The following is a 71875-nucleotide window of genomic DNA, read 5'->3' as shown; positions in this document are numbered from 1 at the left end:
GTGCTGCAACTAGTGAAGTGCCTTTGAGGACAACCTGAGCAACAACAGCACAATTACTAAAGCAGAGATTCTGGTTATGACTTATAAAACCATTTGGATTTCCTCAGAAATCTTCAGTTGCCTCATAAGGCCCCAGCCTATAGATACCAGTGAGTTTTTAGCTCTGGTGCTCTAGCCATTGTGCTCTTCTGCTATAATCTCTGTTCATACCAACTCCTTGTCTCTAGTCTGCCTTGATCTTCTGAGTTTGTAAAAATTAAAAAGACCAAATGTTAGTGTGTTTTATTTTATTTATTTTTTGCTCTGTTCAGACAGTCAGGAGCGATGGAACCTTTTCAGAAATGGCCCTGGATTAGTTCTAAGAAATTTATTTTATTCTAAAAAAATGAATATAAATTCTGCAGTTAAAAAGTTATCAAAGCACCAAGGTTGCCGAAATTAAATGAAAAATCTTTTTGACCTTCATCAGTATAGCCCAAAACTGAGCTTAAAATGAATGCATCTGTTCTCTATACCTCTCTTAGCCTATCTTAAATTTGTCGGATATTCTTAAATGATAAAACCATTTGTAGTTAATGCCTGCACTACACTGAGGACACAACGCTTTGCCTGGATTTAATTTCGAAGGGCTTGTCTGAACTAAAGCGCGCGCTTCTTCGCGGTGGATGCGAGAGCAAACTCAAAGCCTTGAAACCTCCAGGACAATAATCGAATAGTGGAGCTGTTCCAGACAGAGTACAACGACTTATTAGAGCAATGTTCTCAAGCAGGCATGTTCTGTTATGAACAGGTAAAGGCTGGGAGGCAGTGTGACATGAAACTGAGGAGGGCACAAAGTACTCAGTGATCATCTTCACCAATCTTCAGAACGCTTCATTCCACTGAAGGAAAGGAAGAATTATATCGGTCTCTGCAGGGCTCCATCAATCAGGACCATGTGTTTCTAGGCCTCATTCACAACGGATTGTTGTATCCATATCATACCCGCCAATCTCAATCTGCAAATCGCCAGCTACGTGGACTCATTTGCCATCTTCTGCTATAACTTGTTGCTTTTGTTGCCAGTCTCGTATTTTCCTGCTGGGTCAGTCGTGTTCAGATGGCTTTTAGGAAGAGATGGAAGTTAATTTGTTATTGCACACATCAATTAATTCTTTGTGCAATGCAGCTACACCACCCTCGACAAAACAAGCAATGCCGACGCTTTACGAGTCCTTCAAGAAAGCATGCCTTAAGGGCGCGCACACCTTGAGACTGAGATGAAGATTCACCCTGTTGCACAACAATTACCTCAAGCACACGGCCGCGAGACGAGGTTAGACGGATTCTGGACAACAGCTCTCTGGATATCCTTGTGGGGCCAACCAAAGCCCGGGAAATATCACACAAATAACTACCCTTGAAATCTCCCGCAGCAATTTCCATATGAAGTGCCTCCCTGTGTGGCCCTGGCTCCAAGGTTGACAAACTCTTGTTTTTTCCAGTCCAACTTTGTTCCAGGAAAATAAATTAATGACAAAAACCCGAGGGGAGCTTCCTAAAATAAAAAGAAAAATCGAGGAGGGGGGGGGGGGTGGAGACAAGGTTTTCAGCTTCACAAAGCAGCGGCTTTTGACAGCTAGACATGAGACTGGCCTCCGCTTTCCTTTCACCTCTGCTATTCATTCCCCTTATTGGGCTTTTCTTTCTGATCTGTCTCCTTCCGCCGTCTCCTTTCTTCTTTCGGCAGCGTAAATGACCCTGGAGGGTTGGCAGGCTGTGAGCAGAACCTAGTCAGTCAAGATTTGAGGAGAGAGGGAGAAGATCCAAGATATCATGCTGGATTTCAGGCTGCGTGCGGCTATTTCGCGCGCGGATGTGTGCGCGCGTGCATACTAGCACGCTCCGGCGGGGGGTTGTCAGCACAGGTTGGCCTGACACAGGAGTCGGTTTCAGAGGTTGCCTAGGAAATGAGGCGGAAACGATTCCGCTAACTCTGTTCTTAAGACAGACAGGGAAAGTGACTTTGGGGAGTTAACAACCACCCTGACAAAGGACAGTCTGAGCCAAAGTTAGATTTTTTTTTCCTCGTTGTTTCTTCTATGAGAGTTTAGAGAAATGACCCGGACTTCAGTAGAGAATTTGTAATTACCTCTGGAGCATGACGTTTATCTCATTTTGACACATTGCCTGCGTTATACATCCCGGAGACAAAGTAAATTAAAAATGCATGGTGGTCTGGCACCTGCCTTGAGTTCAGAAAGGTGTTGCTACACTGGAGTAATGTCGCCTGTGAGAAGGCGGCTTCCTTTATAGTTTGTCATGTGCTTTTTCGTCCCAATTTGGTTTGTCTTTACGTTATTTCCATGGGCAAACGAAGAGCGAGGTCCACCTGCGGTTCAGGGACCATCCGTCTCGGCGCTAATGGACTCGAGGAGGAGAAACCGCCACACGGAAGTGAAAGAGGCTGAATCAAAATATGATTAAAAGCGAATTAAACACACCATTAAATCGGCGATGAATGTGGCCGCCTGTAGTGCGCAATGAGGTCCATGGATCACGCCCGGCCGTCCGGCTAAGCGCGGGCTGCCTCATCCGTCAGCGTTCAAGGAAATGGTTTCCTCTGTTGATCTGGTTTCAGCTCTTCAGGACACATGAATCAGTTTAACCAATTCTATCAATTCTAGTATATTTGTATTGTATTTCCCCCCAAAATTTATTTTTCCTCCTTAGAAAGTAATAAATAATTCTGCATCCCCCAATCAGTTTGAATGCAAAATGTATGACTAAACTTTTATTTTCTTTATAAATTGCCCCTCTGCATACTGAGAAATATGCTTCTTTCACAGCCTCTACGCAGGGAGTTTATGGTTACTGTCTTCACGGTATACAACACACAGCATGCTTTCCTTTTTAAAAAATTAATAAGATGCAGTTGAAGCTATACACTTCAGCTTTATTCTCCTTCCATGCATGTAATCGGCATCTTTTATGCGTAAGTCCCTCGAGGTTCAGGATAGACGGTTGCTTTGATGGTGCAATCGTTTGGTAAAGTTTTCACCCCGTACACATTTATCTTAATGGAACCAAATTGGAGGAATGAAGAAATAAAATGGAGTTTTGTCTTCCAGTCTACCTTTGTAATTTGAAAATGGTTTGAGAATTTTTCTCGTTCTAGAAAGGCCATTTTTTTTATTTTTTATTATTTGTTTCACAATTATTAGGCAGTCTTTAGTCTTAATCTGACTAAAAACAAATACAAAATCGCACTTTCTGCATTGAACAACAACAAAACGAAAGCCACCTCTGGTCTGCTTTGGATTCTACAAATGGAACCGAATCTCCAAAGCTAAATATAAACTAGGGCGATGGCCTGTTATCCCCTAAGAGCGCTTGAATAACACGAATTTGCTTTCACAAAAAGTAATTTGCAATTTTTGTGTCTTATTTTGTGCCGTGTCGTCTCAGTGAAGGGCGACCTGCCCCCTGTCCTTAGACCTAACCTTAACTTAGCAGGACGGTGCGCACACAATGCACCTCAAGTGTTGTTGCTTTCTTTGATATTACACAGTCGAATTAAGTGAACTGATCCTTTTCTTCTCTTTTGGAGACAAAAGCAAAATTATCTTTCATTAAGAAAACTATTGTGTAGTTAAGCAAAGTCAAATAAGAATTAAAATTTTAAAATATGCGTGAATAAATGTTAATGCCTTACCAGCTGCTCAGTCCTCGCGCTCTAGCTCTATTGTTTGAAAAAGCAAGGCAAACTTATGGATTTAATAGACTTTGCAGTTTATGTCTGATGTATTTGGACAGGAACCCGGTGCATATTAACTAAATGCAATTAGGACACTCTTCTAAAGTCGTGCACTTGATCTATAAACTCTTTTCTTTTGTGTGACTCGGTTACAGCGATCCCTCTACTCATTAGCAGGCTGGAACATCCTTTGGTATACATGATGTACTTGGTCCAGTTACTGTGCCCTGCCGTCCTGGAAGTCCCTCTGGGGATGAAAAATTCACAGATCATAATTTCAAAAGAAGCGTGGTCACACACATATGTGCGTAATTATCTCCTGTAGTAGTGTTAAGGATTCAGAGATATATTTTTGAATCTTTTCTTTTGTTCTATATTGGAAAAGATACATAATGTATAAGGCCAAGTGCAACTAATTAACTGTTATGATGGCCTTTTACGGAATGTATGAATAAAATCAATAATAATGCTAAATCTTCACTAACACATTCTACTCATACACTTTATGAATCTTCTTAGCCGGTGTTTTTGTGTGTGTGTGCATGTCTCAGAGGGATCTTTTAATTCACAGCCCTGAATAACAAGCACCCCGGCGTGCTCTTGATTGTATTGTAAGGTCTCCTCTCTCCAGTTTTACCTTAAAAAGATTGGGGAGAGGAAATGAGGGGAGGTGGAGGAAGGGAGGAAAATAACAAATCTACAAAGAGCTATTTAGCTCCTCGAACAAATAACGTCGATGTCAGCGTAATGCCGGGGACGCTTCCCAAACCTGTCCCAAAAGATAATGACACGGACACACCCCTCTGTCAAGCAAAATAAAGGTACCGCTTCATCAGTCCGTCCCTTTATTATCTGTTTTTGGCATCGAGGCGTGTTTACAAGACAGCTCCTTATTGTATTTCCTGATCTTATCCTTTGCCCCCTTTCATTTCCGTCGGGCGCCTTTCATTTAGACTCCGTGGCCGCCGCGCACCTATCTTTGCCAAGCTTCGTCAAAGCCCGCTGCTAAACATGCAGCAGTCTCAAAGGTGCTCTTTACCTCCTTCCCCCATCTCTCCATCACTACCTCCTTCATTCTCACTTGCCCCCCCCCACCCCTCTCCCCATTTTTCCATCCCCACCCGCCTTTTCACTCAAAGCTCAAGAGCAACTGGTGCTCTCAGAGGAAATACAGGCCCTGCCAAAGAATTCATTGAATTTGTTGTACAATTGATCCCTTGGAGGCAAGCTGAGGTTGAGAGTGGGATTGGGAGGGGGGAGAAGAGGGCGGGAGGTATGGAAGGGTCAGGAGAACAGGGAGGGAGGGTTAATGTGGAGGACTGGCAACTGTATCTGGGGAGTCTGAATGAAAATAACACGACAAAGTCTCAATTGGAATGGATCCTGTTCAACAGCACCCCCCCCCCCCCCCAAAAAAAAAATGACTAAAAGTACAACCCAGAAAAGACTCGGCAAACTAAACTTAAGACTTCTGTTCGTTGCAAGTCATCACAATCCGTTTATTTGCTTCGCAAATGAGCTAAGAAGGCCACCGATATTCGTGAGCCCGGTAAGTTTTTCAGCTTTTTAACATGCAACCACGTCGCGTTCCTTTCGTTTATGAGGGCGGGAAAGCAGAAGTTCTGCTAATTTCATGCGTAGACGTGAAGGATAACCCACTGGCACCGCTGTTTCATAATCTTCTTTTCATACCACAAATCTTTCAAGGTTTCCAGTAAGAAATTGAAAACCGCCTCTATGGGACTGTGAGCCCCTTCATAATATTTAGCACAACAAAATCTTTGGTCCTGCGTCCACAAAAGATTGAGCAAAAAGATTACGAAGCAGAATACTTTCGTAAGAAAGTATTTCAGGCATGCCAAGTTTTTAGTTCAGGCTGAAGCGGCAATTGTCGAATAGATTGCTTTCAAGTGAGGATAAACGCTGCTGAATACGTGGCTAATTTATTTTATTTTTTTCCCTTTCGTTGGAAAGTTGCGACCGACTGTGGAGTGGATTGGGAGAGGTCTTCGACGTTTTTCAGACCAAGGACCCCCAAACCGATGGAGAGATTAAGTAGGGTACCCTCAGCATGAACTGTAATGATTATTCAACAAGCTCTCAGCTAGCTTGGTTATGAACTTCGGTTCTTTGAAGAAGAATAAAAAAAACGCGTTCCTTCAGTAATTAGATCTTTATTCTGGTAGACCTGGTGTTCTACAGCCAACGTGGTGTCTGAGGATTTGAGGGTTTGCACACACTCTCTATTGTAAGAAACAAAGAGATGCATTATAGGAAGCACTTTCCTTCACATTCTTTCATGCGTCTTGTTGCTTTTAAATTAATTTCTTACCACTTTCTAAAGAGCTGCCCAGAGAGACTTTAAAGATGAGCATAGATAACACTAAATGGAATTTAGCTTATTTATCTAAAGTGGTCGGAATTTGATGCGGCAACAACCTTCGATGCATCTATCCCAAGTAAAATTCTGTACATTTTTTGTGACTGTAGGACCCATACAAATTCAGCATTATTACAGTGTTGAACGCATCAAACCACAGTAACTAAAATCATAATATTCGGGCGCCTCTGACAGGATTTTTGATGGAGTTGCGGCGGAGTAGCCGCCTAATGGCTCCCGCATAGATCCGATCATTAGAGAGAATGAAAGCTAGCTTTTGTGGGGCGCTGCCGATTATCCACCTGCTCCGTTTTTGAGCGGGAGAAAGAAAGAAAAAAAAAAACCCTCCAGCCTCCAATTTGAATCCATGCACGTTGCTTGTGTTCACTTAAGGGCCCGTGATGGCATCAAAGGGCGTGGAGAGGCGCTCGTCCTCTTGATGAAGAAAGCCACTTGTGCGACTAAACAATGTGTAATGATGGCAGCTGATGAGCAATTTATAAAAACATAGGTTTTTCGATGTGCTGGAATAGAATTAGAGGCCTAAATCGTTTTCTGGCGTAAAGCATAGTGATCCATCCCTGTTAATATATCACACAGCTTTTCTTACTACAAAAAGAAAATCCTTGGATTTAATTCTGAGACTTTTTGGATTTTTTTGCGACTTTCTACCTCACTCTTGCTCTCACTTAAAGCCTGTGTTAGCAGCAAAGTTATTTATTTATTTCTTCTTTTTTTTATTATTCTTTTTCTTCACCGAGTCAAGTTTCCTGAGTCGAAAAGCAAACATATCAGGGGAACTAGAGAAAGCGGGATCTGTCCCAACAAGAGGTGGATTCCAGAACTTAAGTTCTAAGGCTTCCAAACTCACAGCTGTGTTTGGAGACTTAACCAAGACCAGCGGCTACCTGCCTTCCTTCAAAGGCGCCAGAGCAGGAGGGGAGACGGTGAATAAACCCAAAGTTGGGCCATGCGCTTGGCTTTCTTCTCCATTTTCTTTTATTTCCCTAAACTGTCATATTGTCTGCGTATCGTGTTTTCGTTGGTATTCCAAAGGTAGCCAGCTCTGGCGAGGTTTACAAGCTGCCAGGTATCGGCGAGGGGCTGAAATCCCTCTGTGTTTCTTTGGCTGTATAGAGCGCGGTGTAGCGGGCGAGGGGGGGGCGCCGCGCCTTCCCATCCGCTGCTGGGCTGATTGGAATAGAGCTGCTGATTCCCCCTCCTGTTTCTCTCTCAGCCTAACCAGTTCTCATAGCGCTTTGAAGTGCCTCACCCGGAGCTCTGGCAGTCTGCAGGAGACAGATCTCAGACGCGCTGAACAGGGAAGGTAGCCGGAGGACTGGCACGCGTGCGGCACGCGCTCACACATTACACATTTCTACGTACGCAGATGATATTCTACGCGGTGTTCTTACCTGAACTCTGACGTTAAGTGAATGTCCTTGCACATAACTGCAGGCTACCTGAACAGAACCTAATTAGACGTGAGCAGTTCATTACGGTAATAATCATCCTTCAGTGTTGTGCCATTTCATTTCGACTTACTTTAAGTTTTCGCAGGAGCACCTGCGTTAGAAACTGACAGCCAATTTCCGCTGTTTTAAAGTTTTAAAAGGGATCGCCTGAAATGACTTTTAATTGACTCCAATACATTGATGTCCTTCAAAATCTACTGGCCTGAATTTCCCTTCCTTCTCCCATCCTTCCACTCAGCCTTGCTGCAATTTAGCTGCGCTCCCCCCCCCAGTAATAATATTACCATCATTACACAGATGACTGTTCCCTCCACTTCTCGACCTCAGATGCTCCGAAAATCCCCAAATCTCTACCTTGAAAAGCTCTCCCACAATGCCGCGGGCTGTGCGCCCCGAGCCACAATCCATCTGGGCGATAATTCCGTTACTATAGAGAGCGTGGCGCATGAGGGCATCTGCCTCAAAACGCACTGACTCACAAGGCTGAGATGTGCCTTCGGTCTGCATTACTTCCGCAGCGTTCGTCCCCATAGTAACATCTCCGAGGATGGTCACACTCTGATCTGCACACCTAAAGGAGCTGCCATCTGAGTTTAGCTTTTCAATCTTTTTTCAACACACAAAAAAATAAAAATTGATGAATAAATTGCAAAGTGCACGTTTGCAAGTTTGAATTCAACTTCATAGTGGGAATTATTCAATTTAGATGTTGAGTCGAGACACTTAACGTGGCTTCTGTACACAGCTACAAGCACGCACAGCACCGCTTCTTCATAAATTGGAATGGCCTGCTGATAGACCCTGCTGATATAGGCAGGTGTACGCTCGTGTAGTTACATTTTGGAAGATGGGATGGCCCAGTGTTAATTGCCTACTTCAGTCTCCTCAGCAGGCATTGTTGTCGTCGGCAGTGTTTTCCGAGGCGGCTACGATTACAAATCCGTGTTTGATCTAGAGATCAGCTTCGTCTACCTCAACACAAGAAGGAGAGTTATAAGGAAAAGTCTTGCCCTTGGAATTATCATTTCAAGTAACCGTGGGAGGAATCATAAAAGAAGCGGCGAATCCACTAATTTCAGCTTTTTAATGCGATAAAACACTAAAATCAACTCAATCAAGCGCGTATAGATTTAAAATCGCTGGTGTCGATGCGCATAAAGCAGGCTAATAAAGAAAAACACAACGAATAAACATGGCAGCGCGTGTTAAAAGCAGGATTTCATCCATAACCGCGGAGCTATTTAAAGGCGCGTAGGAGTTATTTCATTGTGCGTTTTTTTTTTATCACCGGTTTCTTGGAAATGACATCCTCTCACCGTGGGCGTCTTGGGCAGCGGCGTTGCCTAACCATTAGTTGTCATGTTGCTCGCGAATATTGCAAATCAGGGCTAGAATTCCGTTTTGCTCAGTGACACAGCAAATCTAATTATAGCTGGAAGCAATTATTCCAGGGCCACCAGTCGACTTGTGTTGTACTGTCAGCACGGATCCCTCTCGCAGCTTCGTGGAAAATGAACTGGAAGACCGCTGTCCATCTCGCTTTGAGCTGCAATTCTTCCTCAAGATTATACCATCTCTACAAATGACCGTCCAAACACGGCGACTCGCGCAATCGAAACTCCCTTTTTCTTTTTACCCGAGAGCAGCTTTCATCCTGCACGGCAGCTTGTTCGCTAACACCCGTGCACGCGGATACATACATGAACTGGATGATGTCCAGGGAGCATGACTATTCAAGGTATTTACGCCGCCTCCCTGGCGTGCAGTAGTGTGACCCGTAAAAATCACTAAGCCAAATGGATGTTTGAATCAAACGACACCCTTGGGATGTTGTTGCCGCACTGCAAAATGCACACGGGTTCAAAATCGCCCCGGAGTAATTGGAGGGCTTTCCAAAAAAAAAAAAAAAAAAACGCTTGCACTTACAAGCGTCTGATTTGGGGCTGAGATATAAAGGTGATGCTTTCAATGTAAAAGGATCTGCGTGGTTGCATAAATCCACACCTTGGGCGATGTCTTGTGTTGGAACTGGGGAAAAAAAAAGAGGGGGGTGGGTGGAGGAACCAAAAAGCTTTGCAAGCTGTTGCACACTGGGACAGGGAAATGATCCCAGGCATCTTGTTTGCATTGTCTTGCGTGGCCATTGTTTGTGAATGTCAGGCAGCGGCTTCCAGCTCTCAGCGTGCTGGAGAGGGTTGAAGCTTAGTATTATGACAGATACACACATGTACGAGGGCGCGCACGTACACTCGCTCACACACACACACACACACGCACACACACGCGAACGCGCGCCTCCAGTAAAGTGTTGCACAGGGTGGGAGAGTAGATTTCCCCAAAGCTGCAGTCTGGAAGAGCAACATCACAGTAATGCTCTCTGCTGGTCGACTGCATGAACTGCACTCACACGGCTCAATTAACTGACCTATATTATGCCCTCTTTTAAATTTGGTTTATTTCTTCCGAGTTTTAGTTTTCCTGCAGTTCTTTCGGAGCCTTTAATGAAGGATTAAATGCACGCGCGCGGGGCTCGGGTCTTTGGAGTCTTATTTCGGGAGTTTCTCTTATCGGAATCTGTGACTATTAAGGAAACTTCTTCTCTGTAGTGAATCACACACTGATCCTCTTTATCTCAGCGCGTGTTGATTATAGAGTGATGTAAAGGGAGGCATAATGAAAAAACACAAAGTCCCTGCTTCTTGCAGTGCTGCTTAAAAGGCCTCATTAGAGGTTTAGATTTGTATCCGCCGCGCGGTGCCATCAGGGATGTGTGTAATTAATTTCATTCTGCCGCCTGACTGTGACCTCAAATGTACAACCAGAGATCTGCATTGAGTGATGAGAAGAATAAGGAGCAGCGTAGCAGGTGGCGTCGACCACACAGAGCCCCACTTTGGCAAAAACGGAAACTAGAAGATGTGGGCCTCTTTGAAATCGGAGTTCAAACTTGAAAACAAAAATCCACTTTCGAAGTTTTTGCCCGCGGGCTACATTTGTTGGCCAGTGAGTGCATCAACTCCGGTGCAACTCGGTGCTACTACAAATACAAGGAGTTTCCGGCTTATCACCGTCACCCCTCATCTACCCCGGGCCCTACCACGGTTCAGTACATGCTGTGTGTGCAGGGATATGTAATTGAATGTAACTTCCACCTTTCATCGGTCACAGCCGCCCCGGCAAGACTGAGACTCTGTCAAGTATCTTGCTCCTGAACAGCCTCCTCGGGTCCAAAGGCGTCCAGCAGCACGAAGTGAGCGGCGCAACAGTTGGTTTTTATCTTTGATAAAGATCTCTTATGTTTTTTCTCTCATGTGCTGGAGCCATTTGGAGTCCTGGCAGACTGCCTTGACTTTTATGTGACACTGAAAACATTTGTTGCACAGCATTTTTTTCTTTTTTTACATCTTCCATTTGTTGCCAAATTCCCCCCTCCCTCCCCTTCAGACTTTTAATGGTCGCATGAGCAAAGCAAGTCCTGGGTTTTTCTTCAAAGCTTATTCAAGTAAATGATGGATGTGTGGACTCAGGGACAACCTCTCCGAGAATTACACATTGTCATTCTCTTCCCTATCTCACCTTGCAGTTGAGGTTATTTAAGTCTAAGTTAATTATGAGGAAGGTACCAGCGAGGCTAGAGGGCATATTTCACTATCAAATCAATAAACATTCCTGGAAAGAGACCTCCATTCTCCATTTTCATACCGAGTATTTTTTTTCTCTCAGTCATTACTGAAAAAAATGTTTTATTTGAATTGGTGGAATGACCTGTGCACCCGCTGTAGTCTATGCCTGGGAATATTGAAAGCCCTCTCGCAGAGTTGTTGTTGATAGCCGTGACTGACGCTGTTTGAATTTGCTGTAAATCAGAAAACAAGCTTACCGTCGATTTAGAACATTTTTTGACCGTTTCCTCCTTCCACTGAACATGAATGGCAGCTGTGATAGGTAGCGGGGTAAAAGTAACTGCTCCTGATGCGATGCGCTAATATCCACACCACAAAGGATGCGCTGCAAGGCCGCGAGAACACAGTATCTTCGATAATAAACGTTTAACATTACATTACAAGTATTTGTGTGAGTAGTTGTCTCCACACCAGCTGTTACGCAGTTTTTCAGACCAAGGACCCCCAAGCTGATGGAGAGGTTAAGTAGGGACCCCCTACCAACTATATGTGGAGATGGAGAAACCTTCTCTAAACAGAGGAGGTGGACTGAGATTTAATTTACCAACTATTTATAATTCAGTTTTGACTTCTGTCCCCAAGAAGTTTCAACAACATTCACACATTGAGCCTCCAGGTTCCCATGGACAATAGCCTCGTTAGAGCTCTATTCATAGGGTAAGTTAGCCTAGGCACACAGTTTCTCCCCATTCAAGGACAGGTAAGTATCAGCCATTATGGTAATTAGTGACCCCAGTTTCTGGTCAAGCAAGTTTCTGGTGGGTGTTACCCACAGAGTTTTTTCCTATTTAAACCTCAATTTCCCACTAGCTTATCAGAACTGAAGAAGCTACTCGGATGAGTGGCGAAACGTCTTCAAGAAATTCTACAAGTCCAGCTGACCTTATTCAACGCTTTTTGGGATTCTATATCTATGTGTTCTCAGCCTAGTGCTATTTATAAATACACAATATTATCATTTTGCATTAAATATTAAGCTATCCCTTATCCCTTTACTAAAATATGTTGGATTCATATGAATGTGTATTTAAAGAAATTTAAATTTGTGCGGGAAATATACAAAAAGTATCTAATCAACCAAAGACTTTGCAACCCCTCCTGCAGTACCTTCACGGACCCACTAGGGGTCACGGATCCCCTGTTGAAGACCTGTGAATGAGTCCCACTGACTAAAAATAATTATATTAATGCTGTTTGCACATAAGGCTATTTACAAGGGTTTAAATCCTTAGCTTTATATTCAAACATGTCAAATGTGTCTTAATAAGCCTCTACAATATAAGCAAGTAGGATACTTAAGTTCAAGTGCATGTCATGACTACTCAATTGAAGATTTTTGCACATCCACAGTGTTAAAGGTCAGATGGACGACATTTGTACTGATAGCATATACAGTTAACTTGCCATGCTAATACCTGTAGACGCTAAAGGGTCTTCAACAGGGGCTACTGCAGAAGGGTCGCAAAATCTTTGGTTGATTAGATATTTTTTATACATTTTTTTAAAAACTTGTATGCATTGCCTGTACTAAGGTAGGTAGGGAGAGGTAGGAAAACTTCATCAGCAAGGACACGGAATCCAACGTTTAGCCCCGCGTTTAGCAGACAACCCGCCCTTGCACCTGAACCACCGCCTCCCACTGCTCGCCAGTTAGCAGCACACATGCTAGTAGCCAGTCGGCAATGTCAGTCCAAGCACAAACATCAGCCAGTGCTTGGCATTTGGGAATTTTACTGACGCATGTAATAGCTCTTTTGTGTATTTGCGCGGAAACACTTGCTTCTGCAGAAAGACATGGAAGGGAGAGTGAAAAAGCCAGACTTTATTCTAATTGCTGGGAAATTACTGACATGCTTGAAGCATCGTGGCTTGAGCTACGAATTCTGGGCCCCCTGACAACAAACACGAGCGCAAATATTTGTATCTGCAAGGCCCCTCTTCTGCTTTTGCCTCCGAAATCAGTTAGGTATTTGATGCCTCAGACTTTCATAGTTGCCAATTTACTGCACAATGCATCCTGACACTCTGTGGGAAAGGCTTTCTGAGCTGGAAAATATCTGTCAAAGCTTTAGCACTGAAGCCTTGGACTGGATAAACCACTTGGATGTACTGGATGTCATCACAATTTGCACCAAAATGTTCCTGTTATAAGTTTGTCATGGGATTGAGCTGAGTCATAGATGATGGATTAGGGGGGCGTAAGCGTTAGGTGGTGTTTGTGTGCACTCAGTAATAAACAGCTCTGACGTTGCGGAATCACTTCTCTGTAAGTCAATAAGATGAAAGAGACAACGTATCCCCTTGGATCTGCCGGCGCTCGCGCACGAGATACACAGATGCGGGGAGGCCGCGCGCACGCGTACGGCGAGGCAAAATCAAACTCTCGCTCAGACCGGATATGAACAGGATTCAAGGAGTCACCCAGGAGTGTCATTTCTAAGTGTCTCCAGTGGGACTCGCCTCAGGTAATCCATAAGCAATTATTCTGGGGAGACAACAGACAGGCCTGTCATATCCGTTCTCCTCTCTGCAAGTGCACTCAGGCAAGAACAAACGGTGCCACCGTCGTGCGCACACAAACTCATTTGCACATCCATACACAAATGCGCATCTTCTTTTCACCTTTCTCGCCCCATCTCCTCCTCCTCCTCCACCGCCGCCTCTCTCCTTCACATACACCTAATCTCACATTTTCTCCCTCTTCCCGCGCACGCAAACAAACCAAATTCACCTTTTCCCTCATCTTGCATTCTCCCCGCCTCTCGTCCCCACCCGGAGTTACATTTCAGGCCTAATGAGGTCTTTCCTCTGGCCTTACTCATTCATAAACTTATGGGGCCATGCCACTGATTTCACGCATGAGGATCGTATTCTTTGTCACAAGGAGTAATGTGCTACTCAACCTGGACAAAAACGGACTAATGCGGCTCTGAAGAGAACATTAGGCAGCGTCGAAGACGAGCTGCTTCTCTCCGGAAGAGCAGGAGGGAGTGAAGACAAAAAGAAAAAAAAAAAAGAAAAAAGAAAAGCGGCGCTCGGCACAGGAAGTCAGAGAAACATTCGCATCCTGTTAGAGCCAATTACAATCTAATAAAATGTTGCCAGACTAATTTGTAAGCTTGTACCCGGTCTTGAGTAATTGTTGTACTGATGTTTTCGTCTGTGTGGCAGGGTAACCAATTAAAATGCTATGTTTGGGGTCTTGTTAGGCAGATTGATTAGAACGACATTTCTTGTTCAGTCTCCTTATTGCTCAGAAATTTTACAAGAAAATGCACGCAGGCTAGAGTACTTTGTTTCATGCTTCATGTTCAAATATATAGAGAGCTTTTAGAAACCTCGACATCCACGATTCCAGATTAGTGTTGTCACTCAACACTGTGCTATCAGTAATTAAATCAGTAATATGTTTACTTTAGACCAGTGTCTCTCAATTTCCCTCCTCCAACGCACCTGATTCAAATGAATGGCTCCTCATCAGGCCACTGCAGAGCTCGATGACGAGCTGATCATTTGAATCAGGTGTGGTGGAGGAGGGAAACATAGAGAACATGCAGGACAGAAATTAAGTCTGACTCATTGGCCTTATGGGTAACGCAGTGTTGTTGGTGTATGACCCATACTTGGGTTGTTATATGTTATATTGGTCTGCTGCATCACTTTGCAGCAACTCTTTTTTTCTCACTCAACAGCTGAGGTAACACTTTATCAAAGTACTATAACATTAACCCTTTAATCCTAAAAAAAAAAGAAAAGAAAAAAAAACTAGAGGAGAGCCATTTAAAATCTAAAATAAATTCAAAAAGCTGAATTATCCCCTTTTACACCTGGTATTAATGGAATAGACTGTCACCTGCTCATGAGCTTTTTCACTCTATTAACTCGCATGACTGTCCACATTGTGACTGGATCTCAATATGCAAATTCCAGTAAGTCAATGACATTGATAGACTTGTAAAACAACATGGCAGACCAGGTCGCCAGGAGGCATTCAGCTGTTAGAGCCGGACTCACTTTTTCTTCTGTTGACGAATGGACTTTCTGTCCAAAAGAGGAAACACTGGACGGCCTTCCATATAGCTCCGCTGGTTGTTTTTCATATCAATGGATTTGACTGAATTTACACTTGATCTCCAGCCGGCGATGCAGGTCAGACTAGACCCTGTCATGTTTTGCTCTACGTATTCCAATGCAATCTGAAGTAATCTCCTCGTCTAAACCGCCTTTCCATTTTTGTTTTGTTTTCAGCTCTTTGGTGAAGGAAAAGTTCTTATTAATATCAGGCGAATGTCTCAGAGAGATACCGGTCTTACCTAAGATATTCAGATACAGATCATGTATCAAAAGGAGTCAGTATTGAAAGGGTGATGTTTCCTTGTTGTGCTAAATAGGGAAGTGAAGCACACAGTTCCTTTCTACAATTTAATAATATATTGCTGCTACATTTCAAAAATAGATGAGACAAACCCTTAGACAACTTACGTGTTATGTTCTGCCGCACTGGAACTCAATGGGAAAAAAAAAGTCTGACTTTAGTTTGGACTCAATCAAGAGAAAAACGAGCAGAAACACCTAGCTAACATCACTCCACCAATGTCTGTTACCCTTTAATCCAAGCCTTTATCGTCTCTCGTTGCTTGGTTGCTCCTCTCTCTTGTCTCCCCTATTTTTTTTCCAATTACTTGAGCGCACAAAAGCCCTTCCCCATTTGGAGTGCAATAAATTATCGTCTCTTAATTAGGCAGCGAGGTGGTGAAAGCATGCCTCTCCAAGTTTGTTTCAACCTGACTGAAGATTTTATGATTGAGAGGTGCGAGCTAATTGGATTCTTCTCTTGGGATCAAATTGGAAGACTATCGAAAGGGGGAGTTAGTGATTGAGAGGGTGGTGGTGAGGGGGCGGGGAGAAGTTTTAAGAAGAGAACCCCAGAAAAGAGAGAAGTGCTGAGAAAGGCAGATGATCAGCAGCGGGAGAAATTAGATGGCAAAGGATCAAGGGGAGTGGGAAACAAGAAAGACAAGGGTAAAGACATGAGTATTTAGAGTTAATGAACAGTTACAGAGTCCAAGGCTAAAAACCATTAGTCCGAGGCTTTATTTCACATATACATATTTTTTGTCTTACAGCTTGAATCCACTAATAAATATTCATCATTTAATCTTGCAATTTGTGGCTTCACAACTCATCATTCAACCCAGCTGAAGTTTCCAAAAACCCTGTTATTAGTAAGGTGATCATTCCTTCCTTGTGGCCTTAATTGTGCCCCGGGCTTCACCAGATCAATAGACTAAATTGTTCATCACAAAGTCCATTGGCGCCTTGTCTGGTTCAGAAGATTAGAATTCGAAGCCAGAGCGTACATAACAAGCCTCTCATTAAGCTTAATTGCATTAAAATAGAAACAAGGGGTTAACAGGTTTCACGAAGCTAGGGTACATTTAAATTTCAATCAGAAGTGTTGCTCACATTAATGGCCCTTGCGTCTGATGTCCGCTCATGAGGATGGGAGTTTGGGATCAAGTCCAAAGCTCATGAGAGTTGGGTACAGTGTTGTTTTCCGAGAAGCTGGTATTGCTTTTAAGTCACGGACTTTATGTAGAACAAGGGAAAGATGAATGTTGTTGAGCAAAAAGGCTTAGCGGTGCAGAAAGCTAACAATGGAATACCTGCTACCTCCATATCCCGCATTAGATTGCCTGCAATTAGCCCTTCAGCGGTCTGATTGCATGCTGAGGAACTGGTGTGCACTTTTCTGCAACATATTGAAAATAAGATTCAAGTCGTCGAGCCATGTGCCACCTTGGAGGGTTTTACCAAAGTCGTCAGTAGATATGATTGACCACACAGCCTTAAGACCCTTATAGTAATCCACTTCATCACAGGTGAGGCCCAGCTAGCAGCCAGAAGCCTCCCAGATGTATTTAAGCCAAGCAATGAAGGCCATTCTAGACCTAGACCAAGCCCTGAAGCAGCAGCGCCTCTGCCAACAATCTGGCTTCCACGGACGTCCGCCAACTTCCTGGATTCTTGGTGGGAACCAACTCCGTCGCTCTGGTGGTCATTAAGAAGCTCGAGCAGAAGGTTGAACAGATAGATAGTCAGCAGTGAATCAAATGAGACGGTCGACTGCCCTCGGTGGTAAATCTCAGATGTAGGGAAGACACAAGACCATCAGGCGTCCCATTTGCTGTCAGAAACAATCAAACCAAACAGACAGGCTTGGAGCTGCCTCCGTAAATGATTGAACTGAAACCTGTTAGCTGCAATGGCAAATAACACTGCCACCGTAACTGTAATTTTATCATAAAACTAGTTATTATCTTGTCAGAGTGGGTGTGATTTTTCTGGAATAGTAGCTATTTAGTATGTAAAGTTTAATATTACTGTGGTAGTGAATTGATTCCTTTTGAATATAAAGGTACACGCCAGAGAACAGCATATCTGGATGTGGCTATTCCCTGCGCTTTTCGCCTCAGACATGGGTCTGTTTATGCTTTTCAGGTTGAAGGACAGTCTTTCAGACATTGCAGGTCTCTGAATTGCTGCCACTTCAGACTAATAGCTTAAAGAAACTGTTTTATGTATTTTAATCAATGTTGATGCAGTTGTATGCAGTGTAGCCTTGATTCTGAGCTTAACTTATAATGTCTTGGAAAAGCGTTCTCCAAATGTAATTAATCTGCCTGTACTGTCATATTTTGAGTTGTTTCCCTCAGAGTTTATGGAGGTATTTGTACTGTTTACAACCTCATCGTGTCCTTGACCCGAACAGATAACACCACAGTTTGTTTTTCTCAGCAGGGACGTGGAGAAGTTTCCTTTCCAGTAAGACCTTATTTTCTCATATAGTCGGTGATGTAGTGCAGGCAATTGGGTAGGGTTTTGCTCTAGAATTGATAATGGTTAACACAAACACATTCAGTCTTGCATCAAAATCCCCTTTAGGAATAAAGAAAATGGCTGGCAAGCTCCTGATTGCATATTGATTGCATTTTCAAAACACTGCTGAAACATTAACAGCAAACTGCAGCCAACATACCCTAACACGTTTTCTTTTCTGCATACACCCCAAAACAGACAAACACATCGTTTTGAATAATGCAACGAACTGTGAGAATTTAATAGTGAGCGTCTAAAGGAGAGCTAAATAGTTTTTCATTAATTGATTTACTCACTTAAGTGCAATAAATCTAAATCAGTAGATATGACAAGATGTATCACACTTGATTAATGGACAATTTTTGTTTTCCAAAGACGAACCGGAGGCCTCGCCAGATGTGAAATACACTAATTTGATATGCATGGATTATTCGTAGATTACAGTGGATGACAATTGATTTGTCTCCTTGGAGATACCTCAGTCTTTGACGCAAGCAGAGACACAGAGGACTTAACTCTGTGCGTGTGTTCATATCATGTGTGAGACTTAACCAGAAGCAGCCATCAGCGTTGCTTACCATAACCTTAAACCAAGCCTGGAAACAGGTCTCCGCAGCGCAGCCATGCAAACAGATTCGTACTTCAGATACATACAGATACATTCTACAAGATAAAGGATTCAAACACACACATACGCAAAGTCTAGGCAGATAGAACTTCAGTAGTCCCTTTTGACATTTCTGCTGGGGGCTTGTGTGCTCATTTTCCTGAATCTAAACAGTGACATCTACTGGACATTTAGGAGACTGGACGCCAGAACGCTGAAGAGGACCTGGCTTCTGTAAAACCACAAATACGCACGAAAACGTTAGACTGAAATGAGCTTCACTGAAAATATCATCCTGCATTATTACCACATAATTAGACTTCCTTGTAGCTTTTTATCATGTGGATAAAACTTGTCTTTTACAGCACAAGATGAATGACTCAATGATGCAATAGTTAGACCCAGCTTTACTATGTGCTTCTGTACCCAATTCTGCCCCATTTTCCTGAGCCACTCCTGAGGGAGTAGCTATTATTGCTCATCGTCTCATCTCAAAATGCTGCAGTTGCCTGTTTGCCTTAAATGCCAAATTGTCAGCAGCGAGTAGCCGCTGCTACAGGCCCATTCGCTTGACACGCTGTATTTTAAGAATGCTGGCACCTATGGAGTACATGCGCGGCCCCCCCCCCCCCAGAGGCTGTGTCTTTTGGAGTGTCTACCTCTGCTGTGGTTTGGCTGAATGCTGTGGGAGGAAAAAAAAAGAACAAAAGAAAAATTCTCCAGGGACTGCAGAGCCTCAAGACCGCTCAGACAAGTCCAGTTGCAGTGGTTGCACACAAACGGCAACACACTACACCAACTCAGGCCTGGCGCTATGTACAAAAGTGGGACAGTGTTTGCCTAAAGGAGGGTGAAGTCGTCTTGTGAAGGAAGGCCAGCGGTTCAAATTCCCACGGGGAACGGCCGAATGAGTAACGGTCTCTTCTTCTCGGTGAAGTATATTCAAGGTGCCCTTGAGGGGCAGAAAAGGCCTGAGTTGTTTAAGCTGCCGGACGTTCACACGAGTTGTCATGTGTGAATATAGCTGTGCACACGGAGCAAGGTTGTGTGAAAAAAAAAAAAAAACGAAAACAACACGAGCTCAGCAAATCCTCCCCTTGATAAAGGTTAATATAATAGTTGCTCCTCAACCTTTGTGGTGCATTTCAACTGCGCTGCAAAATCCCAAGACACATTAAGTTATTGTATCGATTGTTTGAAATGTCACACGACGTTTTGTGTGGGAACACGCGGGGGTCAGAAAGTGCATTTAACTGCTGAACTTGGCTGAAATTGTATTAAATTAGAGGGAAAGGTCAGAATTAAGGCTTTTTTCCCTTTTTTTTAATGCAATTGCTGTCTAAAAAAAATAAAAAATGACTTCATTGCAGCCAAATAAAGTTACAACAAATTAATTATTTCATGTCATGTCCGGATGCAGTTGCACACATCTACTAAACATAAATTCATGGACCATACGATATGCAGAGCGGTTTCAGGAGTTTTAATAGGATAATTGCTCTCTGTGGACAGCCGCACATCAAGAAGTGATGCAACTTATCCTTGGCTTATTCCTTCCAGAGAGGCACAGATGGCTTTAAATCGAGACTCACGACTGTATACATTTAAAACACATTGAGTCTAATTAGTGTCAAGGATGTAACACTGTGAAACTGCTGTGAAACCTTTTTTATTAATTATCACTCGGTTTCAAAGTTTAAAGTCCAACACATTTACATTCACATATAACTATTTAATGCAGTTATGGAAAGTTATTTATAAAAGTGTATACCCTGCGTGTAGCAGGTGGACTTGCAAACTCACACGTACTTATTATTTGCAGATGATGACCTATAAATTTTCTTTCTGTTGCACCGTGCCTTGTTTTCTAGTACCACGGATTAGACCATGCCATCATAAAAACAACTGGTCCTGTAAAATCAGGAAGAGACCCCCAACGTGCACGGGAAGCTCTCATGATAAACTCAACTTCCCCTCCAGCAGGAAACTCAGAAACCCGAAACTTACAGATGAGTTCTGACCATGGCACTTGCTTAAATGATCCATTGCGTGGAAGGAAATTTGCAAGGAGTTGTTTAATGGCTTGTCCGGCATCTGTTCCCATAGTATGAGGTAGTACCGAGGTATATCGCTGATGTAAAAATATTGATTATAGCAGCTTTAAAAGCCTGTTTTTTGCTCATCGCCGTGAGTACAGAGCCATCTCGAAGGGCAGCAGTAACTTTACTCAGACTAAAATGCCAAAATCTAAATTTATTAAATTTGGGTCTGCTGAGTCTGTGTTCGTAAGAAATAGCTCATGACATTTCACCTCGTCTATTTTATGAAATCGGCTCTTGACATTCTCATATGCCCTGGTATATTACTCCAAAAAAAAAAAAAGAAAAAAGAAAAGAAGAAGCACACTTTAATGTGAAAAGGACCATTGTTTATTTTTCACCTTCTCATAGACTTATCTCAGACAACGGCGGTGCAAGCACTCATATCCTGTTTCCCATAAAAACATCCACACAGACAGAACAACATGGTCATAAAATGGAAACATTAAATTAAGCGCTATATATTTGTATCAGACACAATGAAACACACAGTTCAATGCACTGCCAAGGAAACACAGAGTAGAAGTAACGAATTGCTTGCCCTCCGTACTTTAAGGTGTTGAACAAAATCTCATCAAGAAATACAACCTAATCTTTATATTTACACTGAGAAGCGGCATTTAAATCATCACAGTTAAATCATTATACGAGGAACAAATTTGATTTACAGAGCACAGGAGTGTCCCTTTGAGAAGTTTCGTTTTACGGTGTTGCTAGTGTAATCGCAGTTTTGCTGTTTTGTCCCTTTACACGAGGACAATCCAAATAAAGATTCAGCCACTGAAGGAAGTGAATTACGAGGTGCAAACGACTGACATCATCATGGTGCAACACGTCTGAGGACAGCCCCCTTTGCATGGGCGTGTTGTTTGAATAAAATGAAGAGAAAGAAACTGAAAAAAAAGCATATTTTCCGAAAGATTTATGACCCACATGTAAAATGTAACATTTTGAAATCATTCTTCGTTAAAAGCAAACAAACGATTTTGTCATATACGTACTACAACACAGATGTGTCCCGCAAAACATCCCTATGCTAATTTTGCAGAAAAAGTGAGAACTTACACTCAGTTGTGCAATTTATTTCCAACAATATCCTGGGGCTACAGCTGTAACACAACTCCCATACTACTCCCATGTATCACATAAAATCATGATGACAGGACTCGGATGACACGAAATAAAACAACGCAAGAACTCAAACACAACACAACACTTCCCCAATAAGAAAGCATGTTAATTGCACCAAAATAGGTTCCAGGCTACTAAGCCATGAATAAAATATGGACAATGTGCAAAAACGAGTCTACATTTAAGGGAATCCTGCATTTAATAATATCATCACTATTCTATTCCTCTCTTGTCACTTTTTAAAAATAATTTTATCATCATAGAGTAAAATTAATCTGAACAGACAGCAGTGGCCACTTTGGTTCCTTTTCAATGAATGGGAAAAGATAAGGGGAAGGGGATGCAATGAATTTACAAAATATACATCTGGTTCTTTTTCAGAAAAAGACTGATTATTAAGGTGTTCATGATTTTGTGTGTGTGTGTGTGTGTGTGTGTACGCCGTCTGTGTACTTCCGGAGATTCTCAAAGTGCTATATCTGATAAGGTGAAAAGGAAGAAAATTAGAAATTGATTTGTGGCTTGTTTCCTCGTAGCCATGGGACAAATATGCCCATTGTAGCTCAAAGTGCCTCAGAGCAGGAATTTCGAGCCCAGAGTCATCCATTTGTCCTGGACTCACCTCGTCATTAGCCAGCATCATATTTGCTTCGTAAAATCATAATGAATAGAAAATGAAATTTGAGAGGCTTGGCAAAATGTCACCCCAGGCCTTTTTTTTTTTCTTTTGCACACATTAAAGCTGCACTGGGCAACTTTGGACAAATGTCAGAAATGGCATGTATAAAAGAAAAGGACCTGTGGATACTGCAGCAGACAACAAGACATTGTCAACGTCAGTCAAATTCTTACAAGATTTCTTTGTTGGGGTGGAAAGTGGCGCCTAACAATATCAACCTAAGAGTAAGTAGTGATGTACAGGCAAGCAGAAAACCTGCAAGCCCACTTGCTTGCTGGGAGTTCTTCGAACAAATATTTGCTGTGTACACGCTGGCTCAGTTGAACCTTAAAGAGACTCTGTACCATGCAACTGGACGGACAAAGTCTTAGTTAATGTCTGGTCCAACTGATTTGGGGATTTGAGTTCTCACGTAATGCTGCTCCAGGTGATATTTGGAAAATGTCAGTTGTGTGGTGCATGTGGGAAAGAGGCCAACGACACACTGGTGAATGTGGCTTTTGCTTTTTTTTCTGAAGTGTTCTCGAGATTCTGTTAGAGAGGACCTGTTTATATTTCACTGCTTTTCTTCTGGCTCGAGTAAATAGAGCAGATCTGCATGACTTAAAGAAGATGGATCACTCTTCTGGTTTTCTGTCCAAAGGTTTTCTCAACGCTTGCCCAGTGCAGCCTTAAGTTAATGAGTGTACGCCAATTCACTCGTGTCTGCCTTTCAGTTGTCAGACTCCAGGCCCTCTAGATGGTCGGGGATGGGTAAACCAGAGAGAATCGTCAGACACTTATTCCACACGTTGAACACGGGACATACGGGCTGGACGAAGGAAACGTGAAATGTGTGCAAATGCTGGGAGCCCACGGCGTCGTAGAACGTCAGGTACCCGGCGTCGTAATCCAGCAGAACTCCGACGCGTCGCAGGTGGGGCGAGGGCTCGATGGCCAGCTCCTTGCTGTTGTGCCGAACCACCCAGGAGTTGTTGCAGCGGCAAAGTACCCAGGAGGCTGAGTTCTTGCCGATCCACTCGTGTTTGGGGGCTGATTTGTAGGCGATGCCTACAGCGTACCTGTTAATACAGGTGGAAACCAAAACACCTTGAACATTTGCTCATGTAAACAAACCTTTGCTTAGCTAGACATGTATGGCTCTCACCATGTGCTCCCCCCAATCAGAGCCTCCCAGTAGTGACGCCCGCTATCAATGTAGACGTTTCCCACCACGCCATAGCTGCTCTGGCTAGTGAACCGATCCTGGCTGTGGCCTTTCTTTGACGTGGTTTCATCCCGCTCCACGGTCAGGTTATCATGGGACACCTTCAGCTTCTTATGAGCAGATTTGGGGTCCAGCTTGAACGGCTGGCCTGGTTGTACAAAACAAAAAAGTGTAGGCAGTTCAGTGAATTCCATTTTTGCAGGCCATTTTTGCCATTCAGTTTTAGACATCGTTCTCTTACTGTTGGTCTTCAGTGTCCCCGGTTCACTGCTCCTGCTCCCTGCTTGGTTAATGGCCTTGACAACAAAGATATACTTGGTGCCGCTCTGCAGACCGTGAACTGTGTAGTGGTTCTGCTTGATGTTGGGGACAATCATCCAACTATCCAGTGAGTTACACAGGCCTGGGTGGAGAGGGAAATGAGGGCAAAATAAAGAAAAAGAGGCAACGAGGGAAGATTTAATAAACAAGTCATGACTTAATTTAGATTAAGACAGAAGTTTATTGAAAAATGCATGGAACTATGCAACCCCCAAACAGAAACCATTTACTCTAGTTTTCTGGCGAGGCGTGATGTTGTGCCTGTGTTGAGGCTGTAGCAGCAGGAACAGGTGAGACGGTGTGAAAAGGCACAAGAGCAAACTATTCACACCTTGTTGACTTCATAGCTGCACCATGCTCTCTCTCGCCGTGTGTGCCTTCTATGTGTTTTTTATTTAATGCTCTACTGCTGCACTACCTCCTCGGGCGTGTTTGTGTGTACGTGGGAGTACATTTTTACTCCGTGTCAGTTTGCCCGAGGAACCTACAAAATCAAGACGGCCATAATGTTACACCGTTTCACAAATGTACACAGTCGCCACCTTTTCATGGAGACTTGTCACTTTAACTAAGACGCACAGGAAAAAAGCTCAATTTTTCAGTCTTACAAACCAAAAATAAAACCAATTAGATATCATAACATTATGACCACCTTGCACCAGTTGTGACTCATCAGAGAATGAACATGGACAATGTTATTAGTGGGGTCCTAGGGGTTAAGGGGAGGGGTCTCTGTGGATTATCTCACGGATATTTGATCAGTTTGCCATCAAGGAGCGTCATTGCTATGGGGTGGAGGTGCCTGGTCTGGTCTAGGTGGGTCCAAAAGTTTCCCAGCAGAACACTGAATTGTCACAAGATGGTCAATGAAAACATGAGAGGATTTGACTTCTGAAGGTTCATGCTGTAGTACCTTGCTAGTCCCAAATTCCTTCTTTGTACTGTAGCTTCTGAAACCGGACTTTCTGAAGTTTGTTTTAGCAAGTAAAAAGTATTGTGTTATATGAATATGTCCCTAGCTATAATATGGCAAGTGAAATCTAACTACTGAGCCACAAAAAGCCGGTGACATCGTCTACTTTCTGTTTGGGTTGGACCTTGGCTAGAGCTGAAACGTCTTTGTCAAAGCAAATATTTACGTGACGAATAAATGATTGAAATAAATGAATAAAATAACTGAAATTATGATTGTAATATTTCATATAACTTTTAAATTAGAATCGTCAGACCAGTGTGTTATAGGAAAGGGAAAAAAAAAATGGGGTCTGATTTAATGAAAATCTTAAAGAATTACTACTTTAGGTAACCCAAGAGTCAAACGAGGACATTGGTATTCACGAGCCTTGTAGCTAGAGGTAATTGCTAATATTAAAGTAACTACTCCTACAGGAATATACTATAAGACTTTAACTGAGAACATTAATTAAAATTATGAAGAATCCTGCGGTGCCATGCATATCAAAGACTAAAAGCAGATAAGAAAGACGGTTTGTCTTCCGCTATCATCATATACATTTCCCACAGGAAGAGTCGATTTAAAAGGCCGTGCACTGTGCACAGGAGTTACGGATGTTGTCTTTATGTTTGGATTGCATTAACATTACAAGGCTTCCCGTTCTTGCATACTGATTTATCTGAATTGCTCCTGGGGGAATTGTCTCCAACAGCAACACCTTTGACATTACCGGATGTGATGGCGGGAGAAAAGAGAAATCACAGCGTGTTATTGAACAGAGAGAGGCAGGGATGCAAAGGCAAGAAGGAAATGAAGTGTCACATTAGGTTAAGAGCTGTCAGTTCTAAACGTGCTTTAGAGTGCAAAGTAATGACAAGGCAATGGCAAACGTGTAACCTTGGGAGGATGAGGGAGGGGGTGTAGGGACCCAGCCGAAATGAAGAGAAATAAAGGTAGGTAGCAATTCTGTGCTTTAAGGCAATATTATTAGATTAAAAAACAAAAAAAGGCTTCAGAAAAATACAAGAAAGGCAAAGCAGTTTGATTGAAAGAGAGCAGGGGAGCTCCTCTTCAGATGCCCTGACCCCATTTTCTTCCCTGTAGTTGCTGCTCACTCAAGTGTGCTTGCGATTTTGTGGGTCTTGTGTATCCGTGCCTATACTGTAGTATGTCTACAAGCCACTGTGTCACCAAGTGTGACACGTGGCAGATGCTGATTCATTTTCCAGCTGTCGCCCTGCATGATGCGAAGCCTCGCTCCTTCGGCGCCACTTAAACCTCAAACGTTTTTGCATGTACGGCACTCCGTACTTCCACTGAAGTGTAATCATTTCCTGAATGCTCTACACACAATGCGGATCCACTATTGTCAAATCTTATCCCCGCTAAGCTACAGTCATTTTATGAGCGACAACATCTGAGGGCAATAGTGGTATAAAGGCCATGGGCTTCGCTTCAGGAGGTTCCACTTTGCCATTATATCAGGTTTTATATATATATATATATCGAAAAAAATACCCTTCAACTTCCAGCTGCCTTCAGGGAGCTAGTTGCCAACAGTAGAGAGGCATGATTGTCAGTGCAGATTTGAGATCTGCAAATTAGTGAAAAAAAAATAAATAGAAAATTTCGTATTCAATATTTCGTATTTTGACGAGGTGCAAATTTTCTTTCTTTATTTCTTTGTACAGCAAAATAAGCTCAGCCAGAATCATATTTAAATGCTGCTTGCACATTAATGGATTACTAATAACAGACTTGTAGTATGACACATAAAACAAACTGGCAACATATAGTTGGTGGTGAATACTTTCATTTTGCTTGCAATACAAGGTACAGCGCTTCCTCCGCCACTAGTACGACTCCTGGAAGGGTTGCTATTTTTGCAAACTGCATTAATTGGATGCTGAGGGTCTTAAAGTACCTTAATTGCTTCCATGAGCTAAGTGCCACAGCAGCTGCAACAGCTCCAACTCCTTAGCGTGTTTGTGAACAGCCCTCCTTCAACATTCCTCTCTGGGGAGTAGCGTTGCGCAGTTTGAAAAGTCTTTGCTTAAAAAATACATTTGGGCGAATCCTCCTAATGTTGCTAATACCCCTAAATTTCTTGAAAACTCCAGTGTCCTTTATTGTAGCTGTATCCTTGAAAGCGGCTACTAGGACTAATTTAGAAGACTGGAAAATTGGCTCGACTGGACCGTGTCCTCTATTGTGTCAAGATCCTTTTATTCTGTTTCCAAAAACTCCATTATGCTCCTATCTGATTCCAGAAGTCTTTGTGGCATTTACAGTATGTATTAAGCTTCATGCATTAGGCTGAATTAAGCTGCTCTCTTTTTTAGTTTAATTCTGTCTTCCTTCATTCCCTTCTTTTTCATCTGCTTCTTTTGTGTGTTTCTACCTAGCCAGTCTTAGATAGAAGAGGCTCCTCATATGAGCTAGGTACTAACCTAGGGCTACGATTAGGGCTTCCTTGCACTGTTGCCTTAGTGATTGCTCTGGGGGTCTTGGACTTGGGGTACTGTTAGGTATCACAAAACAATTTGTATTATTTTTAATGCAATGGCGTTGATTCATACTCACTCGCAATGTTAGACTGCCCGGTGAAGATGGTATATTGGAGCTCATAGGACACGACCGTAAATTCATCATCAGACGTCCAGTGGACAGTGATGGTGTCATAGGAAGCTGTGCACAGCTCTTCCCTTATGCACGGAGCACTTGGAGCTGCAAAGGAAGAGGAAAATCAATATAAGTTCAGGACTTAATGCTGCATCCCATTCGCTTCTGGCTGTGAATTTAATTTCCAAAGTGATGGCACACTCTAAGGTTGTCGGTCATAACTACGACAGTAGCCCTAATTAACCTTTACTTCTGTTTATGAGTTGCCAGGCTTCATTACACACAGGATTGAAGAGGTTCTTTCCAGTAGAGTGGTAGGTTGAGCATTGAGAGCAATACAGGAGAGAAATAATAAAATATTCAGATAAGAAGCTGTTCACATCAACATAGCAGAAAGGGTAGATATCACAACCCTTTTATGTACTGATTCATAGGACTACCTGTTTTTGTTGTACACAAGAATACATAAAAGTATTCCATGATGCCTTTAGTAGAACAAAACTGGACTGAGGCAAAGAAACAAAGACACAACAGCACAGCTTAAATTGATTGTAAAGCCACTTCCTATCTCTTTCTGTGTCTGTCACTCGCTCCCTCTCCCGAGCCTTCTGTCATGAGTGGCTGCACACAGTCGAGTGATTCAGCCTGATTCACTTAGTGAAAAGGCCCTCCAGCGAAGCCCTCATGCATCGCAGAGAGTAAATAGGAGCCAGCCATTTTCACAGACCTTCAAAACTAAGCACGACGAACTTGTTTTTGTGCCCGGCGCGCTCACGCCTCGCACAGTGGCATTTCGATGGCAAATGGGACATCGAAAATGAACATTGAAAATTCATTTAGGAGTTAACAGCCTGGGGGACTGGACCAGCAAAGACGTCAAAAGAATGGAAAACAAATCTGAATTTAAAGCAGAAATAGAATATTAATTAGAGGCAATGTGTAGGTTTCACAGTAAGAAGCATAGGACCAAAGCTGGACTGTAGCGAAAAGGACTTCCCACACAAATCCTGATTTTAAAACTGAAGGACCCTGATAAAACGTAAAGGACTTACCTGTGAGGTAATCCAGATTCTCAAGCAGCTTCTTCTCTCTGGTGAAGTCCAGGGCAAAGGTGTCGAAGGTGTCCGTCAGATGTATCTCCGGGATCAGCACTTGGGTTGATGCAGTTGCCATGGAAACCCTAGACCATCGCCAAAAGTGTTAGAAGTGATTCTCATTTCTGTACGACCAGGGATGGCACCAAGATATAGACATTTGCAATTATAAATGTAGTGAATATTTTGTAGGGTGGACCACTTGAAAAAGGCTGTTGGTAAGGATCCGCTATCCTAGTTGTCAACTGTTGGCACAGGCCGTTGTTACTGGTAGTACTTAGATGCTGGTTTGATGTGTCAGATCGTATTGAAATATTTCTTTTGTCTGAAGGATAGGTTTATTTTTGTATCTCTTTTGTTTGCCTCTTGAGAATGCACATAATAGACACAACTTTTGCTCTCACTTGCCAAATCAATTAGTCAGAAAGCTTAAGCAGCAAGCGGGACAAGACTAAATAAAAGATGAAATGCCTCTTATCGTGCCCTGGCTGTTGTCAAGTACACAAAGTTTTCAAATTCTGTATTCTGTCCTCTTCAACTTTTGACTTGAGCTAGACCTCAGCGCTCTAAGCTGAACGACTTCCAGCATGCGTGGTCAGCGAGTGAGCTCTTCTGACCTCTCGTTGATGCTCTTGGCTGTCTGCAGGAAGCGAGCGTGATCGGTCTCCTTCAGGGTCTGATCAGCCTGTGTGATGAGGGCCGAGGACCTCTCGATGCACTGCTTGCAGTTGGAGATCTGCTGGGCGAGCTTCCGAAGCCGATGCGTCTGGAAAGGAATGCAAGAGAGGAGTCTCAGAACTTTGCTGTTAGGATGAATCAAAGTATGAAAGCAAAGCGCTGGCTTCCCTGAGGACATTAGAAAATGACCCAAAAATATAGGCTGCAAGGATGGATGACAAGAATTCTAAGTCACTTGAAGAAGAAAATGTCAAATCCAGGGTTGACTGATGCGGAGTCATCTATTCCTTCATGTTTATTTTAATCGGTATGCATGTCAGAGGAGGTAAATTATATAAAGGACAGTTCATTCATTTCAATTTTAGTAGTTAGCTCTTTTGAAACTGTGAAACCAAATGAAACTTCCATTCCAAGACTACATTTGTTCCATTTTGAGGCAAGGAATAACAAACTACAAGTGAAATTGTACAATTCAGCTTCATACAAACTCTTGTAAGAGTAGCCAAAAGATTAAAATGTTAATCTTCTCACTTCCCAGCTAATATTTTCAGGCGTGTTAATGAAATCCGGGATTTTATTTGCCTCTCAGTTTCATTCCCCTCTCCCTATAAACAAAGATTTTAAAGGAGACAGATTAAGGTCAGGGGTTGGATTAAGGGTCAAAGGACATTTCATCAGCTGTTGGCTTGAGAAGAACCCGAATCAGTGTAATCCTCATTTAAATCCATTAAAAATAGCTATTGACAAAAATAAGTTTGCAATGCCTATTATTAGTAGAGAAGAGCCTTTTTAGTGGTTTACGATCATAAACTTGCACTCCACCGAAATGCAATTTGGAAAAGCCTATTGTCCTAAATATCTCCGATCCAATCCTAACAGCTGAAATCCTCCATTATATGGCTGAAAAAAAATCCCTCCTGTATTCCAAGTCTCATTAGACGGAGCTTAAAAAAATCATCCGGGTTTAGAGTGCAAGGAAACGCGCCCTCCCATATGCTCTGGGATCTGCTTTTGGCCACTGAGGCTGTTTTTCCCGTCTGTTCCGAATTTGTTTGCATCTCGGGCATCTGAACAGTTTGCCTTCTGCTGGCAGCGTGGGGACCAGGGCAAGTGGCTGCGGTGAAGTACGGCAGATGACAGAAAAGGAACTTGGATGGTACCTTAGAGTGATGTCAGTGTGTTTAAACCGTGATTAACGATGTTGGTGGGAAGCGCTTTGAAGCTTTGGTCGCCCAGATAGTGATTTGCACGATGCGTAATTCACTGGCAGAATATGGGACTTTGTTTGCTTTTGCAGAATAATATAGTTGCAGACAGTTGGTACTAAACACCAGTAAGGTAATACGTTATGCTTGACAAGGAGGCTTATAGGTGGCTCATAAATGGGCAACAAAATAAAGGATCCCGAACCTTGCAAATGCGAGACAAAGTACATAGTGAAAGATGGTTAGAAAAACGGCAAAAGGAATGGTAGCTTTCAGCTCACCTTCCCCTCCTTGATCTTGCTGCCAATGATCTGCCTCCTCTGTTGAATAATGTCAATCAGGACATCGCACTCCTCCAGGAGCTTTCCCTCTTGGCGGGACGCGTTCACCTGAGAAGCAATTCGAGGGTATTAGAAAAACAAAGAGATTGATGAAGGGCGTGGGGAGGGGGGGGGGGGGGGGGGGGGGTGTATGTTTAGTGGCTGTACATCATGTCGACCGAGGGGACAGGAAGTTATTTTCATTCATCAGTCGGCCCCTTCTGTCTGAGAGTGAGGATGAAGTGCATTCAACCGTTTTGCTTCCCGCAGGCCTGAGTGACAAGTAAAATAAGCGGGAAGCACCGTGGCTGCAAGAGACGGGAACTCGGCAACATGCTGAAGAACAGAGGTTGTGAAATCACTCCTTATTTACAAAGTTGTGCGCTACACTTTCTGTTCACTGTTTCATATAAATTATTTTGTGGTCCTTTTTCAGTCCATTGCGGGGCTTTGAGAAGGCGTATCCATGTACTTTCTGCTAAGAATCCAGCAACTGCATTGATTGCCATTGATTGAAAAGTTACCTTTAGGGGCAGCAGGGAGTTTTCTTAGTGATTATAACCGTTGGAGATGGGTGGATACTTTCCCAGCGCAACAGGAACTTGTAGTGATGTATGTGGTTATGGTTACAGGTCGATGCGTCATTGATTGAAAAGTTACCTTTGGGTTCTTTGAAACTGCAGGACCTTTTTCCTAGCTTTTGTAACTGTTGGAGGAAATAAATCCTTTTGTAGTGGGTCTGCATCGCAGGGACTGGGAACGATCATGGAGCGTGTGGTAGTTCTTGCATTTTTGAGCACTTTGATTTTGGGGTTTTGTTGCTCCTGCTTTAAGGTGGACACAGTCCTAGCACACGAGAAACCTTTCGTGAGCTGAGTGTATCGTATTCCTGACACCATGTCAGCAACATCTCCTCATAAACATGAAGTAATGGCCCAAAAGTAAACTCCGGGCCTCATCAAGCCTGTATGCAGTGGTGTTGTATGTGATGTTGCTATACCAACCGTCACTTCACTGTTTCTATTGGCAGTGCGAATGCAAACCAAAAAACAAAGCCATTTAAGGTTTGCTCTTGCACCTAAAGTAAAAAGCTACAGCTGAAAATAGAGGACACTAATGACAACATACTAATAGAAATAGTAATGGTCAGTGAGTGAACAAAGGGTTATGGACTCAGCCAAGGGTAAGATGTCATTCATATGGCAGCACTTTTATTTTTGATTTTTTGTATTCTGACGACATGGCAATCTGGCATTTGAAATAAACCATCATGGAAGCAATGTGTAGATTATCTAGGCTTGACCCAAGATTATATTTACAAGTTCTTTATGTTATATTTAAGCACTTTAAAGGAGCTATATGCTAATTTGTTTGAAGCCTCATGGGACGTTCAAGAGCTGTGTTGCGAAATGAGTTGAATAGCACTTCTAATTTTAATGATTACATCCAGACGTTAAGATGTTGCAGCACGTTGCTTCCCATAAATCCTGTAGCTTGGATTACGTAGAATTTTTATTTATTTGTGGTCACCACATGTTAAGTGTCGTCTTTGATTAGGATAACATGCTACAGCCTGTGTAACAGGACGTGGAGCATTTCTTAACTCAGAGCAAACACTGTGGAAATGAGGAACATGCCCAGCCCTTAACGTTTTGTTTTAAATAAGATGTGTTCTTGGTTTAAGTGGCAGTGGATTCAAACAACTATTTAACTAAAATCCCACTGATGGCAATTAAGCTAAATAAAAATGATTTCATTTGACCGGAGGGTGTTGGGGAAAAGCAGAGTTGATACTGTTCTGACAGTCTTACATTCAAAGTAGCTCTGCCTTTAGGGTCCTTGGCTTTGCTGTTGGAACCTTTTCAGTCTGAGCGACTATAAAAGTTGTTCAAGTCCAATTATGAGACTGCGGGTCCGAACCTAAAGTGTAATTTCTCATTGTGGTCATTTCCTCGCGGGGCCTTTCAGCACCTTGTAAAGTGTTTTCTTGCTGCAGCTAAGCGATAGCGCTGGGAGCACTGAAAGGGAAGTCGGCTGCGAGTGTTACCAAGCCAACGGGAGACCGCAGACTTATTCATACAAACACTCTCTAACGAACACACATCCACGCCGACAGGTGTTTTAATAATGACATCACGAGGAGCCGCTTGCGTTTCTTCCGCGGAGTCGGAGCGAGGCTGAAAATGACCGCCACGATATCCTAAACGGCATTCATGTGATTTTCAGGGATCGTGTCGCCAACAGGAACCGTTTGCCACGCAGGTGACAATTCACCGCTTATGTGAGACACGCTGAGCTGAAACGCGTGACATCGCCGCTGCGGCAGCTGTCTTTTTAACCCTGCTAATTGGTTTCTTTAACAGCGCGGTGACAGCTCTGGGGAACACTGTGATTGATTTTACATTGAGAAAAACGTGCAGCAGCTACATTGTTTAATGCCTCGTTGGGTAGAGACAAAAAAAAACATATATTCTGGAATGAAACCAGAATGAAAGTCGTTGCATTTGGGGCAACTTTGGGCCGTATGTTGCAACATATTTTCTTAGTAACTTCTTTTCCCTTTTTTCTTAGTAAGAAAAAAACAGACAACTTTCGCCCAGTTGCGCTGATTAATGAATCCTGCTTGTTCATACATTTGAGGCATGTGTGGTGTACTCATTAACATAAGTAATCCCTCTTAAATGCTATATAAGGGGAGGGGGCTGTGCCATGCGCTCCAATTGAGAATTAGACAGATGTCGCCAAATATAGGCTGCAAGGGGAAACATTTCAGCCGTAATGAAATCGACTTCAAGAACGCGGGATTTTAACTGCAAAGCCCCAAGTCTACGGAACATTTTTGATTCTGCAGAGGCGTGTACGACTGCAGAAATGAAATGCAAACGAAAAAAAAGAATAAATCACTCGCCAACTAGAGAAGGCCTGGCCGTAGAAGTCTCACAACCGGACCTAAAATAGCATGTGAGCCATTCAAAACAAAATGTAATAATCCAAGCTACGCTCAAAGTCTACTCATGTTTTCTGCATCCATGTCTGCAAGGGACCCCTGGGGTTCACAGGACTCTGCATGTCAGCAAAATTGTGACTTTAAGTGCTATACACACTGCACGCAAACCAGCCCAGAGGCTGTGATTGTTAATCATGCACGCCCTCATAATGCATCAATGTTAAAAGCTGATAAACTACCAGCTATCATCCCTGGTTTTCCGCAACACGCAGCAAACTGCCGACTGCTTCATGATGCACCGAACACTGTGGACTAGTCAGTAGCTTCCTGACCACTGTCTGCATCCAAGTCTGCGTAGCTGCAGCACATTTCAAGGACTCGATGTGAATAAACGTGACGCGCCCCCGATATTGCTCATCTCCGGGGAGCAACCTCCCGCGGGGGCTGCGCTGCAACGCACGAGTCATCTTGTGCGCACTTTCACAGAAAATCATTTTTAAAATTAAAAAAAGGAGACATCACGTAGCCTTAGACATTCAAATGAAATCTGCATTAAACTAGACAGTGCAGTGGGCACGGATCTGGAGCATCTAATGACTCTGGGCAGAGCCCCGTGGAGCATGTGATCACTATGACAGGCCGCATCCTGCAGCTACATTAAGTGATTAATTTAACCACATAAATGCACAAATAATTCAAGGTTGGGGGGGATAACCCAACTTTTGTGAAGTAGCAGGAGAAGCTGAACTTTAAGAGCTATCATCAAGCCAAAAACATCAAAGATGCTGCTACTGTTTTGCCTTCAAATCTTTAAAAATCAGCTCATCCTATATCTTCTTGTTTGTTCACTGAATCACTTCCTGTATTGCATTTTAGGAACAAAAAACAAACGGAGCGCCTAAAATAACCCCTCTCAAACCGGATCCTCTAAATTGCGATGGCGTCCCGTTTTCCCGTGTAACAAACGGCAGCGGAGAAGGCTGCAGAATGGTGTCGCGGTGGCGCGAAACACGACGTCAGCGTCAATCGGAGCACAGATGGAGACTCGGATGCAGTAAGACGTGAGTATTGTCTTATTTTATTTTATTTTTTTGACACCGGTTGTCTTTGCACCACATCTGGAGTCTGAGGCGCGTGAGAGAATTTCAGCAGCCGTCTTCAGAACAGCTTTGCAGCAGCCGCCTAATCTGATGTGAAATATTCAGACCCATTAACAGCACGCCGGACGATATTGCTGTGTGACCTTTTTCTCACTAATCCCATCACATTCGTCATGTGTACACCAGACAGCTTACACTACTGAGTTCGTGTATATTTTTGGTGCATTATCACCATTATGTTTTTGATTTTTTTCCCACCACTGTACCACAAGGCTATTTGATGTATATTTGTGCATATAATAGGATCTGATAATTCAAAAAGAAGACATGCAGGTTCAATATTCCAAAAGGATTGAAAAGGGATCAAAAATTCCTGCATCATGAAAACATCGACCTGCAGCTTATCCGACGGTGACGCAAAAACATGCGGAAAAAAATATGTGCGCAGGACTTTAGCTATTTAAATCTCCTTAATAAATCGCAATCCTCTTTCCTTACAGTTCGCGAAGGCCTCGCCAGGCAGGGAGGCCGCTTTCCATTATTCCTAAACTAAAACATTTCTGCCTTTTAACCTCGCAGCATTGCTTTATTTAAAGCTCCTTAGTGCGCCAGGGGAGCGTGAACCGAGGGGCTTAGCCCAGCATTTCCGTATTTCCAGAAGAGTTAAACACATGCAGACATTCACACACTTAGTTAATGTCCTTATAATGCACGTGTTTAAGCTGAAGCAGATGCTGTGATGTTGCAAAAGAAGGCATGCCTATCCCAGTTTCTGCACAAATGAATATTAAAATAAACGAGAACTAAAAATGAAAGTAAGTTTTAAAGATATATTATTATTGCAAGAATGGCGTCAAGATCAGTGCAAACGCAATTAAGCACGAAACACAGGTGAAATGAATCAGAGCTTTACAGTTTTATATTTTTTAAAAATATATAAAAAATAATAATTTGAAAATAGTGCAACACCTATTTTTCAAGTGGTAAACAGGCATGATAGAGAAAAATGTGTACAATAAATACAAAAAGCAAAAATATTAAAAAATATATAAAAGATTTAACAAAATATTAAGAAAAAAATGTGCTGTTTTAATAATTCAATAGTTTATTTAATAATCAAAACAGTAGATAATAATAGTTTTAGGATTTGCTTCATTTTGCCTCAGTTTAGCTACTAAGTTGTGCTATATGCTAAGCTAATAGATACAGTTATATATCTTGTTAGAATTAAAGTCTAAAGAAGAAGATGTAATATAAAAGATATAATAAAAAAATTAGAATAATATACATGCACCAAGGCCAGATCTATAATAATATATATTAATAAAAGATCATATATACATAGACACACACTACAATTCAGGGCCACTGGGACTCACCTCTACATGTTGACAGGTCTGGATGAGTTTCCCCATAAGAGATTCCAGCTCATTGTTCCTCTTGATCAGATTACTCAGGTTGGAGTCCAGGGCTTGCTGTAGCAAAAACAACAAAAAAAGAGACAATCAAGAAAGTGACAGAGAACATGCATGCAAAGAAACAGATGTGGAGAGCAGAGGTTACAAAAAAAATCAGAAAACCAAAAACAATAAAAAAAAAAAGTTGTAAACCGAGTGGAAAAAAGCTATATTGAAGAAAACATGAAAAAAGCTGAGCGATGCCGTTAGATTCCTCCGTGCAGCTATGAGCAGCACTCTTCATTCAACTCTTCTTCTGCACAAAGAGCTCCCAGGAGCTTTCGCATTGGTGGCTTTTCTTTTTTTAAAGAGGTGCATTCGGTGACCCCCCGTACCTCTGAGCGTGGGTGATACCCCTCATCCCTGTATTGCCTCCTCATCCTGCCCCGTCCGATCCTCCGACCGAGGATCCTACTCTAGCAGAGGATGTGACTGGGACAGCCACTCCGCCGAGCAAAGAGCCATGCGCAAACCCGGCCGAGCGTAAAATTAGGCATCAAAAGCTTTCCCTGTGAGAGCACGCAGCAGCGCTCTCGGGCTAAACGAACCGGCAAACAGGTGACGGCACGTCACTGACGTCCCCTAACGCTCCTCCTCTTTTTTTTTTTCTTTTTTCCTCCCTCCCTTTTCTCTTTATTTCTGTTGCTGCTCTGACGCTGCTGGGGCACAAGCTGTCGCCTTTACTTCCAGGGCCATCGCAATATTGCCAAGCCGAGCGTGCTTAAGCTGCTCTGATGCGGCGTCTCCGCTTTCTTACTTCTGTAAACTGTTTTCCGCATAAATCCGAGCTCACCGTTGGTGAAAGTCTTGCAAAAGACGAAATTAGAGAGGCCGCAACCGCTAGCGCTGTTTCCCCTTTAGCGGATTTCAGGGAAATCCTTTTACCTTCTGTTAAACCCAAGTAAGAAACACAACTAGCTAGATATGCTACATTTGCTTAACCTTTAACCACGTTTTTAGCAGCAGCATAAACAACGCAGTGTCTGATGTTACACTGAGGATTATAAAGGTCCTGGCTAGAGGCTAAATTGCATCAACAACGGTAAGCACAGAGAGAGATTTTTTTTTTTTTTTGCCTCTGTGCATGCACTGTATCAGCTCCAGGGGCTTAATGGATGGCCTTAATACGGCGATGACACACAAAAGCAGCAGCATAAAGGTCTGCCTGAATGGGAATATGGCGCTGTGGTCGTTATTATTCTCCGTAAAGATAAAAAAAATGCTAATAATAAAAAAACCTCTTAAAGGCTGAGGGCGGGAAACACTGCGACAAGTCAGGAGCTGCATCACATACTTGCTTTAATGAAAAACGCTAAGTGTAATCCTCAGGGAAAACATCGTTAGTGAGAAGTTCCTTTCCTGTATCTGTAAATTCATCTTTTTTGTGTGTTAAAAGGGGTTAACCCACATCTACAGTATCCATGCAGTTTAAACTGCCTGACCCAGCCGCCAGGTTGAACACCTGTCAGTCATCCCTCTCATGCGTCCATACCACCTCTCTCCGTTGCTCTTCGTCTGTCCATCATCCTTTTCCGCCGCCTGTCTGACCCGAAAAACACTTTCTGTGTAAAGTTAATCTCTACCCAGAACCAGCGAGGCTAAGCCATTTTGTTTTAATATACAGATTAACTCCGGGTTACGATGCATGGACACAAAATGTTCACATACCCAAATCGAGAATGAAAAGTTGGTGTGCGTGTCTGCTTTTGATCCCGAGGTACACTTTAAACAAGTTTTATTTACAAGAATACTTATTTTTTATTGGAGGGGTATATATATATTATAGCGTAGCAGCTTTGAAATACAGACATTTGCCAACCCAGGTTCCGATGATCCGAGGGATCACCTGGTCGCCTCACGCTCCACCTCTTTGCTCTTTTTTTTGCCAGGAGCAAAGTGTCAGGGATTGTCAAGAATTCTGTGGAACACATCAAGGAATATGTGTCCACCTTTGCATTCAGTCAAAAGGTAAGTCATGTCTTGTGTTTCGCAGGGTTTCCGTCGCCACACGATGGCAGTCGTAAACATAGCAGAGCATATGCAGCTGTGCCTCCAATGCAGCAGTTCAACATCAAGATTTGTGGTCTGCTGACTTAATTTGAGACAGGGAGCTTGTCCCTTCAACAGCATCTGCTCTTGATCAATGGAAAGTTGCTTCTATCACCCAAAAACAATGCGTTCTTTGAAACCAAGGCAGACTATGCATAGCTCTCACCACCTACAGTAACGTCTCCCCGACTTCCTTCTTTAAAAAGTGTAAGTAAAAGTGTTTACTATCAGTATCATTTGTTTCATCTTCCTTACGTTCTTCACCGTTTTTGTCAAACAAGTGGAGAATAAAACCATTCTGAGTGAACTTAAATCACCCTGGAGCAGCCCTGATAACCTAAGAACGTCTGCAAGGGCATCGCACACACGGAGACAGCTCGTCGACTAAACTTCAGAGGAGCTCCGTCTTTTGGAGATTTACCGTGACACTGAGCAGGCTTGTGTTCTGAGGATTCCTAACTGAGCTGCCAGAATATCACTCCATTACTTTCCTTGTTTCTATTACGTGTTCGAGCGAGATCAGAGGGACCTTCGCACACAGATGAAGACAGAAAGTCTGAGTCGAGTAAAGAGAGAACAAAGGCGGACAGCTGAAAAGTAAGACGGGAAACCGAAGAGGAATCATGAGACTGGAAGTTCGAGTTTGCCAATAGAAGTTGTAGAACATAGGTCCTCAACAGGGGGTCCCCAACCCCTAGGTTGGATAATCTTTGGTTGATTGGACATTTTTTAGATATATTTTTAATTTCCCCCGCAATTTAAAATTCCATTCAATGCACATTAACATGAATCCAAGGCCAAATAGGGGGGCCCTACTTATCTCCTGTAGGAAGAAGAGGGTGTTGTGCATTTCATGGACATTGGTGTTTGCTCCATTGCAAAAAATATTTTTTTGTTTCGGTTCTCGGAGAAACCGAAACGACCCCAGCGAAATGGAGCCGAAAGCAAAGCACAGTACTAAGGGCGAGAAAAAAATGAAAAGAATGGACGTAAGACTGAAACATGGTTCTGGGGAAAAGTGAGAAAGGATGTTGTCTGTTTGTGTGTGTATTTGACTGAAAGACAAGAAAGCACCAAGTGACGAAAATGGACTGTGAGTGCTACACAATGCACAGTAAATTCTCATATAATGGGCTTTTTTTTTTTTTTTTTTTTTTTTTTTTTGTTTCCAGTTGAGGCTAGAAGCAGACAGGCTTTTGTTGTAGACATGGGGACATGGGCAGTTCAATACTAATGGCTCTTTAATCAGAAATACACGGGTGAATGGGTCCGTCGGCAGGGTTATAAAATATCTGGATTAACGGAGGAATCGCCGTTATCACTTTTGGACGTTAATGTTTTAGTAAAAGTTGGATTCCGATTAGTCAGGTGAACAAAAACATATCTTAAAATTAATATCTGCACCTGAGAGATGTGCAAATAAGCACAACAACAAGATTAATTTGCAGGTTTAAGAGACTTTTATTATTATTACTTTTTTATAAAACTGAAAAGACCAATCTCTTTGGCATTCAAAGCATGCAACCCCCTCACAAAATGTTGATAAAGAGATTTAATATCTGCTGAAAAAAAATCAATTAAGATTAAGCATAATCCAGGAGGAGGCATAAATCATAAAAAAAAAATGAAACAAACTTGAGATAGCACTGTGATTGATGCACAGAGAGCAAGTGCTCATACGCAGAGAATGTTTACTTGCAAAATAAATCTTGGAGATGGCTGGAAAGAAATTATCTCGCTCCAGTGGTTTAAACTTTCTCACCTTGTTGCACTGAAGTACACTCACTCGCCACCTTATTAGGTACACCTGCATTTAGTCATGTAGAGATGATCAAGACAACTTGCTGAAGTTCAAACCGTGCATCAGAATGGAGAAAAAAGGGGAATTAAGTGATTTTGAATGTGGTGTGGTTGTTGGTGCCAGACGGGTTGGTCTGAGTATTTCAGAAACTGCCGATCTACTGGTATTCACGCAAGACCATCTCTAGGGTTTACAGAGAATGGTCCGAAAAAGAGAAAATATCCAGCCAGCGGCAGTTGTGTGGATGAAAATGTCTTGTCGATGTGAGGGGTCAGAAGTTGAACACGTCCAACCTTGAAGAAGATGGGCCACAGCAGCAGAAGACCACACCGGGGGCCACTCCTGTCAGCTACGAACAGGAAACTGAGAGTACAGTTCACACAGACTCACCAACACTGGACAACTGGACAACAAACTGAGCATGGTCTAAATGCCACAGCCTACCTGAGTGTTGTTGCTGACCATGTCCATCCCTTTATGACCACAGTAGACCATCTTCTGACAGCTACTTCCAGCAGGTTAATGCATCATGTCACAAAGCTCATATCACCTCAAACTGGATTCTTGAACATGACAATGAGTTCACTGTACTCCAACGGCCTCCACAGTCACCAGATCTCGATGAAATAGAGTATCTGTGGGATGTGGTGGAACGGGAGATTCTCATAACAGATGTGCAGCCGACAAATCTGCAGCAACTGTCATGTCAATATGGACCAAAATCTCTGAGGAATAATTCCAACACCTTGTTGAAAGTATGCCACAAAGAATTAATGCAGTTCTAAAGGGGATCTAACCTTTTACTAGCAAGGTGTACCTAATAAAGTGACCAGTGAATGCACATATTTACTTTGCAGGACTGGTGGAACTTTTATCCCGAACTGATCTTCAGCCTTGCGTTAAGAAGCAATGTTTCAATGCCCTGACTGAAACAAGCCCGGCGCACTTTTGATCACATCTAGCAGAGCTGACAGGCGCAAAGTCACACTGAGCTGACACCGCTGTGAAGTAGACTTTCACATCACCTCTGGAGGTCAGAACATTTTTGCTTCTATTGCTCTTTAATGACTCATTTAAGGACTGCTCGCCAAGGTCATGGTGGAAGTTTAAAAAGTGTCGATATAACAAGACGTACTAGGCAAGAACGTGTGGAAGTAAATGTTTTCATGATATGGGAGATGGATGAGACAGTTGGAGTACATAAAGCTAAATGTTGTCTCTATCAGCAAGGCTGTGAATCAAACGCAGTGTCTTCTGCCTGTGCTTGACAAGACAAGGGACAGCTGATTAAAGAAGGTGGATAACTACAAAACACGACAAACCTGTGATTTGCAAGTAAAGCTGGCAGACACGCACACACAGCAGCTGCCATCTTTTATCCTCAAGGTTCTTTCTCCTCAGACCCGGAGCCAAGGACTTTAAAAGCTATTTCCAACCGCCTCCTCCGTCAATTTCCTGTGACGGGGGTAATTTTATCTCCGCAAAAGGGATGGGTGTTCCCACAATAACCTCCACGGCTCTTATCAGACACACACCACCACCACCACTGCCGCTGCAGAAAAAAAAAAAAAAAAAGGAAACCATTCCAATAATCTGATATTCGCCCTCCCGTGGAGAGTGCGGATATCTCAAATCCCAGCAGGTCAGGGCAAAAAAGTGATATGCATGAAATGTTCCAGAAAATACGACCAAAACGGTTTCAACGTGTCAGATTTTAGAGTGAAAGAAAGAAAGAAAAATATCTGAAGAAAGTAGGACCGCCGGTAACATCTTAAGCATTTCCAGTTTTTGAATTACCTGACAAACGGAGGCTCTGTGCTGTACCTGCTCTTTGAAGAAGTTCCCCAAAGTTTTCTGTCTTCATGAATTAAAAATAAGACGTGTTGTTGGGCATAAATATTGCACGGCGGTGGGTTGATTCCCGTGACAATTAGCTAAGACCTCGATTCATTTCCGTGATTCTGCAAAGCTCTTGAAAGCTGCACAATATGCAGTGTTTACTGTAGAGATTATTATATCGTCTTTGCGTACAGCGCTACAAAATCACAAAATGCTTGTGTTAAGTTTTGTTTACTTATCTCATGTCTCGGTTTACCGCTTGCTTTTACAAAGAACTAGCATGCACAGAGTAAACAAAAATGAGCTGTGATTATTCAGCGAAATGAATTAAAGTTAAATGACCTGACATGAACAGCATGTTCGGCTTCTGCAACTGAATTTATCCTGGGGCTGAGATATATTTTAAACCTCTGTCACTGAAGATCAGGCAAAAACAAGTAGGGGATCTGAAGAAAAAAGTTCTGTTTAGTCAGTGGATGAGTCCCTTCCAAAACAGTGAATGTGGTTAGGAATACTCTATCTTTACTTTAACTTTTGAATTAACGTTCTAATTCCTTGTGATTATAAAGCTGTAAACAGGAGGGTGCACCACTACCAGATGCTCAGTAAAAACTTAAACTCCCCACCAGTCATTTAGAATGGAAGAAACCACTTGGATTAAGGAAGGAAACTCAAAATTCAGTTGCTTTTGTTTTAAGTTAAATTAGAGACTTTGCCCAATGTGTTCAGACGATGCTGATTAAACTTTGTTGTGCAGATTACCGGAATTTAAAATCTGGCGTCTGTGGTGACACTCTCATGTGGTTTAAAGTTTGTGTGACTTTTCCTCGTTGGATAATGCTGATGCTGAAGTACTGAACTACTGGTGACTCTTGGCATGTGATAACTCTCGCTACCAGAAGGGAGAGACAAACGTTATGAGCTGGTACTTTAAAGCTGACTGAAAAGCAGTTGAGCAAGCATTCACTACAGCACTGGTGACTTGTACAATGTACAACAGAGCTATAGGTTAATTGACAGAAAATTTCTCTCAATATAAAATGATGGATTGTTTCCATTTTATTTCAAAAACTAGTATATTCCCTGCGTATCCTAACCTCCACGTCATGTTCCAAGCGCCCAAATCCCTTGCAGAAAAGGAAGCGCTTCCTGTGTCTGCCTTGGGATTAATGCAAAGGAAGAGTAGCATATGTGTGTGCAAACATACATCCCTGGATACACTTGTGTTTATGAGTAAATGCGTGAGAAAGAACTTTCTTCAAAGTTAATGAAGCAGTCATATGTGCTTTATTTTCCCATCTGCTCAGTGTCCTCACAAGGTACCGTCACACAGAAGGTAGATTATTTATTTAGCAGAATCCTGCCTACATAAAACTTCACTAAACTGTCCTGAGTAAACGTCTTCTGTGTATTTACTTAAAGCTTCAGTGGTTTAGTGGTTGTGTATGGTAACCCTATATTCTGTGAGTACAGGGGTAGCCCTGTACAGATGGCACTGTCGAGTGTATCTCTGCCACGCATACACAATGAAGATTTCTTTTCTGCCCTGTGGCCAGCGTGCATACTAGTTCTGTTGTTTTGTTGTCACTGCACAGTTTTTGGTTTTATTTCATATATTTTTGATGAAACCCCTGTGCTTAGCCCCAAACAAAACCATCTTGCACGACTTGGAAAATGGCACATGAAAAGTTTATGCGCTGCCATGCCATGAGAAATGTTCTTTCTCGTGCTCTTCTGTGTACAAGTTCATAATATTCCATAAGCAGCTGAACTTTTTCTGTGAAAAATGCATAAGCCAACCCATTAAACTCCCCCACAGACACTTTGCATAGCTTTCTACTGCCCCAAGTATTCTCCCTTGGATGGGCTAATGTGTGGGGATCAAGTTCCATATTACGTGTGTACATATGTATGAACATTGCAAATTAAGATTCTTTAATTTTTTTAATTTGTTTTATTTTAAATATGCTCTAACAAGACAACATATACAATGCAAATAACAAAAATAATGGATTTTAATGGGTCCCCTAAAATCCTACACTTTTAAGGGAGGATAATGGGGTATATATATATATATATATATATATATATATATATATATATATATATATATGGATTTTGCTCTTTGCAGCTCCACAGAAAACATTCATCACCTGTGATGATTATGTGTATAATTCAAATTCTACCTCAGAGTTAAACAGAGGCCGAATCCCATGACGTGTCCACCCGTGTTTCCAACATGTACACTACATGTTAAATTATGTTACTGTATCTTTTACATTCTCTTTGCTTACACAAGCAGTATTAGTCAACCTGCGAGCATGTCAGCGCAACGAGAATCTATTATTGCTTTGTTTTTGTGTGTGTGTGTGTGTGTGTGTGTGTGTGTGTGTGTGTGTGTGTGTGTGTGTGTGTGTGTGTGTGTGTGTGTGTTATCTCGTAGCTGATAATTAGCTTGTGTAATAACTGCCAGGCGCGCTGACCTGTGCTACGCCGAGCTTTCTCTCCGGGTGAACGCTGGGAGAGGGGGAGGAAGCAGACTCACGGTAATTGGATGATGTAGCTTTCCAGCTAATTTTTCTTCTTTGCTGAAATTCGCTGAAACACGCAAGACCAGACGGCGCAGACACATTAGCGGCGATGACAAATCACATCAAGCCTATTTCAGCACTTTTGAAAACAAATAGGCCTGTGAGCAGACTGGCATAATAATAGAAAGGGCATGGGGGCCGTTGCTGGGCAGCTTTATTTTCATGGAATGGAAATGATGATCGAATGGAAACTAAATAGATCAATGCAAGGCTGAATAAACACTTTGTGGGCGAGCGTGGAGTCGGCCACTGCTGAAAATGTTCCCTGTGTAAAAGACTCTTTGGTGAAGTTGTCTTCTCGCTCATTGTTCTGGGAGAAAGTGCATACAGGGACTAATGTGTGGGGGGATGAGCATGTTTTGGATGGATTGGATTAGCGACATCCAAATGATCAAATCTGCCCTGAATGAAAGTTAAACTATTAGATGTAAGTGGAAACGGGCACTGAGACATATCAATGAACACATTACTCTTCATTAGCCAACAAACACTGACTCACTTTTAAGTTTAAAACTGAAGCTTCTACTAAACCTTTTATTATTTAATTATAGAAACAGCAGCTGATGACAAGATAGTAAACACGATCACACTGGATTAAGACATTTTCTTTGCTCGTCAGTCCAGGTTGCAATACTTACAGTCATCACTAGATGGCTGCCATAGTGTGTCAATTCAGCACCCTTGTTGCTCAGAGGTTACATGTTACGTACGTATGACAAAACCAGACTATGAGAGCGTTCTGGACAATTTGCAACCAGGCTGAGAGCACCCTGGGGCAGCGGGCCAGCAATACTCACTGGAACATGGCTCGACTAGACTGCGCTCAGAGGCATGATGACTAAATGTCTCCGGTGACATCTAGCCAAATATGGTTGAATGTGGTAGAAACAAAAATAAATTTTCTTTACCCCCTTTGGCAGTGCATCGCCCGATGTTAGAAAAGCGGGTGCAGGAATGCGTGACCTTCAGTGAACGGCTGGATGATGCGTTCAGAGTTTGACAGGAAAAGGTTGTCTAAAATTGCTGCTTAAGGGTTGAGCTGGTGAAGGCAACATAGACCAGAGCTATATATGGAAACCTGAAGCTTGCGTGAAGTCTCGGATCTGGTAAAGTTTGGATCTTATTCATTCAGGGAATTCAATCTTTTTTTTTTTTAGCGTTTTGATTTAGACTCCTAAAAGAAGTGGTCGTATCGCTCAGGGACTTCTATCATCCAAGGTCAGGATATTAGAAGATAACATCTGGTGGACATTGCAAGTAACATTTACTTCTGCATGAGCTCACATAAACACACACACACATTCAGCCTCCGTGCCCATTACCAGCGCACTCTAATGGCCATGCTCAATTAGGCACACCTCCACCCAGAAGGCAATTGGCGCTCGTTAACCTGCAACCTCATTGGAGACACCATGCCTCGTCACTAATGACACTCCCCATAATCGCTCGGTGTGCGTGCCTCCGAATACCCTCGTGGCGCACTGGCATGGTGCAGCGATTATGCTAATTGCTTAATTATTCAGGAGAGATAATAAGTCAGCATGAGATGATACAATCTCACTTGATAATCAAGTTAGATACCTGGGTAATAGGAAATTTCATAGTTCAGAGCGGGGTAAAATTAAACTTTAAAACTCATTATGTGCGTGAGATAAAGAGAGGGTCCGCAATCTTATATGTCATTAAAACCAATCCTTCTAAATATGGCAGCAGGTTTGAAGAATGGACTGGTGTGGAAATGAAAAAAAAAGAAATATCCCTCTATTAAATCCATTAGCGTAATAATAGAAGGAAGAAAAAAAAAATGCTCGACTTACCTTGAGCTTTTCATAGCGATCGCTCAATGCTGCCACTTGGTGGTCCCTGTGCCTTCCGACCAGCTTGCACAGTGAGCAGATGAGCTGATCATCAGTCACACAGTACATGTTCACCTTCTCCTCCTCGTGCTCCAGGCACTGGAGCCCCCTGAGGTGGGAGTCCGGCATGGGCTCGATGAGCCGGTGGCCCGTGAACGGCTTCTTGTTCGGGTGAGTCGCTCGGAGGCACTCCTCGCAGTACGACACCTCGCACGTCACGCACGTCTTGACGGCGTCCTGCGGTGGGTCCTGCTCGCAGAACTGGCACTGGACCGGCTCGGGAGGCGTGCCCGGGCTGGACATGGCGGCGCTGACTGGGACCAGCGCCAACCGGTTGCTCCCTTCCTCGCTGGGGGAGTTGGGCCCGCTGTGTGGGGCAGGCAGTGGCAACGGCAGAGGCAGCCCGGCTGAAGATGAGGCCCGCTGAACTCTGTCAATAATATTCTGCAAGGTCACGTTTCTCTTAAGTCCTTCTAGTCCACGCTCAGGACTCAGGGAGATGACATATCTACAAGTGGGGCACTGGAAAGCGCCGATGCTCTGAACAGATTCGTTGGTGGTGCAGTGGGAGACGAGGATGCGGTGGGCGCAGCCGAAGCACAGGCTGTGGGCGCAGGGGAGCAGCAGCGGGTCTTCAAAGAGCTCCAGGCAGATTGGGCAGGTCAGCTCTGACTCCAGAGTGTCCATCCTGCTCAGAGGAGGCCAGGCGGGACCAGGCGCAGTGTCAGCGAAATCCAGAAGAGCCGCTCAGCTGTCTGGAAGCCATAGACGGAGAGATACATGGGGGAGAGAGGGGGGGGGGGGGCACAGGGATTTGTGATTAAATGGTGTGAAACAGCTTACTTCTCACTGCTTTCTTGGGAGGGCTTATATCTCAATGGAGCAGACCACTGAGTGGAGTCAAAGAATGGCAGAGTGCTGGTTCTCTAAGCGAAAACTGAAAATGAGAGAAAATCTCATATTGTCAAAGTCAAGGAAAAACGCAATAATTAGATTAAATTTAGAAAACCAACAGCATCTTCCCACGGATGACATTTTAATTCTCTTGCGACGGCAGTTATGGAGCAGAATATTAAAGAATAAAAAGGGAGGAGGGGGTGTGACTGTGGTGCCTATCAGCAGACAAAAGACGCGGACCCTTTTATTATCGGCTTTGTCAAAATAGCACAGGGTAACGGGAACAGAATGGAGAAGAGATTAGTGGCGCCGGAAATCGACCACCTCGAAACCACGCTATGAAGGATGTGTGATGAACACGATATATTTACACACTGCAGAAAATCTGCTCAAAATATAAAGTCGGAAAGTTGACTACACCATCAAGCCTTGAACTCTAAAAATAAGACATTACTGTTGAAAGATCAGAGATGTCGACAGGCACATTCCAGACATAGTCCTGACCTACTTTTATGATCACATGGATAATATTTCTTTAACCCAAAAATCATGGTGAAAGAACAAATAAAATTGCTCTTATGGAGATTCCTACCTGACATCTCGCAAGTTTGTTATCAACATTGAACATGTCGCGAGTTAAAATTGGCTCCAACAATGCTTTAACCCTTTTAATACAAAAAACTCCATGTTACTAGCTTAAACTGATAGGAATATGAGGATCACGTACATGAACCTAGTGACACTTTTGTAACCTCTGAGGAACAAGCTTTTTGCTGCAGACTTTTAAATGCTGCCATTAAAAGTAAAGTAGGTGTAAAGTGTTAATATTTTCCTCTACATATATAAATATGGTATCCCACTTTTTCTTAACTGCTATCTAATTTACTGTGCAGCATCGGAGAATTCCTTCCCTGCAGAAAAGGTTGATTAGACGGTTAAATTTATTCATTACACGGATAGAGTGGAACTAATTTCGAGCTCCGAGTACACTTTTGTTCAAACCATTTTAATGCAACTGAAATGAGGTCTTCCAAGGCCGGCGTGGTGTTGGTTTGATATTCACTGCAGCAGTGGCAGCTGCAGCCACAGCTGTAGCCAGTTGGTAATTAGTGCACATGCCCATTTGTTCCTCTCTGCAGAGGAGCCGAGCCTCGGTTTGCAGCTGCACTTCAGCAGCTTGCACCATATGCAGTGGATATTCCTGTCTTAGAAGACAAATGTTGTCTGTAATAATACTTATGTGAAGTGACTGTGGCTCAGACAGAGACAAATATTTTACACTCTGCTTGAAGTGAAACCAGTAACAAATTCCTGGCTATCATACGAATTGCGAGCTTGGAATCTGTCGAAGGGGAGAAAAGTGCAGTTTCTTCAATTAAAAACTGGAAAAAAGTATTAGCTTAGTGTGGATTTGGTTTCCAATCAGTGTTATCATTGTGCCCAAAAGTTACGTTTGAGCCTCCAAGTTGAAAACTGAACGCCGCGTGCACTTTCTGTTCCCTTTTCCTCGTTCCCCAATTTCTGATTTTAGCCCGGAGGCTGCGTATAAATCAACTGCCAGTCACTCTTGGGAAGATAATCGGCATTTCACAGCCACAGGAAAGTCACAAAAGGAAAACTTTTGAGATTAGAAGAAACAATGACGTTAAAAAAGAAAAGCAGCACTGCGTAAACAAAGAAAATAATATAAATAAAATTAGCAAACCACTGAAGATAATGCAGCACGTAATTAAACCTTTTTACATGAAATGATAATTGACAAAAAGGCTCCATTCGCTGAAGAAAATGCATGCCTTTCTGGGGCAGGGACTAAACCCACTCTTATCCCCACCGTGTGGCGTTTTCAGCAGATGTCACTGTTTACTGAGATTAAGGCCTGTGTTCAACCGAGCGCACTACTTCACTCGGAATCCATTCTCTCGCCATCTTTATGCATCGTTTCCTATTTATCCTCCGGGAAACAAACTGCAGATAAACTACCCCCACTTGAGCTCTCTGCAGTCCAAGCACTTTTTTTTTTTTTTTTTCATGCACCCACGATATGCGAGGTCAGATAGCATTCATTAGCGGAGCTGACGAGCTGCAGAAAAGGATTGCGCATAAAGACGGGTTTTAGATTTATTTCCACAAAGTGAAATGAGTCCAGAAACCTTGATCTCTTAACTTCTAAAATGAAGAAAATATGAGAGGATATGAAAAAAAAGAAAAAAAAAGAGATGAGATGAAAGCAATTCATGCGATTCAGTGGAAGTGGAATGGGTGTGTGTCTGACTTGACTACATAAAACAGATACTCAGTAACACATGAATCCCAAGACAGTCACAGCCTCCCTTGGGCACTTATGTCATTGAAGACTGAAGCTTTCTGACAGCCAAGCAGATCTTGGGGTGTTGTCATATAAACACCATACTATTTTTATTTATTTATATTTAGCCAGTCAGTTTGTGTGCCTCTTCAGAATGTCATCCCTGCATCCACGGACCAGCATGCAAAAGAATTAATGTGGCATGTCACTGTTTAATGATCAACACACGTGTCCTTTACATGCCCTTAAAGCTGCACCACTCAATATTTTTAAATTAACAGGGGATGCACAATGTTATAGGGGAAGTTTTTCTTGGCAAGCAACTAGCCAGTGAAGACTTGGAGTGAAAAAGTCATCACTAAAAATGTTACAACTGTTGTGTATTAAAGCTTGTTGTATTGTCCCCTAGTGGCCAAAAATAATTAAATTTTGATGGAAAACTCGACAAAGCTATTACTAAATAATGGTCAGTCTTTTAAATTGCAGTTCATTTATTATCATGCTTTCCAACACGTCTTATATTCTTAAAGTAGGTTACTGGTTCTCCCATTGTTTCCATTTGGACTTGTTAGTTTCAGGCGTTAACAAATAGGGGAGCTGCATTACCCCCCGCGTAGCCCAAAGTTAAAGTTGGTGCAGTGATGAAGTCAATTTGAGTTGGAAAAGTCCATTCCCGCACGCAGCTGTCAGGAAAGTAACATAAACAGCAGACGGCGTCGGATACGAGTAGAGAAAGTAGGGAGAATAAAGCAAAAAAACTTCCTGACAAAGCCAGAAAAGTTCGACATTGATGGAGCTCTGACAGGTTACCGCGTGACAGGGAGGAAAACCTGGAGGCAGCAGCGAATAAAGAGAAGAAATCCATCTCATTCTGACAAAGATAAATACACACAAACCCGAAACTGTGCTCACATCTATACATGTGCACACTGTAGTCACAAATCCAAGTTGGCGGGGGAGACAGAGTGAAATGCCTCTCAGCACACCATAGGTGACACTGTTGAACCATGCATTGAGGTGAAACAGAAGAAAGAGGGGAAAGAGGAGGAATGTAGGAAGCTGGGGGCAAAAAAAAAAAGAAAAAAAGAAGCAAGAATGTGACAGAGGGAAAACAGGGCATTCAGAGTGGAGGAGAAAGTTGATATAATCCAACTTGTTTATTTCTCCCATCATCACTATATGCCCCGTGACTGTCAGAGCTGTGTGTGAGAGGCTCGTCTGCTGTGCTTGCACCACTGAAATGTCAGTACCAATAGTCTTCAGTGGGGGGCAATACAAAGCTGACTGAGCAGTGGAAGGATCCTCTACCGGCCTAGTCCCTCTCATTTTCCCTGCAGCTTCTGAATCGAGTAAAATTGATGTTTCTTGCCAAACAGAAACTAATGTTGGGAACACAAACACAGCTGAAGCACGCTATTTGTTAGTGTCATACAATCGCATCCATTTGTGAGTGGTATGACACAATGTGAGGTCTGTCGGAAGAGTCTCTTCCTTCCTCTATTTGTCTAACTGGTTGACACTGTTCAAGAAAATAGACCCCAGTGTTTTTTTTTGTTTTACTCAGCTTGCTCACAATATGTTGCCAATTATTATCAAAAACAAACCGCAACGACGCAAGCCAGGAGCAGTAAATTATCTCGTTCTCTAGCTTGAAATGCAATGGCTGGTTTCTAGAAAGCTGCAACAGTTCATCAAAACGTATATCATTGTGTTCAGGGTTAGGGTTAGTGGTGGGACTCGCTGTGTGGTATTTCCAGCAGGATGCTAAGCTCATGTTAACAGCTAACTGATGATAGGGAAACAATTCTGCAAAACTGCATCACATCAACCACAAACACTGAAATGGAAGTTGCCGTCACAAATCATCGAGTAGTAACCCTAACTCTAACCCTAACCCTAGGTATGTGGTAATTGTGGACCGTGTGCCTCCACAGGCACCGAGTCCTGAATACCGTAAATGAAAGATAGTTCAATCAGCGGGTCTTTGGCTCATTCGCCATTTTGCCGCTGACAGAAAATGCCTCAACAGACATTTTTTGAAAGGAAAATCTACAACTTTAATCATGTCACCCACTTTAGAAAGAATGCTAAACGGCCCAGATGGAAAGAATTCTCCCTTTTTCTTTTCTTTATTTTTTTTTTTTTGAAAGTAACTCGACAGAGTAAACCCAAACAGGGCTCTAATCTCTCTAACCTTTTCACATACAGACAGCAAAATAATATTCATGCAGGAAGATCGATGGCAGCGAAGCGTTTCGGAAAAATCAGATTGACATTTGGGTATCTCCTTCCTCACTCTCTGTTCCTGTTAGTTTTCCTGTCTCTACCGTTCTCCTGTTACAGGAGGACTGCGTAACAGAAGTCCAAAATGCTACATTTCTATTTTGAGGGGTGAAAATGTCATTGCCCTGAAGCCTCTCTCAAATGTCTGGGGTTTTTATTTTGAAACCAAACCCCCTATATGGTCTCTGATCCATAAATGCCAGCACGTGACCTTTTTAGCTGCACATTTATTATTATTCACTTGTGATATTTTGAAGGTTGTCCACCAGCTCCCCGGAAAACAAACGAGAACAACTAATGAAGCTCTTTAGAAATTAAACCTCCTGATCTCTCTTCCTGTTTATATTTGGGCCAGCTCGCCCATTAGTCTGCACCAGTCTGAATCTTTCATTAACTCTAGGTCCATGAAGGTTGCAGCTTTCCGTTCCACTCATAGTTTAAGCTGTTAAAATTTTTATAGGAGCTCTTTCGGTCCATTTTCTAAAAACCGATTCGACAAGAGCAAGTCGCAGACAAAAGCAGGGGCGGGAGAGAGAGTGTGTGTTTTTATGCAATGGGAAAAGAATAGGAGTGTTACAAGACACTGCTAATGCTGATGTACTGTTAATAGTTGTTCATTTTAGGTCTAACTGCCGTCTTTTCTTCCATTTTTTTTTAACTCAAAGTTAAACTTTGCTTCAGGGGAATTTAATTTCCCTTTAAGATTTTCAGCAAAATTAATATTTTAGCTGCAGCATAGCTCGACAAATTGAGCCGAAAAAGAGTTCCTCCTCGATTGCAGCTTGGAGACATAATGCTGCGGGATCCATTTCAGTAAATGGCACAAATTCAATACATACATTAAGCATCCAAAAGCCAGCGACCTTCCCCAAAACACTGTTGGATGAAGGGGTCTATTTGGCGTCTTGACGTGAGCGACTGTGACAGTTTACGGAGGAGAACTGAGAAGTAGGTCATCCCCATTGACCTGACTCACATAATCAGCATACATGTGTGTGTGTGTGTCACTTTATGAGCGCGCTGTTCCAATTCGCTCTCAACTCGCAGGAGGCAGGAAATAGCAAACACGCGGTGATGGAACCAAGCGAAAGAGGGCAAAGCATCTGAAGCTGAGCATAAACATGATGTTAGCTGCCTCTCCACTTCCGCGATGCCACGTTTGAGGGACCGAAACACAAATTGGAGACGGAAACTTGATCTGAAACATGTTTGCTATTGGATCCACTGAATGTACAGTTTCAGTCATGGCTTGTCAAAAAAAATACCGCCTTGAAACCTCAGCTAAAATCACCTGCAATTGTAACAATCAGAGAAGGAAGCATAGCTAAATTATTCACATTTTTGTGAGGAATAAATTATTTACTTTGCTTTTTTTTTTGTGGTTCCTCACGAAGCACCATCTCCTCTTGCCTTTTTTCTGTCTTGCTAACATATAAACCATTTGACACCTTGTTTACACCAAACTGCTGAAGAATTTCAAAGATTTTTTTTTTCCCCCAATGCGCAGAGGAATTGCGATTCAGGAAAAAGACAAAAATAAAGCATAATCCGTTTTCATAGCAGCAGCGGATAGTTGACGAGGGATTAACCCTTGACCCCGCGCGGTCGTTGAGAACAAGTCGTATTTGCAGGGTCATGCTTTCTGTGCGAAGCAAACTTCCCTCTGTGGTGATCTTTATGAAAAGATGCACACATGCAGAAATAGCGCTGATGCAAGTCTACAGCGTTTTCGTGGAGTTATTTTTCTCGCTTTGTGGAAGGACATGATAAATCTTGCAGTGCAGGCGCTGGAAGAAATGCATTTGCTTTGCCGGTGCCATAAGTCCAATTAATAATGAGGAAGAAAAAGTGTACTTGACTGGCGAATGTGGACAATTCAAGACTTTGTAGACGCTTTGAGCTTCAGATGTCAAACTTCTCCTGCCCCTAATCTCAACGCTATGAGGCTGCATCCTCTCAGTCGCTAACAAGTTAACAACACCAACAGTTGCCACATATTCTTTGTCCTTTCCCAGAGACCCTGCCACGCTGATCCGTAATCCGCTTCCTGCCGTACCGGCTGTGACCAATCGTGGCCTTTCGTGTTTTGAAGCGGTCAGTCACACCTAACAGGATTGGCCGGTCATAGTCTGGGGATGCCGAGGTTATTAGTGATTATGATAAAGGGCGACATGTGTGATTGCGGTTCGTCGTGTGTGTGTGTGTGTGTGTGTGGCCGTCTGGCATCCTCCTCGTGTGACCCAGATAGGGTGCAGTGTTGAACGTTAAATTAGGCGTGATGTTTGGTGGTGGGGGGGCGGAGATTATGGGTGACAAAAACAAATCTGGTGTCGCCAAGGACATATTTCATGGGGGTAAAGGTCTTGTAAACACGCCGCTACGAGAGCAGGAAAATATTTCTTCTTCTGAGATATTTTAAATCTTCCGTTAATATTCCTTTACCCAGAACCGCAATCCTTTTTGACATCCTCTTAACATTCTTCTTGAACCTTGAACAAAGCAGTGCAATGGAATTCACTGTTGCACCAGTTCAGCTAAATGCTGTATTATGTCAGATATTACAAAGCTGGTCATCTCCAAAGGTGCATAAACCTTCTGCCTTTTCTCTACGGCAAAAAATCGTCTTGAGTCTTTGGCCTACCACTCACCTGCACGATTTTGTTAAATGTTAGTCTGGTTGCTTTAAAAAAAACATGTACATATCATGAATGGCATGTGGAATGTTTCTTTTACGACACACACACCTTTCATTACTCCAATTATTCTATAATACTGCCTTAAAATATGTGTTTAAGATCCCAAAGAAGTGGAGATGAAAGTGATTAAGTTGTGGTTGTTCCCCAAAGAGCTGGATTATTATAGCAGCTTTTTGATTGGATAATGAAATGTTTTTTGACATGAAAGCGACCCCAGAGGGCTGGCAAGGATTAGCTGAGCTGGGGCGTGCATGCATGAAGAGAGCTGAAGGAAGACAAAGCATGCAGCATCTGGGTGGCTTGTGCAGTGCAGCATGCAGGAAGATTTTGTCATTTGATGTAAGCAGTAGGTGCGTCGCGTGTTTAGCACATTTGAAAGTGCAAAACAGTCACCACAGTCAGACCTTTCCCCTTTTTTTTCCAAAAATAAGGAAATATAAGGGCTTCAACTTAAATGAGGCATCACGAAGGAGTCACACTGGATATCTGTTACCTGGTTAAACTCAGTTTGACCTAAGCATGCCTAAAATGACCTCGCTCCACAGACCACCATGTGTCATAACATCAAACATGTGGCCAGATTTGGAATGTGCTTACAATTACCCACGATTCTGAACCCTTGCATGTTTCAAGTATGAGCAAAGTGGGAAGTCGTCTGTTTACACTGAAAGACCAAGAATGTCAGAAAACGTGACATTACCGAACTTTGGAGGGGAGGCTTCTCGAATGATGCGTACTCCAAAGGGGTGGGATGTGACTTTCCTTAACATCTGCGGGCAGATTATAGCGAAGCCGTCTATGCGTGTCGAATGGCCGCAACGTGTCTTCAGACTCGCTGTAAGTAAAAACCAGCCACGTCCGACACCTGAGAGAGGATGTGTGCTTGAAGAAACCGAACTTGGTTCTTCTTCAAATGTAAGATTGATGGCATGTAGCTACCAAAACTACTTTGTGTGCAGAAATGAAATGTATAACCTTCTTTACGGACCTTTTGATTGGCAAGGTAGGCAGCCAAGTTCGGACAACTAAGCTCCTCGTTAAACGAAGACAAAATGATCTCCAACAAGCTACTCCAGTACTTTCTTGGCTTAGTGACACGTCCCAAACCGGCCGGTGTTTCCACGACCGCTGACTTAAAACTTTAATGACTACTGCCGTTTTCTTGGTGACAACGGGCTGCAACTGCATCCGCTTTAGTGAACAAACACCCAAACATGTTGCACTTCACCCTTGTCGCTAACCTTAACCCTGCAGGCATTTCCGAACTAGAACGGAATATAATCGACCTGTTCTCTCTCCTGCAAAACAGTTTTCAGAAGATGCATTCACTGGCTTGATGAAATATTGTCTAGACCTGTAAAAAGAAACTGGCTTCATATATATCTTCAGCAAACATCTCCAGCACCATTTTTGATGTGTTACTTCTGGATCTAAACTTTAACGCCCCCAGCACCTTCCAGCATCAATGCTATGCTAGCTTACTGTCTGATAAATTATTCAACCAGTTACTTGTCAGCATTGCTAGCTAAGATTACTAGAATAGCACATAGCTGAGTGCAAGGTGGAAGTCTGTGCAACAGGTTGAAACCAGCAGAAAGATACTTTAGGCCAGCTCAGGGTGTGGTGTCAGCATTCACAAGCTAGGCTACAGCTTAGGACTCTGCACAAGCATGGGTGCAGGTTGTCGAAGGTTTTGTTTGTTAACACACAAATCAAGCATGTGAGGATTCTTTGATTTCACCTTCGCTGTGGAAATGAAAAGGGGCCCGTTAATGTGTTTTGTCACGGCAAAATTAAGTTTCACAGTTAGCGAGATTTCCTCCTGGCACTTTAGCAGACAATTATTTTCAGCGCGGGGTTACTCAACTGCGCTTTGATTCTGCAGTCAAAAAGCATTTGTTATAAACAACTGAAGATTACCCATTAAGAATGCCTTCCGGTGTGCATTCAGTTCAACTAAATTAGAGGTTTCACCGTTCTTTGTTTCTGAAATTACTTTTGGAAAAAAAAAAGGGGGGCAGGGAGCTGTGCTGACGCTAAATGTATAATTCACATGTTTGAACTACTGAGGAACGCCGTGTTACCGCACGCTGCAGAGCCCTGGGACTACAGTAAAATGAAAAGTTTGAGGAACCACTTATCCCCTCCACAGGACTACACAAGCTGCCAAGTCTCACTCAGCCAATTGTGCTCATTGTCACCGCTTCTGAAGTCTCCATGGCAACGCTGCGCTCTCATCTTATTCGGCTGGTGATTAAAGAATGCACTGGGGTGGATGAAATGAACTGATCTGGACTGGCAATAGAGAGTGAAGAAAAGGGGGGAAAAATGGAGTCCGGTAAGTTATATTAGAGGATGTTTAGATAGCAATTAGCAGTTTGCCCCTCAAGTGTCTGAAGTTGTCGTGGAGGCTACCCACTCGTGAGACAACAGGATATTATGCAGGCAACTGTTGCCACTAATGCTATCACCGACAGGCGACAAACTTCCTTTGCTTTCTGATCGCGGCAACATCTCGACTGAATCCGACTAAACGTTTACACAAACTGACAGGCGTCTCCCACGCAGGAAACAAAAAAACCCTCCCTTTGTTGTATTTGTTCCCACAGTCAATCATCAGGTAGGAGGGGAAGGAGAAGAAGAAAAACAAAAAAAAAAACAAAGACGGATCTGAATCCGAGATGGTTTTCTCAATGCCACGCTGACAATGTCTCACCGAGACATGTCGGTGGGGGGAAACAGGAAAAGAAACACTAACAACAATGTTGCTATATTGGTCGCCACTGTGACAACTACAAACCAGATTTCAGACGAGGCCTCTTTGTATGTCCTGGGCTGTGCTGCTGTTTTTCTCTTATCAAAATGTGCACTTTCGAAACTAAAATTTAAACTAGCCGCTACAAAAAGTTGAACTTTTTCGACGTGTTGCTCGGTCGGAGGTTCCACTTAAATTAACATTACAAACAATCGCCGCCGCCGCCTCCCTTCCTCGCGCTTCCCATTGTGCCGCAGATCAAACGCTCAACCTGGATCTCCTTGATCCGTGCGACCCGTAGCAGGTGAGGAGGCTCAGGAGCGACACTGATTCGGTGACTCACGCCAGCTGTCTCCCACATGCACGCACACACACCGCAGCACATCGCACATTGAATTGAATAACCTGACCTCCGGGGTGCAAATAAACACACAGGAAGGAGTGGTTCAATATTAATATATATTCATTTGCGTGTAACATGCAAATAAACATCAAACGCCTTTAAAGCCACTCTTGCACACAGATTTTAAGCATCCCTAAAGGCGCCGTCTCCTGTCTTTATGTGTTGGGTACACAGTGGCTCTTTAAAAGTGGGTCACAAAAACCACTCGCACAATGCAACCCCACCTACACGCACACATTGTTGTGTTATAACCGGTGCACACAAAGCTCTGATCAAAGTCGTGCACACTTTCCAGACCTCAGATTAAAGTTTCTGTAAAGCCGAAGTCGCTCAGGCGTCTTAAGAAACTGACTCGCGCTACAAAAAGCAGACTTTTTGTTATAAATGTGGAGTCGGCAGCTGTTTCTGCAGAAGTTTCCCCTCAGCCGTGATGCAGATGGCTCCAGAACGCTCACTGGCTGAGTCTTAAAGCCACTGCTCTATCATTATCATTCTTGCGATGCTGGCACTCAAAGCTTCCACTCCTCATTTCCACTGAGAATACAGTCTGAGCCGAGATGGAGGGTGAAAGCATGCTGGGATTCCCCCCAGGGACTCGCAGAGACTTAAGTAAACTCAGGAAAAAAAACAAAAAAAAAAACACAAACCTCTCCCCCCCACCCCACTCTTCTCAATATAGTATGCACAAGAACACAATCCTCTTCCCCTCTTACCTTCCACATGATTAAAATCCCATCATCCACATATAAAGTGAAAAAAGACAGAAGGGAGAGAGGTGGGGAGAGAGAACGGCAGCTATCTTTGGCTCTCTCTCTCCTCTGTGGGATGCAGAAACTGCAACGACTCAGGCGGCAGCAGCAGCAGCGGCGGCGGAGAGCAGCGAACTTGGGAGTCTGTGAGGATATGTCTCCGTGGCTGTGTCATCACCTCTCATGACATGTTTCCTCCCCTGCCTGTGTAAGCCTTTCCATCCTGACCCGGCAGAGAGAGAGAGAGAGAGAGAAAAAGAGAGAGACGGGACAAACTAGTGCGCCGCCCCCCTCTCTATTACCCCTCCTCCTCCTCCTCCTCTATGTCCATCCCTCCCTTACTGTTTCCCTGTATTCAAATCTGCCAGTGAGCTGCCCTGCCTCTAAGTAGGCCAATCACTAAACTACAGGGGGTGGAGTCTGGGCCGGCTGTGCTCAACTATGTTTTCAGCATGTATGCCAGACGGAATAAATGCCTGTCATATATTTCGAGGTGAAGATGTAGCGTTTCTTGACCAACCCCGGTGGATCTGTAGAAAAATAGACCAGATTTGTTAAACTTTCTACCACAATCGACCAATGGTAAAAGTGTATTCTATCGATGTGTTTTTGAAATCGTTTGAAACTATCGTTTTATCAAGCTACGGCACAGAATGTATCATGACTGGCAGTCAGTGCATTTACATGCGCATGGAACAAAACCAAACAAATTATTGCCTTAATCTGACTTTAACTGGATAACGTAAGGGCATGTAAACACGTTAATTGGAGTTCTCCTTATCCAATTAAAACACCTAGATAATGTCATTGGAAATCGATTTTCTCAAGCATGTATGTGCTTAATCGGACTTTAACCGGATAACGCCAAGCGGCAACCTCTGTTGTAAAAACTGCAGTTCATCGAGTGGCCACTTGAGGCTGACTCCAACAGGGAGCAAATCCCTGATACAAAAATTGGTTTTGGTCAGAATGGTTTATGTCACTATTCACAGCTGTATGGGCGCTGAATTTTTTTTCTAACTCTTTCGTTTATTTTAAGAAATTCTGTATAAAAGGCTCAGTAGCCTGAGCTAACAGGTGACAGACAGGTGAGTTGGGTGGGCGGGTCTCAACATTCGACACGACCCGACATGTCCATATTTGTAGTAGTGTGGGCAGAGTATAAACTCATCCAACATGGCGACCACAGGCTCCGCTCATTTCGGCTTTATTTTCAATGTTCAGAATCCAATGGGTGACGTCACGATGGGTTTGTCCATAGTATATACAACGAAACCACTCGAGTCAGTAAGGACTGGCCAGCCCTCTACGATTGACCCAGATTTTCCGGTTTCCCTTTTTACATGCGTACTGCCACCTGCTGGTTTGGAGAGTTTTTTTTTTCTCTCTCACATGGACCCCTTTTGGCAACCCCGATTGAGCACGTTGGATTGGAGGCTGAGCCCTCATGCACTAGTACCACCGATTTCCTTTCTGATCCGATACTAAGTAAATTCAAGCTGGTATCAGCGATACCAATCAGACACCGATACTTTGTGTAAATACACCTTAATGTGTCTGGTAAACCTAAAAAAAAAAAAGTAATGTATTTAAAATCAAAGCTTCATAAAGAATGCATCAGTATTTTGATTTGAGAATCGATTATAGAGCGTAAAGACGTGGTATCAGAAGTATCGATATTTCAGTATCGATCCGCTCATCACTATCTTGCACAAAACTGCATAAGGAGAGAAGCAGAAATAGAAAAAGCAAGAAAATGACAAGATGGCACATGTACAAATTACATTCCAATACGTGAATATTTTCATGCTCGCTGGAATGAAAAAAAACTGCAGACTGGTCCAACTGGTCGTGATTCATGAGAGGCAAGTTTTGTCTGACTAGTTACGTCTTGGGAAAAGTGCTCACTTCAAACATTTAAATAAAGGTTCTCTGATTTAGGTTCCAACCACAACACAGAAACTTTAACCCAAGTCGGTGCTTAATAGTCCAGATGAGGCTGAAAATCAAACCAATACGGATGCTTTTAAAAACGCCAGAGTCCATTATTCAGTGTAATTAAACCTAAACCTAATGGCTATGGTGGTACAGTGTCAATAAACAGTGTTTCAATCCTTAAACAACTAACTTTGTAATTACACGGCCATGTTGATGAAATGAATGGCCCGCGTTATTAATGCAAGACCGGCCCTTCCCTACGGCTTTCCCATACAAACTAAACCACTAATTAACCAAAACAGTAAAGTGCAACCAACTGCAATTAATCAGTGAGGAGGAACAGCAAAGTAGTGATGCGGAAATATTAATTATCTTGAATTTATCAAGTCAACAGGTAAACATGGGGGGCGGAGTGTGCGGTGTGTTTAAATTGGGAACCGATCAAGGAGTGTGAGGAAATGCACTGTAAACCTTTTTACGTACATCCCTTCTCTGCAGTTTAGATCAATAGGAGCCACTCCATGTGAAGTCACTGCACATTAACTTTCATCTGTCTCCACTTTAGCATCCGTAACACGTCCTCAGCAGAAATTCACCCTCTGTAATTTTTTAATGTCTCCCCGATGTCTCCCCGGTTCTCCCTCCACCTTGAAACCTCAGCTGTTTTGGCTGCCACTCATAAAAACAACCCCCGTCCCCTCTCTCTCTTTTTTTTTTTTTTTTTTTTTTATACGGCCCACGAGAAAAGCAGCTTAAATTAATCTCCAAGATGCAAGTCGGTTCCACACAAGGCACACTGCCCTGCCATAACTGGGATCTTTGATCAAAAGTCTTCGCCGTTCATCTTCTGTCAGGTTGGAAGCAGCACCAAACCCGCCAGATGCGCCGCGCCCGGTTCCTTTCGGTCCCGGCGATTCTGCGGGACGGAAATTAGAAGGAATAAATAAAACTAAAGCCGAACCCTTTACTCTGAACTTTACAATCCACGTGCTAAAGCCTGAAAGCCGTCTGCTCACTGGTCGCTGGATCTCAAATAATCCCTAACATTTTGCCCTACTGAAGTGAATCCCGCGGCCTGCTGGTGTGAAGCGCCGTGCTGCTTATTTTGCAACATGTATCCTGGGCTCGCAGAGCTGCGAAGCCCGAGAAGGTATTTTTTAAATCAAATAAACCTGTTTGTTTGGGTCTGATGAGTTCCAGAAAGCACGTCCAAAAACTGAATGCACCACTGAAACGCCAAGCACTGACAGAGATTTCAATTAGATATTGGAATTCCTGTAAGAGCAGCTCAAATGTGTTTTTAATATTTTGTATCTAAGGTCTGGAGATCAGGTTGTTGTATAGAATTCAGTCGGGGAACTTTCTCTTGATTTTTACTACGTCCAGTGCCTACAATGTGTCCGGCGTGTGTGTTTATCTGTGTGTGCGGTGCTGGAGGGGGATCAGTCGAGGTGAGGCGGCTGCTAAAGAATGCTTTTCTGGAAAAGGACAAGGAAAGAGTTTCCATCTCGGGTCACTTCTCGGGACAAGAGCTTTCCGAACACGGTCCAGCAGCTCACTGGGACACTGAAATGTTCTTTCTCCGCAGCAGGAGGGGGGAGCGAAAAACAGGCACAAGTAAAGGTAGCGGTGCGGATTTGCGAAAGATAAGGTAGTTTAGAAACAGAAAGAATGCTGCGCTGGAGGTTAAACAAAGAAAGCAGTCTCTGAGATTAGGTACTTTAATAGGTTGTAGACTTTTTGAGAGATTCAGCTGCTCTATTTCTAAGTCGCAAACTATAAATGCTCCAAAACAAAAGGATTGTGTGACATGTTGGTTGTCCACAAAATGGAAAAATATTCAAAATTATAACATTTCCTGAAACAAAAAATACATCCCTGCATGCATGGCTTAGCTGTCTCCCTGGAAGCAGCTTTCTGTTCCAATTGGGCCTTGATGAATTTCTTTAAAGCCTTTTTTTCTCTCTCTCGCTCTCTAAATGTTGAATATCTTGTCAAATTGGACCTGTTTCTTCATCCCCATCTGTTTAGCCTACAGTGCTTTGCTTTTTTTGGTTTCATTGTGCCGAACTGTCTGGACCGCAGCACAAACGAAGGAAGTCCAACTTTCTTTTGAATCAAAGAAGCCTCCTTGAGTTGTCAAGACGAGCCCACAGATACGGATTGCATTATTTCGCCGATGCCACAATGTTGAGACTGTAAAGACGCCGTACAGTCACCGCGGTGACAGATCCTCTGTTCTATTGGAAGCTGTCCAACGGCACTCTTCAGAATTAAAGCCCACACACACGTAGCACACAAGGACTCTCGATTCATGCGGCCTCTCGGTAGATGCGGTAGCTGAAGCTTTGTCGAGCAGTCTATACCACAGAGCCACTACTTTTCACCTTGAACGACCGTCTTTGTTCTCGTCTTGCCCAAGGTGAGATTATGATTGTGTTTCAAATACACACTCAAGGCACTCACTGTTAAGAAAAGCACAAAGACTTAATTCTAGGAGCACTATATATAATGTAAGACGAGCTTTTTCAGCAATTTAAAGCTGACTACAAGACACAACGACACATAATGCAAGGACATTGGTGAACAAATTTACGACTTTCTAGACAAGTTTAAGATTTAAATGATGCCGGCTTCGGTTGGTTTTCAGGAAGACGTTCTGAACATGTTCGCGGTTGGAGTTGGAGAGACATCTTATTCCACCTTGGGGTTTTGTGCTTGTATCCCGAGAGTTTTAAGCAAACACGAGATTAGAGGCCGCGGCGGTAAAACTCTGTCATGAAAAGCTAAATCAACGTCTTTTATTTTCCCATGACGGCGCGCTCAGTTTAGGAACGGTGGCCTCTGCTCCGAGTTTTAAAGAGGTCTTATGTTTAACGGCCAGGAATGAGCGGAATGCAGCGAGTCCCATCTCCTTGCTCGGGGTGAGACCATTACGGGGATGAAGGGCGACAGGGTTACGGCCAAGACCTTTCTGGAGGCCGCCAACGCGGTGGGTAGTCTAGGAATGGCTCATGGGCAGCCTCGCAGGTAGAGGAGATGCAAATAGAAGATATTCGAGTTAGCGAATATCTTCAAGAGCCTGCAGATAAATGCCAAACACACATCTGCAAATCATCCTCCGCAGGCATTTTTATGACCTGGATATTGAGCCTTTTAAACCCCCTCCCCATTCCACTGATCGCTATCTTTAACAGTACATAGATAGTCATTCATATTGCATGACTCATGAGAGGCTTTGGAGATATTCTGCGGAGCCATTTTTACACACATTTGCAAAGTGCAAAAGTTTCCTGCCTCGAGCATCTCGGTGGTCACAGTCGAAGCCCTTTTGTGAAATGCCATACATGTTTCTCCTCAAACTGACCTCTGGCCTGGTTAAGCGCGCATTCACGTGCGGTCAGTGAAGGGCTGGCTTTAATCAGCGAGGGTGGGGGGGACGGGGGCATACAGCTGGTACCTGCTTTGAAGCACAGTTTGGGATTAGGGAAGAGAAAAGTCGCAAAAAAAACACATTGTAGTATTCAGTGTTTCAGCATTCTGCGTTTTGTTGAGGAGATATTATTCTAAAGCCGGTGAGCTATTTGTCTCTGTCAAGTGACTTCTGCGCGTAAACAGATTTAATCAGAGAGGAACTAAAACGGCCCTGGAAACACACATTTTCAAAAAGTAACAGAAGGCCAGCAGGAGAAAGATGGACAGATTAAGAGATTTTTTTGGAGGGAGCGGGGCGGGGAGCGGTGGAGATAAAGAAGCCGCGCTGATAAACGCTATTTTTCCCTGAAAAAGACTTTTTGTGGATGTGTCGCGGAAGAGTAAACCAAAGGGGGAATGAGGGCTGAAGCAATCTGAAGGGCGGGAGTATCACTGGGGATTAACAAATACAGATATCGGGGGTTCAGGCTTGTGTCATACGTCACGATACACTCGTAGAATCTAGAGTTACAATATATAACCAGTATCAGCTGGGTAGGTGACTCAGGTTAGTGGCTGCTAACGAGGGTTTTTTGGCTTAAGGCACACGTTGGCCTACTACCGGCTGAAAGACATTCATGTGCAGACAAATTGGCTCATAAAAAGAACTCAGCAGTGCTGTTTGTCATCTCTGAAATTGTCATTGTTTGACCCAAATATTCCCACGTGGCATTTAGGGAAACTCTCGCATTAAATACTATTATCTCTGTTTTGATATATATATATTTGTCAAACATCAGCACCACTGCAGAGGGGCAATCAGTATGTCAGAATAACATGTGAGAGCTGAATTGTTATTATATCTATACTTAGTTGTAAGTAAGTATAAAAAAGTAGTAGCCTAAGGGTATATAGGCTATATCTGGAGCTCTGTGTATGTGAACTATATTAACCCTGACATCCAACAAAAGCGGGGGGAACCGACAGAACAAACTGTGAGCTTCTCCAAACAAAGCAAGGGACGAATTATGTTTCCCTTCAAACATCATTGTGAGTCACAGAAACAAACTGAGGTCATACGAGCAATGGAAATATTTAGATTCGCCGCTGTTTGTGTGTCCCGAATAAGAAACCGAGGCCAGGGAGGGTAATAATGAACACTAAATCAACAGCATTAGTGAACATCTTCATCCTGCCGGCTCCTCTCAACCATGACATCAAAGCAGATGTGATTAAACACAACACAAGCACTGATAAAGATTGATTCCCATTTGGATTTTAGCATTTAGATGAAGTTGAGAGTGCTTGATGTACACAAACGTCTAGATCCATCTCTTGAATATGACGCGTTCACCATCGGCAACAGCTCAAGGTTATTCTCTGTCACACCGAAGAAATTCATTGCAACATACCCGGGCTGATGCAAATACGCACCGCGGCGAGCACACGCACACAACCGATGTGCCCACAAGGGCAAATGCAGATAAACACATACACACAGATGCACTCACGCATACATCCGTGCAAGTGTCAGGCAGCATCATCATTAGCTGTCAGCGGACCCGATGCGCGTCCCCAAACTGTCATGGAAAGAGGCGTGTTCACGCTGCTCGCCCTCAACCCATGCAACACCAGCTGGTACACAACCTCACATAATCCCACCAAAACACTCTGACTCTTATAATCCTTCAGAAGGAGGCAGCATTTGCATAAAAATTATCTAAAAAAAAAAAAAAAAAAAAAGCAAGTTAACATGTATTTTATTATTTTTTGAGGATTTGTAACAGAAATGTTCGTTTGAAGTCCCTGTGTTCGCAGCACTCGGCAGCATTCAGTTGTCGTATGAACCTCATTTTCTTGGCACACTTTGGGGCCCCTTAGTACAAACTGAGCATGGTTTAAGTGCCACAGCCTACCTGAGTATTGTTGCTGACCATGTCCATCCCTTTATGACCAAAGTGGACCATCTTCTGACGACTACTTACAACAGGATAATGCTCCATGTCACAAAGCTCATATCACCTCAAACTGGTTTCTTGAGCATGACAACAAGTTCACTGTACTCCAACGGCCTCCACAGTCACCAGATCTTAATCCAATAGATTCTCATCATAGATGTGCAGCCGACAATTCTGCAACAACTGTGTGATGTTATCATGTCAATATGGATCATAATCTCTGAGGAATGTTTCCAAGACCTTGCTGAAAGTATGCCATGGAGAATCAAGGCAGTTCTGAAGGCAAAAGGGGGTCCAACCTTTTACTAGCAAGGTGTACCTAATAAAGTGGCTGGTGAGTGTAATTTGAGAACAAGGCTTGCTTGTATTTCGAATCCAATCATCTCATCTATCGTCCCTGTAATTCTCTTACATGGAGGTCAAGCTTGGTTCACAACCGACAGCAAGCACCATTAGCTAATGAACATGCATTGTATAATCACAGTCCTGAATAATAATAATAATAAAAAAAGAAAAAAATATTTAATCTGACCTGGCTTAACAGCTAGCTCAAATAGAATGAATGCCCTAAATTACAGGGAAATGAATTAAGCCAACAGGCTGACTGGAAGTTCCACCTCATATCATGCTCTTGTGACCTTTTGAGATGACTCTCTCAAATCCACTGCCGGTGACTCAATCAGCCAAGTATGAAGCTACTCCAGCAGGGACCAGAGAATAGCACAAAGCACAAAAAATACAATGCGTAGTTTGGGTGCAAAATCACATGAAGATCTAAAAATGGAAACTCTACGTGGAGATGTTCGAAGAAAATGTTATTTTAAAGTCATATGCTGCGTTAGCTCAGCCTTCCCGCTGTGGAAAAAAATTGACTTTTACCCAGGTGTGGCGAATGATGGCGTGAAGCATGAATAAGTTATAAGTGAAACACGGGCTCTCCGACCTCCCCCTGCTCCAGTCCCTGATGTGTAGTGCGGTTCTGTGTGTATAAGTGTGAGTGGTGGTTAATGTAATGTGATGGTTAATGTACTATAGTCCGTCCAACATTGAGAAAATATTCTGATTTATGGGCCTGCCATCACCTGTGACAGGGAGTGCACAGACACACAACGAACATCTCACTTTGCTCATAGCGAATATAAAAACTCTGAGTTTCCTATGGCCATAAAAGAAACAGAAATGCTAGTTGGTGATGAAGGTGACTGTAAAATGGAGTACTAGTTAGGGAGAGGAATAAGAAGGTGAAATGTTAATCGAAGGACATGTATTTTGTATGAGGGTGGGCAGGGGGCATTATACTGTGTGCCAGCTGTACAAGTGATTAATTATAACCTGAATAAATAATGGTCTCAGTTGGATCATTAACGATTTGAATTATTAAACAGATCTATTGGGCTCAGGTGTGATTGTATAAGTCCTCAGCCATCACCGTCATTAGTACCAGAAACTGCAGTTCCTAGATACCATGTTAAAGTTTACAGAACTAGATTGGATGTAACTTTTTATATAACTTTAATGTGTGCCACTTTTGGATTAGCCAGGAATTAGGCAAAGTCAGGCACTGTAGGGATGGGACATATTGCGTGTTTTCCATGAACTGCTGTTGGTTTGACCTTAATAAGAATTACTGAGTTTAGCATTTAGAAGAATTGTAGTATTCAGTTGGAGTTACATGGATTCATCCATTTGGTGCATTGACCATTATCTGTCATGGAATTTAGGAAAACATATCTAGGTTAATGCGAATATGCCCATACATGCAGACAAGCTCCCCTTAAGCTCCACCCATTTTTGACTCAGCCAGAAATTGGGCGGAGTCTGGCCAAATGGCCAAATCATGGCCAAAGCAGCCACACTAAGCTTCGAAACCTCTTCATAAACAGACAGCATGAAGCGTATTCCAAACAAAGCTGGATAGATCCTAATAAAAATATCCACGCCACTTCTGATGCAGTTTTTAGACAGAGAGTCAGACAGGGAGGGAGGGAGACAGGCAGGCAGGCAGTTTCGCTGGCACACAGAGAGGCATCCCAGGGGACAAAGCTCCTTAAAGCGAATGACATTTGCTTCCAACATGGTTGCTTGCCCTCTCTACGTGTCTTGTTTCTCTATCGAGTTCAAGCTGTCCCCTCAGGCTGAGCCAACACCTTGTCTCTATTCTTTTTACATCAGCACAGATAAATACGGCCAGCCACACAAACACACGCTCTGACCCCAGAGTTTTAATCAATAAACCACCTACAGCACTTTTCCAAAGCTTAGAGAGAGACATAGTGGGACTGTATATGTGTGTGTTTTGTTCCAAAACAAACATGGCAATCTATAAGACCATTAGCAACACTACATCCCTTGGATTTCACAGGTTTGCGGATCTCAGCATATTGTATCTGTTTGCAAAAACCGATATGTTCTTAAGTGTTTTCTTCAGATCTTAGACACTTCCTTGGAGGGCACTGTGCAAGTTGAAAGACTTTCAATGTCAGATGCGCATATCTGCAAATCGTCACCTTTGTCATGCATAGTCAGCACAGTGACAAAGAACAAAATAAGACTGCTAAGGGTGGCACTTTATTTAATCCCGGTCCAGTGAATTTCAATTTACATTTTAGATCGATCAAAATGAAGCAAATAAGCAACAATGAGAAGTGAAAGGTCATATTGAAAGGTCATGTTTGCCTGCTCTCTAGTGTCTGGTGGTGTTTGCCCAAAATAACAACTGCGCTGATGTAAGAATTGGATCAAAGGCACCAAAGAATATTAATTATAAAAGCCGCCCAATGAAATGATGACACAGTGACACATCTCAGCCCTCTGCACAGCGTGGGACGGATGAACTGGAGCTGCTGGAATATATAGGATCAGGCTTTACAGGGAAAGCAACTCGACTTAGCAGGGAATGTGCTGTAGGCGTCCCATGCCAGTAATCTTCATCTGCAAGGAAAAGCTACAGTTTTCGAGTGTAAAGACCCACTGCATTGATGTACTCTTGTTACTTAGAAATTATGATGGGAATGCATTTGATTGACTGATTTAATTACAAGTTTCAGTTTCAAGTTTTTATTCTCTTTAATTTTTGGTCTACGCTAAGCACATCCAAGCCGAAACAAGCAGTTGTAGTTGAGAGCACGCTGGTGTGCTTTGAGGTTTTGCTTACAAATCACAACCGTGCACCTGGAAAAGCAGTTCTCCGTAATTAGGCTGCATCTTTTCCTGGAATCGCACGGGGCAGCATGATGTAAGGTCGGGATCCAGTGGTAAAACTGCTCGTTTGCAGCTACACCGTTGAACCAGACCAGAAATTGACTCAGAGCTTCAGCTAATCAAAAAGCCAATCAATGCTCACAGTTGCATGCGCACTGATCTGCATGTTTAATCAATTGTACAGTAAGCTGCACGGACTTTGTAAACTAGATCAGACAAACTGTGTCAGCTATTGTTGTACTGAGATTGATCTGGCCTGAATGGTCACTTCTATCATTTCCTGTCGAACAGACCGAGGTTTGTTGGCCATTCTCTGTAAGATTATTGTCTCATTCGCTGGAAGCAAGGTGACAAGGTTCCCAGCACATTTAACAATAGTTAAGACTCCGCTATTGTCGTCCACAGGCTGGCACAACTTCACAATGCATTGCCAACACACACAAAGCTGCAGACGAGCGGTGTGTTCCAAGGAGACGGCACAGAGCACTTGACTAGTTCACAGCCCATCTCATCACCGAGTGTCTTTGACTCTCTCAAGCTTTGTCATTGTGTGGATAAACATTCAAGTGTCATGTCTGGTCACCCGTGGAACAAACCAGCCCATTCACGTCTTCCAATACCCCCAGGGCGGATGAAAGAGTGCCATCGCAAATAAAATGCCTCGACTTCTTTTACAACTCCCTCCTACTTCTCTCCAAAATCACCCCTCTGTCTTTTCTCCCTATTCAAACTCATTTTCTCGGGCTTCGGTACGAGACAAGGAGGTGGCCGGGAGCCAGCTTCGGGCTGTTGGGGAGCTGAAACACAAATGCCAAGATGGATGGGATTTTAAAGCTGGAATGTGGGGCGTTTGGCCGGGCATGAAAAAGACTGGACTCGCTGGCAGCAGCTCATGCCAGGGCCCCCTAGCTCAAGATCCCGCCGGGCTCCAAATATGGCAAAGACAGTGTTAAACCTGACAATAATTTTAGGACTTCAAAGAAGAAATATTTTTAAACCATAATGGTAGTTAATGGTAGTTAGCAAATTCACCAACATCTCCAATGTATCTTGCGTCTAGATGACACGTTTCACCCAGAGTCAGCAAAGCAATGCGTTTCATTTATCTTGCAATACAGCAGGTTGTAAATTCATGCTGCTCAGTCAACCACCGACAAATCCCACTGGCAGCACTAGAAACTAAATGCATCTTACATTGCTATTCAATATTTATTGCTCTGTGTTTGTGTGCCAGTATTTAAAGGGTTGAACTCGGAGAAAGCACTTCAATGATGTCAACAGTTGTTGCCAATAGTCAAGTCAATAGTGATGTTAGAAGCCGGGCTAATTCAATCTCCTTAAGATGAATGAAGGTAAACACGGGTTCACCAAAGACCTCAATGTTCGGGAACTCGGCTTAGGAAAGTCGTCCATAATTTATAACAGAGCATATACACTATTTGTATTATTCATTGGCCATGTCGGTTGCAATTTACTTCAGTTGAACTGTGTTTTTAATCTTTGCAGGAGACTGAGTATCTTGTAACCAGTGGTGCAAAAGTAGGTAAAAGTTCAAAATGTGGAATTCTACAAAACAGGCAGAAGTAAAAGCAATTACAGTGACTTGAAGTAGGTTAATATTAAGAAGCAGCAATTCAATTCAATGTGCACAGCATGCAGCAAGTTCAGAACTCTTGACAAATCTGTGAAAAATCTCCTCCGAGACAATGACAGCAGCACGCACGTGCATCCAACTGCCACGCTTGGACCACATGGAGCAGTCAAGCCCCTAAACATCCTACCCTACTCCATTCTGACCCACTCCCCCTCTCCTCCGATGTATGGCATCCTACTGTGAATGTGATACGAGTTAAAAAAAAAAAAAAAAAGGAGTGGTGAATTAAGCAACAAAGGAGGCACTTACATTCATGAGCCTCACATGGTCCTCCGACAGAAAAGAAGAGAAGCGGGAAATGAGTCCGGTCTGAGAAAACAATAGTGAGTAACCTTGAAGGGAGAGAGGCAGAGATGGAGCGAGGGAGGTAGGGAAAGTGAGGGGGAAAAGAGAGAGACAGTGAGTGATGGCAATGTGGGAAGGAGAGGACGCAGATACACGCATCCACACACTCAGCGTACACAAATCAAAACACTTAGGATCTTCCGCTGCCTCTCTCCTCCCCCTCCTCTTCGTCCTCCTCCTCCTCCTCCCTATGTTCAGCTTTGCCCCCCTCACCACCACCACTACCACCCAAGCCTCCGGGCTTTACTTGTCATGTGTTCAAGCCCAGGGAAGCGTGAAGTGGGGTTGAGGGAAAACGGCGCTCCAAGAGCTTTGTCCAGCAGTTGGGGAAAACCCAGGCTTCCATTACGAGTAACATTGAGTTTATATTATACTGAGCTCCAAACCAAACCACCAAACAAAATAAAATAAAGCCCTGTGTGAACAAGTCTGGCTGCCCCCCTGTTAAAACATAATGGTTCAATTTCTCTAGCCACACCCACTAATTGCCGTCACACCTGCTCTCAATCAAGAAACCAAATAGGAACTGCAGCCCCACAGAAGAGATTTTGATACCAGCTGTCATC

The 71875-nt window shown here is 43.1% G+C and overlaps 1 protein-coding gene across 2 annotated transcripts; it reads right to left on the bottom strand.

Annotated features, from left to right (window-relative positions):
- Positions 1-21170: 21170 nt before the first annotated feature.
- LOC125000943 (E3 ubiquitin-protein ligase Midline-1-like) lies at positions 21171-71471 on the bottom strand. 2 transcript variants are annotated; one of them, XM_047576717.1, is made up of 10 exons: positions 71214-71471; positions 46673-47466; positions 36498-36593; positions 31033-31140; positions 29486-29634; positions 28827-28954; positions 27736-27879; positions 24118-24279; positions 23817-24024; positions 21171-23730 (listed from the first exon to the last, which is right to left on the bottom strand). In XM_047576717.1, exons 2-10 carry the CDS (start codon positions 47396-47398, stop codon positions 23382-23384), a joined length of 2070 nt encoding a protein of 689 aa, XP_047432673.1. In that variant the 5' UTR covers positions 47399-47466; positions 71214-71471; the 3' UTR covers positions 21171-23381. The 2 variants fall into 2 exon arrangements, with proteins under 2 accessions (XP_047432673.1, XP_047432672.1); XM_047576716.1 differs by lacking the exon at positions 71214-71471 and adding an exon at positions 58764-59051.
- Positions 71472-71875: the final 404 nt, after the last annotated feature.

This window comes from Mugil cephalus, chromosome 23, assembly GCF_022458985.1.
Source record: "Mugil cephalus isolate CIBA_MC_2020 chromosome 23, CIBA_Mcephalus_1.1, whole genome shotgun sequence".
Classification (NCBI taxonomy): Eukaryota; Metazoa; Chordata; class Actinopteri; order Mugiliformes; family Mugilidae; genus Mugil; species Mugil cephalus.
This window is presented reverse-complemented; position numbering and strand designations above follow the sequence as displayed.

Excerpts from the sequence above, each read along its gene's own strand:
- LOC125000943 (XM_047576717.1), bottom strand. The coding sequence starts at position 47,398 with ATGGACACTCTGGAGTCAGAGCTGACCTGCCCAATCTGCCTGGAGCTC. Across the intron at positions 36,594-46,672 it reads ATCGCTATGAAAAGCTCAAG|CAAGCCCTGGACTCCAACCT; the intron begins GTAAGTCGAGCA and ends TTTTTGCTACAG. Across the intron at positions 24,025-24,117 it reads GGGGACACTGAAGACCAACA|GCCAGCCGTTCAAGCTGGAC; the intron begins GTAAGAGAACGA and ends TTGTACAACCAG.